The following is a 72,089-nucleotide window of genomic DNA, read 5'->3' on the forward strand; positions in this document are numbered from 1 at the left end:
AATGAGCCACTAGATCTGATCCCCCAAGGTTATGGCAAGCCAAATGACCAAAATGCCCAAACTGGGCAGTTACGCAGGTACCCGCGCGATGAAAATTCCACCCGTGCAAATGTTGTTGTAATGCTATTGGTCCTTCATTCACCACTCCACCAATCATCATTTAGCCACCAAATGGATGCTCCAAGCCCAAAATTAGAAATTTATGATCCATCTTCACAAGCCCAAATAATCCAAGCTAATAACTTTCAAAGCCCAATTCTTCTTCTTTGATTCCGCCAAGCCCAATAATGTCTCGGGAGCCCACTAAGCCCGTCTCCAATCAACCAGCAACCGCAACAATCTCCAAAACCCTGCAAAATTCCTCATGCAACATAAAAAGCACCCGGTACGATCCATACTAAAGAAAAATAAATAAAATGCAATGCAATAATGATAAAAAGACCTAAAAATCTAAAATAAACTAATAAAAATAAGCAAATAAAATAAGCTATCACTGACGCAGATAAAAAAAACGCACGCAGAAGTTCAGTCTTCTCATTTGCTTTCTGTTTGCTGCCCTTTCTCCATCCCCTCTACACCTTCTACCGAGTTCTTTCTCAAATTTCTTCTTCCAGCTTGATTTCTCCATATCTTGGGCCATATTTAGTGTATTAGGGATCAATGTGTGATTTGGGACCAATTTCTAAGTGGAGTTCTTGAAGAAATTAAGGTAATTTGATTTGAAAAATTCTTTGATAATTTTCTTGTTAATTTGTTTGTTAACACTAAAAAAAGTGTTGATTAAATTTCCAAGTTTTGGTAATTTAATTTGTATGTTATCCTTGCACATATTGTTGAAGTGATTTGTGACATTTTGAATGGCTCCTAGGTTTTGGATTTGTGGTTTCATCAGGTGAATAACAGTTTTTCCAGCTATTACTGGTTGATTTCTGCCACTACAGGTTCTATTATTTCATTTTTTTGTGAATTTGATATTTGTATGTGAAAATTATGTGAAAATTGCCATATGTGAAAATTGTGCGTATATTTGATATTTGTACGTGTAAATTGTGTGTATATTTGATATTTGATTTATGTGGTATATGAGTATTTGGTATATATATATATATATATATATATATATATATATATATATATATATATATATATATATATATATATATATATAGGAGTAGGATCAAACGAGAACACCAAAAAGGTTGAGAACGTGAGAACACAGTATATTCATTTGCGATTCCGTGTATTCATTTGTGGAGAAATGATAAATTTTTACGTTTTTAATTTCAATTGAAGAGAAAAAGCATATTCATGTTGATTGTGCGTAAAAATTTATCATTTTTCCACAAATGAATACATGGAATCACAAATGAATATAATTGTTCTCGCGTTCTCAACCTTTTAGTTGTTCTCATTTGATCATTTCCCTACATATATATATATATATATATATATATATATATATATATATATGATGTTATTATATAAGTATATGTGAAATTATATGTATTTGTTATAAGTATGATGTTATTATGTGTATTTGAATGTATGTATGTTTGTTGTAAATATGGTATATGATTGTGAAATTTTTGTATTTGGTATAATTAGGATGCTATTATCTATATATGTGAAATTATGTATATTTGGTTTAAGTAGGATGCTATTTTTTGTGTAGATGAATGTATTTGTATTTTATGTATATGTGGTATATATAAAAGTATGTGAATTTCATGTTCTTGTGTATTATGTAAAAGTATGAGGTATATGTATGTAAGTGGGATGCTAGAATTAAAAAAAAAAAATAAGTTATTGCTATAATTGCAAAAAAAATATGTTATAAAATTGTTAGGATACTATACACATATTCATGTGTGTATTGGATATTTTTTGGGAGGGTTTGAACTTTGAACGATTATCCATTTTTTAAATACGTTTAAGTCATATTTATTATTATTAATAATTTTATAACTAGAAAAAAAATGAGAATAAAAAATTGCAAAATAGTATTAGTATAAGCTTTACAAAATAAGATTATTATAATTGACAAATATAAATCAACACTCTAAGACCAAAAATATATATATTTTATAATCTCGATGGTAAATTACAAATTAATACTAGAAACAACAACACAACATAATATGTTACAAATATATATTTTTTAATTTCGACGGTAAATTACAAATATATATATATATATATATATATATATATATATATATATATATATATATATATATATATATATATATATATATATATATATATATATATATATTAATCTCAACGGTAAATTACAAATACTAGAAAGAACAATATATTTATAACATATTTATATAACTTTATAAATAAAAAATATATATATTTCTATAGTTTCATATTAATAACATATTTATAATATATTTATATTAAGTTATATAGTTATATAGTTAACTTATTTAGAACATATTTATAATATATAACATATTTATAACATATTTATAATAAGCTATATAATTAACTTATAATCTTCAAATTAACTTATAATGTTATATTTTTATAGTTTCATATTTATATTTAACACTTACAACTTTTGCCTATATAAATTGCAAGTAATTGTAATTAAAATTAATTAAAAAAACGCATAAATAAAAAATTTTAATTTAATTTTTTTAATTTTTAATTTTTAATTTTTTTTTCTTTTAATTGAAAAAGAAAAATGTGGATTGGAAAAAAACAATGCTAATTCTGTATACTAAACTCTAAACCTAAAATTATGTTTTAGCAACATCATGTCTATTGATAAAAGCTGGACTACTAATCCATATCGAAACCATCCCGAGTTCCAAGTAGGACTCAAAGCTTTTATTGAGAAGTCGAAGTCACACCTTGATAGTAATAGTAAAATCAAATGTGTGTGTGAAAAGTGTGATAACCGTTACTTCAAGTACCCGACAGCAGTTGAACGTCATATATTTATAAATGGTTTCAGTAAGTCGTACAAAATTTGGATCTATCATGGTGAATCTTTTATTCCTCCAGTCGTCTTTCCAAGTTACCAAATGGCCGATCTAATCGACGATGTGATGTGGGAGTCGAGAGAAAATGATACCGACCTTGATGAAGGAACCTCAAATACAAGTGTTAGCGGTGTGGATGATGATTTAGCACAGTTGTTGGAAGAAATGGAAACTCAATTGTATCCTGGTTGCATCTTTTCTTCCCTTGAGTTACTAACAAAGTTAATGCATATCAAGGTGAACAACAAATGGACTGATAGTTCATTTGATCAACTCCTTGATTTGTTGCAATTAGCATTCCCCAAAGGCAACAAGGTTCCCCTTTCACATTATCTAGCCAAAAAGAAACTAAAGTCTATTGGCCTGGGGTATTAGTCGATACATGTGTGCAAAAACGATTGTTGTCTCTTTTGGAAAGAACATGATTCATTGCAAGTTTGTCCCGTTTGTAAAGAGAGCCGATGGATCGATAAAAACACCAAGGGTAAGAAAGTACCTCATAAGATGTTACGGTACTTTCCTGTGACCCCTAGACTATGACGTTTATATTGTTCGAGGCACACTTCCAAAAATATGATTTGGCATAGTACCAGGCGTTCAGAAGATGGTGTGATGCTTCATTCTGTTGATGGGGATCATTGGCAAGATTTTGATAAAAAAAATACCTCGACTTCTCAAGTGAACCCCGTAACGTACGCCTAGGTCTTTCAGCTGACGGTTTCAATCCATTTGGAAACATGTGTAATCCACATAGCACATGGCCAGTCATACTCACCACATACAATCTGCCACCCTGGCTTTGTATGAAAGAGTCATCAATCATGTTGACTTTGTTGATTCCAGGCCTGAAAGCTCCTGGAAAGGATGTGGATGTTTTCCTTAGACCGTTGGTGGAAGAGCTTAAACATTTGTGGAACTCAGGCATACGTATTAAAGATGTGGCGACAAACACATTCTTCACGATGAGAGCTATGTTGCTGTGGACAATAAACGATTGGCCAGCTCGTAGCAGTCTATCAGGTTGGAGTGGGAAAGGGTATAGAGCATGTGCTACTTGCAATGAAGACATTCCTTCGTACCGTGCAACAAACAAAGTCGTATATATCGGTCATCGTCGTTTCCTAGATGCTAATGATCCGTTAAGAAAGAGGTTGGACTTTAACGGGATGGAAGAGACAAGATCCGCTTCGAGACACTTTAGTAATGATGACATACAAGAGCAACTAGGTGGCCTACTAACTCGTAAACCAGGTAAACATCCTGAGCATGGAGGCGGGGAGCCAAAGCGACAAGATTACGAGTTGAACTGGTCGAAATGAAGCATTTTCTCCGAACTCGATATTGGTCTTCTTTACAGTTGAAACACAACATAGATCTCATGCATGTCCAGAAAAATGTGGACGAGAGTTTGTTAGGTACTCTTCTAATGAGCGATAAAAGCAAAGACACATCAAATGCATGAGAGTACTTGAGAATTCTAAACATTCGGAGAAATGAATGGTTGCAAAAAAATAGTGACAAGTTTCATAGACCCCAAGCAAGATACTCTTTCACAAAATCTACCCGACAACTCTTTTGTCAGTTTATAAAATAGGTTAAATTGCCGGATAGGTTTGGTTCTAACATCTGTAAGAAAGTCAACGATACCAATACTAACATTATTGGGTTGAAATCGCATGACCACCACATTCTTATGCAACGTTTGATACCGATTGGTGTAAGAGGGTTATTAGACAAAGATACGTATACACCTATTGTAGACATTTGTACGTCTTTCAAGCAACTTTGTTCCAGAACATTGAAGGTGGAGGATATGAGGAAAGCAAAAGTAGACATTATTGCAATCTTGTGCAAGTCAGAATTGATTTATCCTCCAACGTTTTTTGACATTATGGTTCATTTAGTTTTGCATTTACCTTATGAAGCGATTGCCGGAGGCCCGGTGTGTATGAGATGGATGTATCACTTCGAAAGGTACATGAAAAGACTAAAAAACTATGTCAGAAACAAGGCGAAGCCGGAAGGTTCTATAGCTGAGGGTTATGTTGCTGAAGAAGCTTTATCATTTTGTTCGATGTACCTTCAAGATGTAAAGAATCGTCCAGAAAGAATTGTAGATGTTGTCATTGAAGAAACAAAGTTTTGGATGTTTGAGTCTAAATGTCGACCGGCCAGCACAACTCAAACCATAATTCTTAATTTAACGGAAATGCATAACATGGAATGGTTTGTATTGAATAGCTGTGAAGAAGTCAAACATTATATCAAGTAATTAATCTTATCTCTAACTTTCATCCTTAATTTTTTTTATCTTTTTAAATCTATATCTTTTGGTCATCAACATAGGAAATTCAAATCTCAGCATCCCCAAAGTGATGAAAAGAAAGAATTTCGTAATTGGTTTCGTGAAAAGGTAATATAAATTAATAAACAAATTTGTTTCATTGATCTAACGGATAAATAATACGTATTAATTTATAATTTCTAGGTTCATCAAATGAAAATAGAAAACTCTCTAGAATTCCACAAAGAGTTGTTGGCTCTTGCAATGGGTCCGCAAATGAATGCTTATTCTTACACCGCATGCATAGTCAATGGTGTTAGGTTTATGTTACTTAGTCGTGACACACAACGTACAACACAAAACTCTGGGTATCAGCAGTGGGTGAGAAAGGAGAGAAATATTATGGCCAGCTAGAAGAGATTATAGAGTTAAGGTATACACATAATTATTCAACTGTACTATTTCGTTGCAAGTGGTTTGATACTCGAACAACAGTTATTTCTAGTCATAATTTCACCGATATCGACACACGACGCGAAGCATACAAAGATGATCAACTCATATATGCTTCACAAGCAAAACAAGTGTTCTACATCAGAGAGCCAAAAAATTCTCATCGGTGTGTTGTCGAGCATGTTAATCATCGAAGTATTTGGGATCTACCATCGAACAATGACATTGCTCAAAATGTTGACAATGTCTCACACGAAAATGTAGACACTGTCGATGTTCTTCAAAATATATCTTCATCCGATGCTCCACTTTTTATCAATTTCAGCATGTACTTTCAAAACATTCCTAGAGTCATTGTTGATGTAGAAAGTGCAACTGAAGTTCCTCCGCCAACTGGTAGAGTCAATGATGTTTCTGATTGCGAGACTGATTACGATGAGACCGATTCTGATTATGATACCGAAGAAGACACTGAAGGATATGAGGAAGATTCAGGTTAGAATAGTTCTTATGTAATGTGTATTTGTAATATATGTTTGTAATATGAACTTTATTTGGATTTCTAGTTTAAATAGAAATGTGTATTTTTATGTAATCTGTATTTGTATATCTTATAGTTTTTCTAGTTTAAAATTGTATTTATATATCTTATAGTTTTTCAGGAAATGATGAGCATATGGATTTTGTTTATGTATACCATGGCTGCTGTCATGGGTTGTGGACATGGGGGAGCCGGAGCTGAGGACCCACCTTTCCCAGGTGGTAGAGGTGCCGGTCAGCATGAGCAAGATGGTAAATATTATTATGAATTTTTATTTAATATTTTTGTTCATTTATTATAAATTAAATATCGTTTCTAATAATTTTTAATTATATTTGTAGTTGAGGAACGTGCCCGAAGGAAAGTTCGAGGCAAAGCAAAAAACATAAAACTTGAAAAAGCAATCTTACGGAACCAGGGGAAACCAATTAGCTTGCACTATGATAGGGATATCACATTTGATCCCGTCCGAGAGCCGAAAGACATGTTTTTCCGAGAAGTTGGAAAGACAATGTGGCAGATGGTCCTGTTTGACAAATGGACTTGGAAAAAAGTTTCCCCTTCAATACAGGATACCGTATTACAACATTTAACGGTAATTATTTATTTAAATATATTGTATATGGTTAACTATAATTGTTTTTTACTTGTTTAACTTATTATTATTATTATTTTTTTGTAGAGAAATTTTGATCTGGATCAGATGTACCAGGATGTACAAGCTAATCTGTCATTGATAGAGAGTTTTCAAGCAGCTTTGTTAAAAGGTTATCGAGAACGTAAAGCTGACGCAAAAGAATATTTTATGTCCGTTGGAGGGTATGATAATATCCCGTGAGCATTAGCCAATCCTCCGGAGGGTATGCTACTTGATAACTAGGCGAAGGCAGCTGAGTATTTTCAAACGGACGAAAACAAAATCGCATCAGAAAGGAACAAAAAAGTCCGTGAAATGCAAACAAGTGTGAATCGTGGGGGTTCGAGCTCGTATAGCAGTACTTGCTGTAAGAAGGTACCATACGATACATGTAATTATTTTTTTAAAAAATAATCTAATATTTAAAGTTACACAGAACCTTAAAAGAGTGGAAACGTTTCGCAAAGCTCATACCGATAAGAATGGTGTATTTGTTACTGCTGAGGCGGAACAACAATACGTAAGTATTTAATTATAATTTTATCATATAATTAAATATTTATTTATACTTAATTATTACTCACTTTTGGGCGTTATAGAATCGGTTAGTTAAAGAGCTGTTAGAAAAAACTCAAGGTAAAAGTGAGTTAACCCCCGCTCAAGAAAGAGCTGCATTCGAGAAAGTATTAGGAGAGCGACGCGGCCATATTAGAGGCATTGGCCTTAAATCTTCTGCTCTCCCACCGAATCCACAGCCTTCGCAACCATCACAACAAGCATCACAACCATCACAGGTAAAACTATCTACTTTGGTTTTTGTCCCAAGTGCAAGAAATAGCAATCTACTTTGGTTTTCTATCTTAGTTTAAAAACAACAATCTACTTTAGCATCGTACAATGCATGTTGAATTGGTAATTTTGGTTTTGTGGTGATTATTTGCTAAAAAGTTTGGTAATTTGGTTTTTGTCCCAAGTGCAAGAAATAACAATGTACTTTGGTGTGTTGTATCTTAGTTTAAAGATAGCAATCTACTTTAGCATCGTAAAATGCATGTTGAATTGGTAATTTTGGTTTTGTGGTGAATATTTGCTAAAAAGTTTGGTAATTTGGTTTTTGTCCAAAGTGCAAGAAATAGCAATGTACTTTGGTGTGTTGTATCTTTGTTTAAAGATAGCAATCTACTTTAGCATCGTAAAATGCATGTTGAATTGGTAATTTTGGTTTTGTGGTGATTATTTGCTAAAAAGTTTGGTAATTTGATTTTTCTCCCAAGTGCAAGAAATAGCAATGTACTTTGGTTTTTTCTATCTTAGTTTAAAAATAGCAATGTATTTTGATAGTTTTTGTTTATGTTTGACAATCTAACTTATAAGTTTATATATATATATATATATATATATATATATATATATATATATATATATATATATTATTGTTGGAAAATCTTCGTGCAATGCTCAGCGACCCGTCATGTAGGGATGAACATTATTCATTTTTTCAATCCCACAATAATCAAGGAAACGATGGGGACGGAGATGGTGGTATGTAAGGATGCGTTTTATTTGCTTATGTTATCATGCTTTGCAACTTGGTAGATTGTAAAAATTTGGTTGTTTTGCTACTCAGATATTATGACTTTTGTTATTTAATTGTAATTGGATGTTTGTAATTTGCATTGACACTATTATGTTTGATATTTAATCGGATGTTTGTTAACAAGTAATTTGTAATTAGCGTCGACACTATTATTTTTGATATTTAATCGAATATTGTTATTACTGGCGACACTTTTACTGACGACATTATCACCGCCAACCAAAATCATTTATTAAAAAAAAAATGAAAACTGTTATTACCGGCGACACTGTTACCGGCGACACGTGTTATTACCGGCGACAGAGCTCGTTAGCGGCGACACAGTCAATAGCGGAGACGTTGATCATTACCGGCGACATACTGACCAACAGCAACGTAGCAGTAGCGACGACTCATTACCGGCGACAAGTCGCAGCTATTAGTATTATCGGCGACTTTTGGGACCTTTACCGACGACTTTTGTCGCCGGTAAATGCCTTTTTCCTTGTAGTGTTCGTATCTAACCATACTTATTTAGGACAACCTTGTGATGTATGTGGTGAAAATGTTGATAGGTATGATGAAATGGAATGACATTCAATAATTTTTAGCATTTTAAAGTAGCTACATATGACTAGTTGGTATTTCGTAGTTTAAGTATTTCAATTTTTATAACTTGTAATTTTCTTGTGGTCTGAATTATTATGCTAGACAAATTTTAATTTATAATGATATTTTTAGTGAATGTTTCTATTTATATAAATGTTTGTATTTATTTTGTATATTTCTGAGCATTATTAACTACATACATCGTTTTTAATACCACATATAAACATATTTTTACCAACACATGTCTGACTCGATACCTACACATATACTAACATTACCTACACATAAAAATACTATTACCCACACATAGTTTTAAGACATGTGATTGACCACGTCATCCTTGCAGACCACGTCAGCGGCCATGTCAACAGCCACATCAATAGCCATGTCATTGGCATCTCCAACAAATCAAAATATTTCTACCCACACATACTTATTACTTTCAGCCACACACACATGTGTAGGTATGTATTACTCTTTAGCTACACATAAACTATGTGTCGGTAATGATCTATTTCAACAGGCATGAGCCAACATATAGTGATACTTAACTTATGTGTAGGTAAAACTTATTACCAACACATATGAGTCTTTTACCAACACATAACATGTGTGCGTAAAGGCCCTGATTTCTTGTAGTATATTTCCTCAAAAGTAACTAATGCCAAACTCATGCGCACCGGTTATCTTTCTTCCTTGAAGAATCGATCAAGAGGAAACAAGACACCAACGATGAAGAAGTAGTGATCAAGAATAAAGACGGCATGAGTTCTTCTCATCTAGAAGATTTTTTGTAGTTCAGGTTAATGAGGTCTTGGAGGTTTTTGGAAATCACGTGTTTAAGGTTTTCACATATTTAATTAGGTTTAATCCTAATTAAATTCATTTGGTTCAATTTTTCTTTAATAATATAGAAAGGGTAATTTGGTACAATCACCTTTTATTTTGATTTTTAAATATATTTTTTTTGTATTAAATTGATTTATACCCCTTTAAATTATAATATTTGATATAAATGTGAGTTTAATAGGTTAAAAATAATATATTTGTAATTATGAATTTTAGAAGGATATAAACGTAATTCTCAATGTTTACAAGGATATATATATGAAATTTTTCGTTGTCTTTTTTTATTTTCTTTAAACGACAAACTAGTTAAGCTACTCTTAAATACTACATATGTCTTCTAAAAGACTTGAACCCATAACCTCTTATTTGAAAAAGTCATTCCTTAACGTTAGCCATTAGGCCAAAGGCCTATCGACAAACATGTCCTCTCTCATCTGGTATAAACCAATATGAGTTTGATACTTTGTTGTTATTAATTAGTCATCAGTCAAACAAAACTTTAACAAATTAATATGATTGTATTGTACTTGATTTATCAAACATATTTAATACAATGATTATCGAAAAAACTAGTTTTATTTATTTTGTCTTTTTTAATAACAGAAAACTATTTAAAGTACAACCTAATGGCAAGACTACACCCAACCAACATAAATCTTGAGAACTCAAATGCTCCCTCTTCTTTAAAATCTGACACGAAGCTCATATTTGAACCACACTTGAAACAAATTAACAAACAAAATAAATAAACAATATGTGATAAAAACAAATGGAAGCATAATAGCTTTGCCTAGTTGCTGCTGCCAACGACCTTAGGACAGCCATAGAACTGACAAAAGGAATACAATACCAGCAACAACAACAACAGAATCGTTAAAAGACGAGCGATCACCTTCCACAAATAAAAGAATCTCTTTTTGATGAACTTAAATATCTTCACAACCAACCTCTTCTTATAGTATTTATTAATATTTGCGACAGTCTTGCTATCAGAATTCCTTGTTGCTTTGTTCATCCCATTGAAAAGTTCTGCAATCTGGTTATTCGTTAGGTCACCTTTAATGATTCCCTTTTGCTTTAACAGTATAACATCCTCAGCGTTGTCGATAATTCCACTTATCAGATCAACAAATTTTGAGATTGACTGGCTGGAATATGAATAGTGCATAGCGTTTTCATAGGCTACCAAATTCCTCAAAACTACTTCTGAATTAACATCTAAGGTTATTACAGGCAAGTATAAAGTAGCTTCTTCTTCTACAAACTTAATGTCCATTATACCTCCGTTTGTGGAGCTAAACGTTATCCCTGCATAGTAGTGTAAGGTAGAGACACATGGTATCTTAATCTCCTGCACCATAGGACCTTCATGTTTACCAGAATCATTGACTCTCTTTAAGCCTAAGAAACTCAATATTTTATCCCATGGCATGCCTTGTATAACCTGGAACGGCTTGAGGATTTTTGTAGCAATCCCAAATTTCATGGCTATTTTTGTTATTAAATCAATATTATCGCAAACAGAATTAATATCATCTTCCATTACCTCTGTTTCCTCTGACTCATCTTGTTTCTCTTCTTTTTCTTCATCTGGAGGAACTCTTTGGGTATCAGAAAATCCATTGGTAACAATCAACTGATACATTAAATCTAGTAAATGCAAGTAGGTTCCTCCATGATCTTGGCATGATGAAATTGATGGCAATTTGAGAGGAGAGTTTGCGCGACAAAATTGCTCCATCATATGAAGCAACTCGACTACATCATCATACTTTTCAGACGAATTGTATTTCAATGTTCTATAAATTTCTTTCAATAAAACAGACGGGATTTGGTTCTCTAAAAGCATTAGGTCTCTAGAAAGAACACTGGCTGGTAGCATCTTGTTATCTTCAAGATTAGCAAAGTGGTCTTGCAAGATGTTAAGCAAAAATAAACCATCTATGGCCATAATCCAAGATAAGGTATTGTCATTGAAGTCCAAGTAGCTATGGTAGCAACCTCGGATAACAGGGTCGAGTTCTTTGATTTTACTGATTAATAACTCTCGAAACTTGATGTTTCCGAGATGAGCACAGGTTTGGTTGAAAAGTGATTTTGCAGTAGCAATCTTGTACCTTTCCATATCATATAAATGAGGATCCATATGATGGTATGGACCTAAAGCAATCACCTGAGGGAAATAAGCATCAGGTTTAAAAATGGTAACCGATTTTTGAACAGTGAAAATACATATAGGGTTTTCTTCAGAAATGTCTATGGTGACTTCCTTGACGAATTTCTTGCGAATTTGATGAATCCATCTTTGTTGTCTGGACATGGAAGATAAACTTGTGGTGACGGCCATGTTTGGACTTTAGTTGATATTTGAGTCACCTGACATGCAACATTATTGCTCATTTATAGGCTTTGCTGCTTTATCTTACGTGTCTGAAATTTTCGTACATACCCTGCCTAATTTCCTAAAATGGGTTGTATTAGCTTTGTATAGGTTTTAAACATGTAAGCAACGTAACTGAAATTGTTACGTGTTACGTGTGATAATGCTACTAAAGAAAAGTTCAACTTATGGGTCCTTAAGAGGACACTTTCTTGGAAGCAAAAGAAAGAATTATCTTAATGAAACGTCAACCTTATACGATCAGCAAGATAATGAAAGTCAATTTTTTTTGACCTAGTAAAAGAGCCTAGAGGAAATAAAATATATTACAAATAGATACCAGCACGAGCCCAGAAGATAAAACTGCCCGAGACCATTAAAAGACAGGATACCGTTGGTTTAATGGGTTAAAAATTTAATCCTAGCAACACAAGATCCATGACACGATGACGCGATCCATAGGATAGATGGCTTGTTGAAGGAGAATCTTTTCAAATTAAAAAAAAAAAAAAAAAAAAAAAAAAAAAAAAAAAAAAAACCCCACAATTGCAAATAGAAACAGGTTGTGAACGCTGCCTTTAAGCTAGCCAATCGACGTGATCACACACTAGGCCTCGGAACATTAGGACTCGTAAAATGGATAATGGGGAATATACGATGTCTTGTTCAAATCTCACTACTAGAAACCTGACCTTCAGCGACAGAATCAGCGACGGATTCAATCTGTAGCTAATCAGTGAGGAAATATCGAGAGATCCGCGATGGAAAACATAAAGATATGGACCAAAAAAACTTATACAATTTTTGAGAGGTATTACCAAGCGATTAGCGACAGAATAGTAATAATTTATCGAACAAAAAACAGTCTGTCGCTATTCTATCGCAAATTAACTCCTTTTAGCTAGGGAACAACGACGCATTGCTTAAAATCACAAGCCCTTTTTTCTTGGGCCTCGCCAATCCTTCGTAGAAAATCAAAAGCCTCTTTTTTTCTTTATTTCTTTTACTTCCCGCTTTTTTTTTTTTTTTTTTTTTTTCGTTCCCTCCTTCTATTTTCATTCCCTCCGATTTCTTCCCAAGCCCTAAATGATTTCTTCTTGAAGCCCTAATCAAACCTCTATAATATCGACTGAAATCCACTCCTCCGCCTTGAAAAATCACCTCCACCGCCGTCCACCTGCATCGCCCCTCTTTGCATCGCTCTCTGAAGTACACTTGAAGCTCGTCAAAGGAAAATCTCAGAAATCACATCCTCATTGGCTTTCCACTCGTTTCACCCCCCTTCCTTATTGACTCATTCGTTTCCCTATCAAAGCCATTCGATCTGATTCGATCTGTTGGTTTATCCATTACTGCTTCAGATCGTGTAAACTCGAGAAAATCTAAAGTATTCTTCATCAGCTTCCAATTCTGGTTACTTTCTAGTAGTGTGTAAGTTGCATTTCCATGTAGAACTCTTACTTCTCTTTCATTTCTAGCTTATATCGCTGCTCGTTTTCTAATATTTGCCTTCTTTAACTCTTTAATTTTGGTTTTCCTAGTAATTATCATCTTAACTCTAATTTGTATGTTCTAGATTATATAAATTAGCATATGGATTTTTTTCTAGATTTGAACTGATTCGACAAGGGGATACCAGATTGAATACTACTTCGAGGAGAAGAAGTATAAGTTTTCCTTACCGCATGATGTTAAGATCATAATTAACCCTTTTTGAGTCTGTTCTTGGTGTATCAGTTTACTATTTTGAAATGTTGATTTGATTAACAGTGGTTGATATTCTGACATGATGATTGATGAAACAGATTTTCGAAGGCAAGGTAGTTTGATATTGAGAAGAAAAACAAATATGGTTGATATTATAAAATGGAGGAAGGATTATGGTAGACACAACCATGGAGTGCTAAAAAAAAATTTCATTTCATTTAAATTGTGTTCTGGTGGTGTATAGTTGTTTTCCTGTTGTTATGTTGTGCCAATTTCATTTCATTTAAAAAGTAAAACCCTTGTCTCATATTTGTGTGTTTTGTTGTTAGGGGCATGGTGGTCTTGTTAACACTGGCGAAGCAGGTACCATTTTTGTGACCAATTTTCTTCTTGTTTTCCTGGTAAATTGTCCATCTATTGATCTTTTTTGTTACTGAATCATGCAATAGTACAAAGCAACTATAATTTCCAGTTGTAGAACTTATATATGATAATGAAAATGTACAGGGTTTGATGTTCATCAGAAGTTTGTTCTAGATATCTAGTAGCAAATTAAATGGCTTAATTCAGTATTCATCTTAGCACCAAGCTTTGTCAATTTCTCTCATATCTAACACATATTTTGTTATCTTCTATAAGGGTGAAGAATCCATGGAAGTTAATGAACTTGGAACAATGTTGTTTCACTTATATGTTTGCATCTTACTTTCATTTCGTTTCTTTCTATTATAATATTCCACCACATCAAATTGTTTTGTATTTGCATGTTATTGCTATAAAGTTATAACTATAAAAATAACTATATGTAATATTATTTTTGTTGTTTAGGTGGTGGGATACAAGGTGTAATTTCTTCCAATACTGAGAGATCAAGAACTGATTGGACAACAGAAATGGACATTTTTCTGACTGAGTTACTGTTACATCAAGGGCAAAAAGGCAATAAACATGATAATCCATTTTTAGTCCAAGATTCAAATCCTTTTCAATTTTCATCCATATTTCATGTTTTTGTATCAATTTTGGTCGATTTCTCAAGTTAATTAATCTTTTTTATTGGGGGTGGGTGTGCCAAAATTATAAATTTATAATATAATATCATAGAACTTAAATTTATAATAGAAAATTGTAAAAAAAAAAAAACAAGGATAAAAAGTCTTAAGTTGAAACAAGAACCAAAATTGATACCAAACCATGAAAAAAGGACACAAACTGAAAAAGATTTGAATTATGGACTAAACTTGTGATTTTGAGTAAAACACAAGGACCAGATCTATAACTCTCATTCTCTTATTTTTATTTGTTTTCTTTTTCTGTTTAGTTTTGTTTTTCATGGACTTTTCTCTAAATTAACATTACATGATTGTTATTAATTATCTTTACATGAATATTATTATTTATATTTTCTTCTTAATCTAATTTTGTAGGATTTTGTGTTCAAATATGTTCTCCTATTTCAGTCAAATCCTTCTTTGATCCAAAGTTCATGTAAGTTCTTTCCTAGTTTTTGAGCTAAAAGAGAACTACATCTTTTTTTGTAAAAGATCTTTGAGTTGCTAGTTAATGACTCTATTTACATGTAGGTTTTGGGCAGAAAATATCAAAACAAGCTCCTTGAAATGCTTGATGGCAGATACTTTTATTGTTTTATGAAATAATACTTCATTAATATACTTATATTTGTTTTTCATATTTGTGATCAGTGAACTTTCATATGTCTTGGGTGGTACCTGTAATTGTGCTTATAAAGAAGGTTAGATCGGCCATTTAATTTTTGGTCGGAATCGAAATTCAATTTCATTCCAGTCGTCCCACTTTGAAAGTAACCCAATCAAGAAAACTATTCATGGATTCAATCTTTGCAAGAAGTTATCCCTGTTCCTCCTGGGACAAAGTCAAGATTTATTTTAAGTGAAATAAAGAAGAACCATTTGAAAGTGGAACCTAAGGGCCAACCTCCGATTCTTGATGTAAGTTTGCTAGTGGCATTTATAGTACTATTTTAACATGCTATTGTTGAAATTATAGATTTATTCTAATAATATGATAAATTGATATCAATAACCCTTTTTTATATATAAATACAATGGGACTTGTACAAGTCTGTTAAAGTTGATGACGGTTTCTGGAGCTTAGGTATGTACATTTAAAAATGTGGTATACTTTTATATTTTTTTTTTCTTTCAAATGACTCATCTTTTTGTTTCTTTCACAGATGATCAAAAATCAGTCTCCATTCTTTTAACAAAACAGTATCAAATGGAAGTTTTTGGTGAACCTGAAAACAGTAATCTTGCTGGACCCTGAAACAAGTCTTGTCCTTCCATGGGATTTAATAGGAATCGGAATCCAATTCCATTCCAATCATTCTTTTGGATGCAAGATATGTAGGAATGGAGAATATGTATGATGAAATGCAAAATATGATAGGAAATTGAGAATTTTGGTACATTATATTATGAAATCAAATATCAATCAATGTTTAACTTTAGTATTTTAATGTTAATGTTTGTTTTAGATTGTATATTTATTTAATACTTATGGATTTAAATGATATTGGATTGGGATTGAGTAATTGTTTGATGTTTTTGGTACTCATTTTGTTTTAGATACGTAATACAAAAAAAAAATTATATACATATTAGCGAGGGATCAGCGACAGAATATAGAAAAAAAACAGAGATAGAATTTTGCGAGGGATCAACAACGAGAATAATTTTATTGAGTTTCGTCGCCGATGTCATAAATAAACGTGTTAAGTGACGTAGGGATCAGCGACAGAATATAGAAAAAAAAACAGAGATAGAATTTTGCGAGGGATCAACGACGAGAATAATTTTATTGAGTTTCGTCGCCGATGTCATAAATAAACGTGTTAAGTGACGTATTTGCGACGGATATTCCGTTGCTAAGGTTGTCGCAAAGAATAAGTAATCCGTTGCTAAATCCATCGGTAAGTCATTAGCCACACTTAAATTAGCGATGGAGTATGTCTGCCGATGATCCGTCGCAGACGTCCTTTAGCGACGGAATTGCGACGGATTGGTCCGTCTCTGAAATCCCTATTTCTAGTAGTGTCTCTGGTGTGGTCGGTTTAAATTAAGTGTTAGTATCTCTGACTGTACGCTTTAAGCTCGGACAAGGAAGCTACGGTTGGCTGGAACTTTTAGTCAGCGGTTCTTGGAGGATGATTTGGAGAAGACCTGTACCTGATGGGGCAGAAAAAGAAGAATGGGAGCCCTTAACAACAATCATCTGGCGGGTTAAATTGAATAGAATCCCTTTTGTAAGAACTATATATGTAGAAGACAATATCATAATATTTTTTTAATTAATTTCCCCTTTATAGAACCAAGACATGGAGGTTGACAAAAGAAAGAGGTTTTTTTTTTAAAAAAAAAAAGGTGCAGAGACCACAGACCAGTTGTTCGACTATAGCAGACTTCTTTCTTTCAAGTGGATAGATGCTAAATGTACCAAAGATAATATACATGGGTGATGTGGTTCGCCAGCCCTTGTATAGACTTACCAAAGTTGTGTCCTTCGTGTATTTGCTAGTCTCTAACAAAAAAACCAAAAACAAAAATCAGACGCCTTCGAAAAAACTTGCTCCATAACGCGGTAAGGCACCTTGAAACGTTATTTAGCCGCCACGTCCGCCACGTTTATGACCCCACCCCCCTCCCCCGGGATGTTTTCGTAACGACTATACCACGTCTCGCGCTTTGACGTGCCACGGCGCCTTTTAGAACCAAGATATATATATATATATATATATATATATATATATATATATATATATATATATATATATATATATATATATATATATATATATATATATATATATATATATATATATATATATATATATATATATATGAACCCTTAATCATAGTCGAACATAACTTCCTTAAATGTTAACCATAACTACTCAAAATTGCTTACATAGAGTCTACCATAACTTCAAAACCCCTGCCCCTTAAGCTCTACTCTAAATAATACTTACGGGTGTTTGGCAAAACAACTTATTAACTTATTAGCGATTCCACGCTACTATAAGCTAACAAAGTGTTTTGATTAAAATAGCTTATATCGGTTACAAAATGTTTTCGATTCGTATGATGTCCTTTTTAAAATTAAGAGTTACATTGTCACACCCCTGAACCAGACGGCGGAATCGTCCGGGGGCTCGTATGACTAACAATTGAATTATCATCACAATAAATATACATGAAACATAACACATTCATCACCAACATTACATATAACAATCAGCATTATTCACATCAAGTAGATTGTTATAAGTTATATAATTTCAAAGTATTAAAAGTACGATTAGTGATGTTACACAAAATAAATCCATTCATTCTTGAAAATCTTCCTACTTAACGATTACCTGAGAATACAAGTTATTTTGAAAACGATCAACATATATAATGATCGTGAGTTCATAAGTATGGGTGAATAAAAGTCTTTGTATCTTTCGTAAGAACCTAGAAAATCCGATATTTTCTGTAAAATGTCTAAAAATGATGTGAAAATCAAGTATAAATGCATGTGTGAATTTCATAGTTGTAACATATATGAATGTAGTTTAGATTTCTTGTATTGTGAGTAAGTGATAACTGTATATGAATATTTTTCCCCAGAAAATCCGATATTTTCTGATTTATAACAATGTCGTCGTTCTTGTATTATTAAATAAGTTGTTTTGTATTGACACAATCGAATGGTTAATCTTCGAAATGTTAAATTTGGTATTGAATCTCTATATGAGCCGTTATAACCATGCATGATAATGAATAGGTTGCCAATCTTGGCATTTTTCCAAATGCCGGTATTGCTCAAGATTTTGTCGCCCTAGACTGGCCTAATCTAGTTGTAGCAAACAGCTAAGGCGTGGGGGGTCACCCCGTATAGATCTATACACAAACTCCCGCTCTCCCTCGTGGAAACTCTGGTTATAACTACAGGTTGTACACTCATAGGTGCCAACCCACATGTCTCACTAGATTCTCAACCCTTTGTACTATGTTTAATGTTTGCGTGTATGTTGTATGTTTTCATATTTAAATGGTACATATATAAATATACGAAGTTCAGTGATTACGAAAAAGTAAAGTTACGATCTACTAGCATGTGAATTCCATTTCAAGCCCAATTAGCATGTAAATGGACCACAAAGACCCAATAACATGTAAGAGGGTAATTTGGGCCTAATAGTCATGTGAGTGGACCACCAAGGCCCAACAAACATTGACCCATAAATCAGGTCAGATTAACACGTAAATGGGTCGCAAGACCCAATAAACATGTCATGGAAAAATATTGGGCTCATTATACACTTAAATGGGCCCTTAAGGCCTATTGGCCATATAATGTGAATATTAGGCCCAATAAAATAATTATCGACGTATTTCATCCATTTGTTATTGTTCAGTTGTTTGTCTAAGCTCGAGGTTTACCAGATTGATGATAAAATGTCTTCTTTTTGTAAAAACGGCATATTGGCCAATAATCCTCAAATTTTCAATTAAGGCCCAAAGTTTTGTAAAAATAGTACTTTAGTCCATAATTTATAAAAATTTGTAATTTTCTCCCAAATGTTTAGAATTTCACGGATTTAGTCCAAAAATTTATATTTTGACATTTATGGCCCAGTTTTGCAAAAAATTACATTTTCAGCCTCTTGTTTGTAAAAATTGTCACTTTCGGCCCAATTTAGATAAAAGTTACAATTTTGGTCCAATTTAGAAATAAATGTTATTTTCACCCCAAAATTTGGTTTATTTACATTTATGATTCAAACTTTGGCCAAATAACATTTTTAATCCCAAAACTTTATTTTCTTTTGCAAATTTGGGCCCAAAACCATGAGGCCCAAATGTTTGGCCCATTAAGCTCAAATTTACATTTTTGGCCCTTTTGAAAGTATGTTTATCATAAAAAGCCCTTTTTATACAAGTAGGACCTCTTTGGTCCCTATAAAAACATATATGTCACTTTTTTCCCTTATCTTTTATTTTCTTGACAATTTTGACCCTTTACAAGGTTTTTGTTCTAAACTTTTATATCTTAACATATAATCACTTTTGAATTGATAATATGATGTATAAAGTGTCTTAGTTCATGGATCTTTTCTCAATGTTACTTTTAATATCAATATTGTTAAGATCTAACACATTTTCACAAAATAAACTAAGAAATCACACAAGACATGCATATAACACATAGATATACACATTTTACTTGCATTCTCCCCCAAAAATCATATGAAAACCGAAAACAAGGGGGTATGAACTAACCTTTGTTTTGATGTTTCGGTTTTGCAGAAGAATTAAAGAGATTTTTGGTCTTAGCAACACCTTGAAGTAGATCTCGAGCGTATGGGGTTTTCTAAGAGTATGATCACCAAAAATGTTTAGGAGAAGTGTTATTAAAATAAGAATGAAGTTATATGACTTGGATATGTAGGAACTTACCAAAGAAAGATGATTTTTGGTGGAAATCTCCTTGAACAACCCTAGATCTTTGAAAATTTGGAGAATAAAGGATGATTTCTAGAGAGAGTGTTCTTGAAAGATTTTGGAAAGAAAATGAGGTGGTGAAAGTGAGGGTCGACCGAAAAGAAGAAGAATAGAGGAGAGAGGGAATGAGGTGATGTGCATGGAGATCCACCATGCAATAAAGAGGTGGCAAGCTCTCATGATTCCTCTAATTTCCCTTTTATTTTTCTTTTCTTTTCCTTATTGGGCCGAGAATTGGGCTTAAGATGGATGAAATTGAATTAGTTTGGTCCACTCTTGGTTTTGCTCGATTTTGTGAAACCCAATAAATATGTTTCTGTCCATTGGGCCGTTAAGTGTATTCACGACCTGATTTGACATAAAAGAATGGATTTATAGCCTATTAGGGTTAATTGGATTAGTTATGGTCCAATAAGGCCCATTAGGGTTAGAATGAATCATTCTAAGTCCAAATGGTCCAAATGGTCCAAAATGTTACAGGTTTGTGAATTGGGTCCATTTAGAATCCAAATAGGGTTTCCAAGCCCAAAATAGTTCAATTGAATGCTTATTGGTCCATTAGGCCCAATAAGGAAATCCCAGTCCAATATGGATTCAAATCGGGATTCTTAGGGTTTTCAGACTCTTTGTTGAACATGAAAGGTTAATTTAAATGAGCATTGGGTGATATTTACTTAGAGTATATGTTTTACAATAGTTGAATGATTACACGAGAATAGAATTTCCTAGCTAAAATGCTAGTTATGACAGTTAAATAGATCATTGCTTACTTCGTTGATACATGCATTACTATACGGGCATGATCCCCTTTGTTTACAACTTGTTGTGCACAAACTCCTTTTATAACAGCCCAAAAATCACATGGAAAAAATATAGTTTAACATAATCAAAACACCAATGAAACTGTATCCAATTATTTAAAAGCATTTCAAAATAAAACAATTATCAGAGTTAAATCCCAAAATAACATGTTGCGAAAAACACGGGTGTATGTGTTGTGATCAAGCCATACCCTTCACGTTTGAACTGGAAATACCTGAAACCATAAACCACGAACTGTAAGCACAAAGCTTAGTGAGTTCCCCAAAATACCACATATCATACATATCGAATGGGCCAAACATGTCATTCATACCAAACATATCAAACATGTCAAACATACCATAGAAAGTGCTATTATCATGGAACGTACATATAGTTGCCATGGGCTCCTCCCATGGTCTTTATCTAGAATGTCATGGGCTCCCCCATGGTCTTTACCTGGAATGTCACGGGCTCCCCTCATGGTCTAATATCCAAACTCCATGGGCTACCCCTGGGGTCTTCCATGCAAGTATTACAAAGACAACTAGCATACAATCTACAATACTTAACTACTTAAGTGCCAGAGTCCACATTCTAGTCTTGCATACAGATTTGCCAAGAGTTACCTCTGGGTCTTTCATACCAATGCCAAGGGTTATCCCCTTGGTCTTCCTATAACACATAAACCTAATGGGCCAGCATTGGTGCCTTCGACCCATAGTATAGTGAGGAGACTCACCTCGAATATAGGAGGTCACTATAAGATCCCTAGTTGTTGCCCTAACTACACCTCTGATCTTAGATCAAAATAACACCCAATTAGCAATCGGGTTCCATTCTAAGGTCCACCATCCATACTTAGGGTAAAATGACCATTTTACCCCTGACCCATCGTGAATCAAAGTGAGGCACAATTCCATTAACCAACATGTCAAAACCAAAAGATCCATGAAAGCCCACTAATGGCCCAATTTTCCAAATTAGGACCGACCTCACACAGGTTTTATCCTAAGCCTATAATTTCCTTAGTTACAATTCAGATTACCTCAAGTACTCCCTTAGGACAAACTCGATCAAAGACAAAAGTAAAAAAGTCAAGGTCAATAGCCCGAGTTAACCGAAATCGCCGTGTTTTCCATTTATCTGGGAGGTCAGGAAAAACCGATCCAACTCAACGAGTTTATCAATAAACTCGTCGAGTTCGCTCAATACCCAAGATCTTAATATAATAAGCACTCAATCCATAAGGGCATGACCCCAAAACGTAGATCTAACTTCCTTGAGCTGGAAAAACATGTAAAGTTGCCAACTTTACATTCATGCATGTCTAAATGAAGCTCTTATGCTTAAAATGGACTTAATAATTGATTTAATGCATGCATGACACCAAAATCCTTATAAAGCTTGCAACTTTAAGCCAAATGAGGCCATAAAATGGATAAATCTAAAATGACAACCCATGAAACACTTAAATCATTGGACAATCCGTCAAAGAACCCAATAATCAAAATAAAACCCCAAAAGAAGATATCTAATCAATGAAGAAGCAAGGTACAAGATTTATAGCTTAAAGAGACTACAATAAGTCGGGAAGTTCTGGATACAAATCCTTTCCACCAAGCTAGACACATTAACTTCAGGACTCCTTCAAATGAGTACCAAAAATCAACATTCTAAGCTCTCCACAAGCTCACACACTCAATTATGGAAGATGATACTCGAATTTAGGGTTTCTGGAAAGAGGAGGCAGGTAAGGAGGCTAGCTAAGGGACTTAAGGCCTTTAAATAGTGTGAAACACCGTAAAAATTAGGGTTCCCTTCCCAGATGCCAACTCATTGAGATAAGGTTCCTCAACTTTTCATATTGGTTCATTAAACCCGCGGCTAAAATGCTCCTCGACTCGCCAAATTAAGGCACCTCAACTCACTAAGTCCCACATAGAAATTACAAACATGGCAACCATCTCAAATCAGAAATCAAGCGTTACACCTTTGTTTGACGTCGAACGCTTTAAAAATTCAAGCGTTTGAAAATGTTCGACTTCTTGCGCCCAATTTTCACGTGACATACCCATTAGGGCCAAGATCCTCAACCCTTATTAAATATTCTGGATCCTCAACTATCTCAGGATCCCGACTATTGTCGTTACTATTTTGTACTAATATTTATAACGGGTATATTTTTTTCTTAATTAATACATGTGCAGAAATAGTCAAGAGAATACCTATTCTTAATGGAGTTTCGTCTCAACTACGCTAAAGACCTAGAATACCTAGTCAAATAACTTTCATGAAGTTGGTCATGGAGGATCCCGAAAATATCGGACATCTTGTTAGCTTGTCTAGACTATAAATTGACACTTGTATCTCGCACACAACACACTATTTTTTACACTGAGCTTACTATTCAAATTTATTCACTTGTTCTTACTGAAATACTCTGTAATTACCATTTTTTGTTAATAAAATCATCAAGGTAGGTGATCATTATCACCTCGCAAGTCTTTGTGCTAGATATCCTAGCAAGGATCATGAGTTTTCCTTGTAAATCACTACGTAATTCTCTTTACCATTTACTATTGCACAATTCGAACATCACAACCTATGATTCAATTTGGTTGATTAGTACTTGTGTAATTTTTGACGAAAACAATTTGATGTGCACCGTGGGGCCGTGGTGTTCAAAATCCTCGAAAGTTCATGTCTACACAAACGATCCTTTCTTCATCCTCCGTTCCTTCCATTCCAACAAAAAATTTACCACCTCCTCTGAGTGGACCCCTGGTTAGAGGAAAGCACCTGACACTTCTAGGAAAAACACCTCTCTAGTCACTAATCAAGGAAGTATGGGATCTTTGGGACTCCAGGATCCGACTGCTCCGGTCACTACTACATAAATATTTGCTATGATGAGGACAATGACGGAACAGATGACCCAACAACAAGAGGAGAATAGAACACTACTTAGAGTACTGGAGAGATTGAATGTGAAATTTCAAAGATCCCACGAAACGACACCCACAGTTGTACAACCAAGGATCCTGAACTTTGATAATGCAGGATCCTCAGGAAATCACTAGGAGAACACAACTCCTGGTACTATTATGTCACACAGGGGGACAAATATGAACAATCGAGCATTTATGATTAATGATCTCAATAAGCGTATCATCACTCCTAGAAACATTGATTGTAGTAACATCTCAAACAACAATATTGTCAATACTAACTCTACTAATGTTGATGCAGGAAGAACTCCAAATATGGTTAGGGAACTTTAACAGTTGGGACAGATGATCTCAAGCGTACCCGGGGTAGTCCAACTCATACCAGAAGCATCTCCAACAAGTCACAAGATCTTGAGATTTTGCTCCCGCAATAGCCGATACCGAAGTTCCTAAGCGCTTCCAGACTCCTAGCATGAAGCCTTACAATGGAACTACAGATCCTGAAGAGCACATAGCACAATACCGAGAAAGGATGGAGATCATTCCCATCCTAGGGTACTTGAAGGATGCATTCCTATGAAAAGGCTTTGGTTCAACCCTTACGGTATCAGCTCTCAAATGGCTACTAAACGTTCCTCTATACTCTATTACTTCATTTCCACACTTAGTTAATATTTTAAATAACTAATTTTCTTGCAGCAGAAACTTCAAGAAGATCACTAGTGATCTCTATCGAGTGGTTTAAGATCCTAAGGAACGACTTAGGGATTTTGTTAACAGGTTCGGCAAGGAAGCTCTAAGCATCCCCAACATCGTCATGGCGACTGCTATAAAGGCCTTCAAGATGGGACTAAGGAAGGATTCACCCTTCTATGAAGACCTCGTGATGACCGCATGCAATAGATTGGACGAAGTCAGGTGCCGAAAATTGACGTTCATAAGGCTTGAAAAGGATAAACACATCCATAAGAGAAGCAACCCTTCAAGTCAATAAAAGAATCCTAATAGGAAGGCCGAACTATCGGCCCCAAGATCCTAAAAATCGAAGCCCTACTCCAAACATGATCATCACAGGGTTAATGCCCTCAAAGATGAAGGGGAGGAAGAGGAGCTCTTTAAGACCACTGACTATTGTTTTTCTGTGGATACTTCAGGTTTAATCTATCCTATGCAAGATCTCGAAGACAAAGCAAGGTGGATAAAGAAGGATAACAAGTCCACTAGTTGGAAAGACAAATCCAAATGGTGTACTTACCATGAAGATTCCAGTCACAATGATGGAGGATTGTATATCCGTAAGAAAGGAAATTTGTTACCTCCTTAGCAAGGAGCATCTCAAACAGATCCTCGGGAGAAAGAAAGAAAAGTCCAAGGAGAACAACCAGGATGGTTATATGATCCTGGAGAAACCAGGATCTCCACCCCAAAGCCAAGATAATAAACATTATCTCAGGCGGATCTTACATTTGTGGTTCTTCTTATTCTCAAGATAAAAGACACACAAAGGTCTCTAAAACAGAGATGGAGAATAAACCACGAAAGAATACCATGATTAACAATGATAAGGAAATCACATTAGACGAGACGGACAGGGAAGAGATTTGGGATCCTCACCATGACGGACTTGTGATAACATTGTACATGGCCAACCATTTCGTCAGAAAGATCCTTCTTGACGAAGGATCCTCGGTCAATATCGTACTCTTAGACGCACTAAAAAGGATGAACATCCCGGAATTAGAGATAATGATCCTAAGTCCTCATAAGATTTAGCGGGGAAATGAAACACACTGTTAGGGAGATAAAGCTACCAATATACATAGATGGGATAAATTCTATACTAAATTTATGTGTTATTGACACTTTATCTTCTTATAATGTGATACTAGGTAGACCGGGGATTCACGAGATGAAAGTGTTTCCATTAACATATCATTGGTGTGTAAAAATGTCTACTCCATGGGGAACGGTAAAGATCATGGGAGATCAACAACAATCGAAGGAATTTTATGAAACCTCTATGAAGCCTACGACCAAACCCCAACAAGAATAACAATTAAGGTAGCGGGCACAAGTTGTTCTAGAAACGAAGGAGCAAGATGTGAAGGAAGTGCCCCTGAGCATCAAGGATCCTGAAGCCAAGTCCTCATAGGATCCTTAATACATGAGCAAATCGAGCAAGACCTGTTAAAATTCCTTCGAACCAGAAGCAAGACATCCACATGGAAACACAATGATATGACAGGTATAGACAAGAGTATTATCACTCACAAACTTAATATTGATCAATCTTTCAGACCAATACACCAAAAGAGAAGGAAGTTTGCACCTGAAAGGAATCTGATCATCCAATAAGAAGTAGAGAAGCTCCTCAAGACAAGAATGATCAAGGAAGTGCAGTTCATAAGATAGCTAGCTAACGTGGTTGTCGTACAAAAGAAAAACGGAAAATGGCGAGTCTGTGTAGACTACACAGATCTTAACAAGGATTTTCCTAAGGATCCTTTCCCTTTACCACATATTGACTCTATGATAGATACAATGGCAGGCCACGAACTCTTCACCTTCATGGATGCTTCAGCAGGATTCCAACAAATCCAGATGGAACCATCTGATCAAGAAGATACAATGTGTATGACACCAACGGGTATATATTGTTACACTGCAATTCCTTTTGGTCTTAAAAATGCAGGTGAAACATAACAAATATTGGTGAATCGGATGTTTAAAGACAAGCTAGGGGACACCATGGAAGTCTATATTGACGACATGGTGGTGAAGTCAACAAAAGCTAAAGATCATCTCAGGGATCTCAAAGAAGCCTTCGACATTCTAAACGAATACAATATGAAGTTGAATCCACTCAAATGCCACTATGGGATGAAGTCGAGAAATTTCCTTATGTATATCGTAACCAAGAGAGGAATAGAAGCAAGCTCAGAGCAGATCAAAGCAATCATCAAGCTGAAATCCCCATCTTCAACAAAATACATCTAAAGGCTAACCGGGAGAGTAGTTGGACTCAACAGATTCATTTCAAGATCCTCAGAAAGGTGTAAGCCCTTCTATGATATCTTCAAGAAAAAGAAAGGTTCAAATTGACTGAAGAGCACGAAAAAGATTTTTAGGAACTCAAAAGATACTTAAGTTCTGTGTCATTACTAGTCAAGCCTATAGATGGAGAACCACTTCTTCTCTACCTCTCGGTATCCTCAAACATGGTTAGCGTTGTCCTGGCCAAGGATCTTAATGGAGACCAACATCCTATCTACTATGTAAGTAAAAGTCTCCTAGATCATGAGACCATGTATTCTCATCTCGAAAAACTAATTCTTGCATTAGTTATTGCTTCTACTAAATTAAGACATTATTTCGAGACAATACTAAGCATGTGAAAACTAATTATCCTATTAAGAATGTTATGAGAAAAACAGAGGTGTCAGGAAGGATGGCAAAATGGTTAGTAAATTTAAGCACGTTTGACATCAAATATGAACCCAGATCCGCCATAAAATCAGAAGAATGAGCAGACTTTGTGGCTGACTTTAGTGATGATCTACAAAACAAAGTAGACACGGAAGCCAAACAACTCCTAAAAGATGAACACTTGGGAAAAAATGGACAATGTTCATAGATGGAGCTTCAAACCAAAAAGTAAGATGGCTAGGGATCATACTAAAATCTCCACAGGGGGACTCTAAAAGCTCTGTCTTCAAAAAATCTGTGTGTGTACCTGTCTTACTGGTTCCCTGAAAATACAAGTGATTTTGAAAGTGCATCAACATTTAAGTTGGTGAGTTCATCATTATGTTTTAGTGACGGAAAACTTGTCTTTGTACTTTGAAAACGCTACTATATTTCTCCAGAAAATCCAATATTTTCTATAATGAATGTAGTGTATTCATGTATGTTCCTTGAAAATGTATTTTGTAGTAGTGTACTTACTAATAGAAAATAGTGTATTGTATTTGCATTTGTATGAAAACCCTTGTATGAATGCCTGCATACCACCAACTGTCGTGTAAAGTAGTGTATCATTGTAGTGTTTATATGAAAACCTTGTATGAATGCATGGATACCACCAGCTGTAGTGTATCATAAAGTACTGTAGTTTTATTAAATAAAATAAAACCACTAAAGTAGTGTTAATCCCGTAAAATATGTGTTAGTTATACTGTTGTGAGTTTCATATAACCATGCTTGATATTACCTAGTGACCTCTACGACGTTCTTCAGGCATCTGAAAGTTATGCCATTTGTCACCCCAGGCGTACTGGCCTAACTGTAGCTAGCAGTTCAGGTGTGGGATTGTCAGTCCTGTATAGATCTATACACAAATCTCACGCTCTCTCTCCAGGAGACTCTGGTTATACTGTATAGGATTTAGTTACGTACCCTATGAATACTAGTGAAATAATGTCTCACAACCCTGTATTAACTAGTTTACGTGTAGTGTTGTAGTGTTCTCTTGTACTAGAAATTGTGTGTATAACCTCGTGGTAGTGTACTTTGTAGTGTAAAATAATTAAACATAAATATTTATTTTAGTAGTGTATACTTGTATCCATGTATTATAGTAATACTTCCCAAACTATACCTATTATAGTTTAACTAAATGTTGTTGTTCTGCGTATTGTATTTAGTAAAATCATGTAGTGATTTCCAAACTATATCGATTACAGTTTAACTGTAGTGTTTTGTAATGTACTGAAAACATTTGCAATCTAGTTGTATGAAAGTAAAATACCCTTATGCTCGACACGTTAGAAAAGGGTTAAAAATATATGAATATTTTTAGGAAATGTAGCGAATACCCGATTTAAATCAATTGCAATGGTTTTAAAACGGTTTAGAAATGTTTGTATAAAAACACAAAAGTCATTGTGTTTTACTTGTACTCCCCCCCCCCCCCCCCCCCCCCCGAAACACACACACACACTAAAAGCATTAAAAGCATTAAAAATGTTGGGGTAACAACTCACCTTAAATGTGCATTATCTTGAATTGATGAGTTGTAGAGACGATCCTCGGGTAAGCATACGTGTGAATAACGTTATCCTAAAAATAATTATATTCAACATCGTATTTAAATTAATAAGATATTAATTTAAATAATATTAGAAATAATAATTAAAGTGTTAAAGAAAACTTTAATCATGTAAGAAATACTTACAAAAATTATTTGGAATTGTTTGGAATGTTAAAATAGGTTTTCGGTGGAGAAATAGGGTTCTCGGTTGGGCTATAGGGTTTTCGGTTGGTTTAAGACGTGTCTCTATGATGAGAACCTTGTTATTCCTCTCGATGAGATCCAGGTCAACACTAAACTTTACTTCGTAGAGGAACCGGCGAAGATCATGGAACGAAAAATCGAAAGCCTCAAAAAAAGCCACATATCTATAGTAAAAATCTGATGGAACTCTCGTAGAGGGCCGGATATTACTTGGGAACGCAAGGATCAGATGAAACAGAAGTATTTGCAACTGTTTAGCGATGCTCCCTCCACTATTGGAACAACATAGTCTAGAACGAAATAATTTCAGGACAAAATTCCTTTGTTGGGGAGGTAATGTGATATATATATATATATATATATATATATATATATATATATATATGTGTGTGTGTGTGTGTGTGTGTGTGAATGATATAAGTTCAAAACTATAGAGTTGATAACCATTTATGACACAAGTTTTATGACTAACATTTTATACATTTATACATATAATCATAGCACTTTGAAGTATGAAGATATATCAGTTTTAGTAGTTGTAATGTTTTTATAGCAAATATAATATATCTATATAACATATTTTGACTAGTGTATTGGTATATTTAGCATAATAACATATATAAACTAGTTTTGAATTTTTAAATGTTTTTTATAAACCAAATAAGGTATAACGCATGTATTCTACCCTGGAATATATAAATGCGTTAAAATGGGGTTGTAAACACTCACCTTAATGTGTGATTATGATTTAGATTCTTTGGTGTGATGCTTCACGTAATAAACTGCAACTTAACGCTTTTTTAAGTTTAGAATTACCCACCAGGACTATTTTTGTTACCTTTTTAACCAAATGTGAAGTTTTTGTTATTTAACATAAACCAAAGAGGGACTTATTTCTAATATTAATCAAAATAGGGGGGCTGGTGTTTATTAAATGGTATCAATGTTTGAGGTGGGACTAATTTTGCAACCTATTTCCAAGGAAGGGGATGAAATTTAAAAGAATCAAACTTTAGGGGTGGGATTTAGTTTGTCAACAAAATTCTAGGAGGGGTCATTTTAATTTAAAAAAATGGAAGTTTTCTTTCCTCCTGATGTGGAACAAATACATGCACTTAATAAATTATTTAAAAAAAAGAATGGGAGTTTGAGAAAGAGACTCATTTGTTAAGAAATTTCAAAGGAGTGGTTGTTTTAATTAATTGGAATTAAAGTCTGAGGAATGTGTCCTCCTCCTCATCACGTTTGCATGCAGGAACCAAAAAATGGTCTCTTGGTCCTTGGTTCTTACGAACGAAAGAAACAACAAAGAAAAAAATGGTGATGGTGATACTCACAGTGATAACAGCAAGGCAGTGGGTGGTGGTTGGACATCAGCAACTTGACGACAGTGGCAGGAGGTGGTGGCAACAGGTGCGTCGGCAGCCTGTAGTTGCCTCCGTTTCTCTTCTGGTGGCAGCACACGTCGAGAGGGGAGGAGAAGGGAGGTGGCAGAAGGTCAGAGGTGTTGTTTGGGTGAGGCTTGCTTACCAAAACAGTGAGGGAAATTATGGGTCGTCGGTGGTGGTTTCTTGGTGGTATTGTGGTGCTCTTGTGGGGCTTTTTTAGCCTAGGAAAGAAATAAAATAGAGAGGTGATGTTGGTTGTGATTTGTGATGAAAATGAAGAGCTTGAGGCTTTTATTTATAGTCTTGAAGGCCTCGTACAAGCCTTGAGCACAATGCTCTTTCTTCTAGTCCAATAATCCAAGTGTAGCCATACTTGTACAATGAAGTTGGAGTTTACACAAGCAAGAAGGAGGTGATGGTGAAGTCACGTAGATAAGAGGATCCAAGAGGGTAAAGGACGACTTTTGTCTTGCATGCATAGATTGGTGGGTCCTATCAGTAGCGGATACAGGGGGTTTTAGTGGGTGCATACACCCCCACTTACCATGCTTTTTTAGCTAAATTTTATATAGAAAATTTATGATTATTATTGATTTTCAGTTAACGGCCCCATAATAATAGTAGTTTTACACTATGCACCCCCTTACAATCATCTCTCGATCCGCCACTGGGTCCTATTTATGTCATGTTTGACATAGAGTCCCAAAAACAACCATAGTTTGGTGTATCAAAAAAATCGTGATATCTAATATTTTTTCTAAAGTTTCGTATGAAAGGGCCGATTTTAAGGATTCAAAAAGCCGAATGGATTAACTTTTAGATTTCTAGAACTCCGGGAAACGACGTTTAAAGTTTTACGTCTAAATGACCAGAAACGCTCGATTTTTCGACATTTGCAAATATTTTTGCTAAAAATATTTTGAGTACGAAAGTAAATATTAGACCAAAGTCTAATTCCAAAAATGGTCTCAGAATTTCCATCTGAATTGTGTAAGTGTCTCAACTCATAGATTCGGTTTTAGTAGTTTAAAGAAAACCACGGTTTTACTGGTTTTTTTTTCTTAAAACGGTTGTGTCATTTGCATACGAAGTTCGTTTTGGATATTCCTTCTATTTTCGGAATCAGGGGAACATATACTACGAGGTTATAATTATTTATTTGCTCACAACAGCTTAATACTAGTTTTAGTGTTTCAGACGTACTAACTAGGGTTGTAGTTTGCGCTTTGTTATTGGTTTGAGATTTTCCACAAATGGAAGTAAGATACCATTTCATATCTTATAATATTTATAATGACATTGTTTATTTAGAAAAGATGCACTAACACTCAATAGGTCAAATTACAATGAGGTTGACAGTGAGTTGATTGTCTACAATTTTAGACCTAAATTTCGGGATGCTACAAAACTCTTAGTTCTTTTTAGATTCATTAAAACTATATAATGGCATGTTAATCTCGGATTGACAAATCTTCCATCATGCCTAGGATACCGAGGTATCACAAATAAGATGGTGAACCAATCATTCAAAAACGAATGACCTCTCAATTATGTTTTGGTTCTCTAATTGACATGTCGGTTAACCACACACGCTCCGCCGACAAAACTTAACCATAAGTGACACCTCATCTTCATATCAAACCATTTCAACAAGAATTTTGTTTTAGTAGTTTATATTTTATACTTTTAATGATACATTATCCTATCATACCCTTTCGACTAACAACAATGAACCACGCAGAGAAGTGGTGAGTGAAAAGGACACTCATTTAACTGTCATTTTATAAGCAGTTTCCTTATACCTTCTTATAGTGTGCTTTCGTGAATGAGGCATACTCTTGGTTCGACTAAAGACTTATTTAATCTTTTAGTTTTACATATACTATATGTAAACTATAATAATTATATGTAAGGTGTATTTTAAACAATTTAAAAATACATGATTTAAACATATTATCTTTAATTAACTTTTAATTAATTAATTTTCTATCAGTTATCTATAATTTCAAATTACTTCGGCATGCTTATCCTCCAAGTTTAATTATTCATTTTTAACAAAATAAATAATAGTTAAATCAAATCTAAAATTCGAAATTACATGCAAAAAACACGAAATCACCTAAATCAGCGAAGGGTGCGTCGTGTCCCTTACTGGGTGTGTCTTGTCCTGCAATTAATAGGTTATTTTCGTTTTTCTAAGTTTTTTCAAGTAGTTCTCATAAATAAAATCTAATGGCTTTGATACCATGAAAGATTTTCTACACATCTATACACTAAAGTTAAGATCGAAAGCAACTAAAATAACCTTAAGTGTATGCACCCTAGGATCTGGGTTTTACTACTTATAGAAACCTATTTTCAAATCTACAAAATATTACTACCAAGAAAGATACACTAAACATTAAGCAAAATCAGATTTGCTTTTTGATCCCTTATAGATCTCGAATTCTTTTGAAGCTTATGGAAGGACTAGCACCCAAAGTAGAATGTGTTTAAAGTGTCACACCCAAAATTCTAAATGCTGGAAATCATGGAGGGAGAGAGAGAGAGAGAGAGAGAGAGAGAGAGAGAGAGAGAGGAAAACTTGAATTCTGAAAAAGATAGGAGAAAGGAATGAAAATTATCAATGTTCAAAAGGTCTATATATAGCTGATCAAACTTGTAGAAAAAACAGATTTGAATCAATTAAATAATCATAGTTAATCTTAATTAAAAATCTCTGCCTTATCAGCAGTTATGGATGAATATTAGAAGGTCTCTATCCCTTCTCTAAATTGTCTTGAGAGGTTCCAAAATATTTTGGTTGCTCAATGATAAACAATTAATATTCAGTTTATGTACCTTTAAATAATTTCCTGAGTAATTCTTATTAATTCCAATTAATTCCAAATTAATTAAAATTAATTTTGAATTAATTTTAACAAGATTCTAATTAATTTATTGATCTATGATAAATTAATAAACTATTTATCTCACCCTTTTAAATATGTTTCTAGCTATTTTAGCTTTTAAGAACAGCCCTAAAACGACTTTGTTATTATTCTCAAACTTATATTAATTAGTTATGACAATGGACACACATTTCCAACATAACGGTGTACCTTTCCATTTGGTAGGGATGTGTGTTAAAATGTTGGTATAGTCGACGTGCTATTTCTAGAGGTACATAACCCTCAGGCCCGAAATGGCTTGTGGATTTCAGGACTGTGAACACACAATATGTATGTCACCAATGTTGTGTATTCTATGGAATTAGACACATTGCTTATGGATGTGAGTTCTATACTATCATAAACGCATTCCTTCCGTCATTGTAGGAATGAAGTCCAATTTACGTCACACTCTGTACCAAATCAAATGCTAAAAGTAAGTAGTTGTGTTTTCCATCCATCAACCACTGTTAACATTGAGCCTATGTAGTTCCCACTTAAAGGAACATTAACTATAAAGACCAATGGAAGCAAGTGCGTAAGAAATTAAATGTTTGAATCTACAAAAGCAAGGATACGAATATTAGTTATTATATGTGGAAATATACATTGTATTTGTTACAAAAGCATCTTACCACACATCCAAAGGCTATGAAATTATAACTGAAATCGACTTATCGATTTGAGTTCAATTATGACTCAAATTGCTTCTGAACATCATTCCGTAATGAATTTTTTTGACCATCTGTGGCGGGCATTTTTTGACCTTCTCCGTCGAGGTTCTATTGTTTTTTGAGTAACCTAGTTGTTGTGCTATGATACCAAGTGAAAGCAACAACTTATGCCTGTGAGCACAAGGAAACAGACTATCAAGGGGACCAAAGTAAGAGGGAGAAACATGGTAAGATAAACACGGAAAGAGGTAAAACAAACTTGATTTTTAAGCTTTATTACTAATCAAAAGAAGGAAGAACCAAATAAAAACATCAAACGGTTTAATTACTCCTATATATAAGTCTAATATCAAATATACATGGAAAGATAAAGAGTAATATCAAAATAAGGAAAGTTTCCTAAAATATTCCATTAATTTGAATTACTCTACAATTCTTGTCTAACTTCGAATATTTGGAGTTTTTTGCGTGTATTTTAATATTTGTTACTTTATTTAGATAGATATACATATCTTGATTTTCCTTTTCTCCTTTTAAGATTTATGTAAATATTTTCTTATCAATACAAAAAGTTAATGTTTGGGCTCATCTTCAAAATTTGATACTAACAAATTAAAACAAACTATGAAAGTTGAAGGTTATACTTAAAAAAACTTGAACGTTAAAACAACATTAAACATAAAATATAGAGTATGGACACTTCTTTGTGCGAAAACAACAAACGCATATATACAAGACATCAACTTCTAGTCGCACCTAAGAAACTTAATTAACACCATTTAACAATATGAATTCTATATATTTTTTCCTGGACATGTGGTTCTAACCCCTTACTTCTTGTCGAACAGTTTTGGACAACCATAGACTTCACAGAACGAGTATAGACTCATTAACAAGAACAAAATAATTGTCAAAACCACTGTTGCAACTCTCTTCGAGCAAATCAGGTCTTTCTTAATGAACCTCAACGCCTTTATCCTGGGTCTATTGTTGTAGTACTCATTTACCAGCTTAACCGTCTTGTTACCACTTTTGTGCCCATTACATTTGTTTATCCCGTTGAAGAGATCCGCAATTTCTTTATTATTTAGATTTCCTCTAATTATTCCCTTATCTCTAAGTAACTTCGCATCCGCCTCTGTATCAATAATTCCACTCATTAAGTCGACATATTGGGCCAGTTCGGGTGTTGAATTATAGGTTGCCATTTCGTAAGCAATCAGATTTCTCAATACCACTTCTGAGTATATGTCAAGAGTAATCACCGGAAGGTATAGAGTGGCTTCGCTTTCTTCAAACTTAATGTCCCTGATCCCTCCGGTGGTATGGCAGAAACTGATTTGACCATATTTGGTAAGGGATGACACCGAGGGAATTTCAATTTCAGCGACTTCAGGTTTGTTATCATCTTCTTCGCTGGATTGTTGACTTATTTTTAGACCTACCAAATTCGATATTTTTTCCCAGGGGATATTCTTTATGACCTGAATAGGACGATCAGCCTTTTTACCCACACCAAGACGTAATCCCATTTCCACAACCTCTTCTATCTCGGTGAGGTTGATGTCGTCTTTTTCCTTCCATTTCATGGCATCATCATTGTCCTTCCGTTGCATTACTACAACTTGAAGAGGGTCTGTAGTTGATTGATTGTTGACAATCAGATGGTACATAAGATCAAGCAAATGCAAGTAGCTCGTTCCAACACCATGATTAGACTCTTTTCCCAACTTGAGAGGAGAGTGTACCTCACAAAATTCTCTCAACATGGAGAACAACTCTTGTTCGCCATTATTGTTATCATCAGTGGATGAGAGACGAAGGATCTTCCGTATTTCACTCAATAAACGCAAGGGAATTTGGTTCTCAAGCACCATTATGTCTCTATAGAGTACACCATCATTTATCAGCTTTTTGGGCATCAAGGGTGCAACGTCCCCATAGTGCCTGAACACATCAAGCAAGAACAAACCATCAATAGCAATAATCCAAGCCAATGTGTCGCCATCAAGGTTTATATACTTGTGATAACAAGCACGAATCATGAGCTCCTTCTCTTTAAGCCTGTTGATCACGAGGGTCTCGAAGGCTAAAAGTTGATCCTCATTCAAGAGGTCTTTAACTGCAGCAACTTTGTACCTTTCCATTTGGTAGAGATGAGTCTCAAAATGGTGGTATGGTCCCAGTGCTATAGCCAGAGGTACATAGGCCTCAGGCTTGAAATGGCTTGTGGATTTCGGGACACTGAACACACAAACGGGAATGTCGCTAATGTTGCCAACCTCATCATCGAAATTCTTGCTGATTTGATCCACCCATCGTTGCTCACTAATATTGCCACTCAAAATCGAATCTGATTCCATCTATCTTTTTGCATGAATCAGACAGAATAAAATTATATTTATAGTATCGTGTAGGTAGGCGGTTGGCTAAAATCGACCAAAAGGAAAATAAAACGAAATTCGTTAAATTAGGCGTCTTCATAAACTTTGAATAATTTGATGGCATGTCGTACAAGATTTAAAGACTTTAATTACAGCAAAAAAAAAAAATGAAGTAAATAGACGTGTAATACCAAACTTAACATTTTCCTGTGTTTATAAAAAAAATATTATAAATCCTAAAATAATGTACATAATTTAATATAATGTGAAAATATAGTTGGGGATAGAAAGCGATTTCTTTCCGCTTAAATAAATGTTCATACATCATATAGACCTTTAAGAAAAAGCTATGGGGCTATTTTAGTTCATTTTTCAAAATTGCTCTTGATAAGTGTAAAATAATCTCTAATAATTATCTTAATAGAACAATTTATAAAAAGCTTTTGATATATACATTATATTCGGCAAAAATAGTTGGTATAGAGTAGTTTGTAACGGGTAACGGGTAACTTCTAGTCAGTAGCGTTTTGTTAAACCAGACGTGAAGTAGAGTGTTTTTTTAAACTAAACCCTACATGCATGTAGTGTCAAACGAGACTTCCTGTTTAAAACGGAGCGTTTTCTCAAATGCTAGAAGCTATGAACTCTCAAACGCTTCCAAACGTTCAATGCCCAACACGCTCATACTATATTTCTATTCCAAATAATCATTTAACAATTTATTGTCATTATAGAACGATAGTTATTTTGTTTTTTCTATGGACCATTTTTTAGTTAAGGAAAATTCATTTTTTCTATAAATCATAACAGTTTAAATCCATGTAAAAGATCATTATTTCAAGCATCAGCCCTTGTCATAATGTGTAGTGTAGTATTCACAACCAATAAGCTCCTTCATTTGCCTTTCGTATGAGGATATTTTCATCATTTCACCGATTAAGGATTCTCTCTCTCTCTCTCTCTCAACGTGCATGCATATTCATATTTCACATACTCTCTTCTCTCTCTTCACTACAAGAATAAACACCTATAGGGACGAAGCCTATAAGAACGACAAAAGTCGTCCATATAGGCGACATGTTGTTTCTATAGGGTTCACAAATATGTTTGACTTTTTAAGCTATAACAACGATACATCACCTCTATAGGTAAGGTGGGAATGAAAAATGTTTGGTGCGTTTTCGGAAAACTTATAAAGACGACATGATGTCCCAGAAATAAATTAAAATTAAATACATATATATTTTTTAGTCTATTTAATTGGAAAATAGGAAGCGACGTCGTTTTGTTTGAGGATGTAGTGACGACAAGTCGTCCCTATAGGTATTATAATGACCATGTAACCACCTCCCCTCTTCACTTCCACACCTGTCTCCCCCCTTCACCATCCTCAAACTTTCCTCAAAGCACATCTACACCTCCTCCAAACCAGGGCTTCCGATTTCAATTAATTCGTTCTGGATTTTTATTATTTGCTTTCATGACTTCTCGTGGCCGGAAAACGCGATCTCAACTCCGCTTCACCATACTCTCTCTTTCAATTTCTAGTGTGTTTGTGTTTTTTCTTGCCAGCTACCTCAGAGAACGAACAACTTCAGTGTCAGTCCCTACTCCTTCTCTTCCGGCGACTACCGGCTCGGTCTACTGCTTCTGGCGATCATTCCACTGAGATTGCAACTTCTCTCCAACAACTCTCATCTTCTTCAACAAGTATGTCTCCTAATTCTATGATATATATTTGTCTGATTTCTTCATGTTTTTATTGCTAGTTTGATCTTCCAAGTGTTATTATCATTGGAACTGGTTATAAAGTGATTAACTGTGACAATACTGGTGGAGTTCATGAAGTAATAACTACTAAGCCTTGGAATGTTGTTTTGGATACATCAGTGTGCTATCTTAGTTTTTTGTGTTCTCATATCTATCGCATAAGTTTATATTGAAAATGTGGCTAAGAACATGTTAATGTAATTCAAATTGGTAGATATTAGAAGAAAATTTGGAATATGAACTTATACATGACTGAAAAAAGTGCATATACATGCTTGATAGGTTTGACATGGTTGTTGACATTGAATTATTTTCTTTCAAATAGATAAGTAGTAGTCTTTCTGTTATTTGTTTATTAATTTGAATGATAGGAAGGAGTTAGGATTTAGTGTTCTATTTTGGAATTTGTGTTTTGTAATTTCGCCAATCTCATATCAGTATAGCTTGAAAACAAACAATGCAGGATTCAAGTTAAAACTCTTAATATCTCTAGAAAAAAACTAATACAATACTATATTATAATTTAACTTTGGGTTAATACAAATTAACTGATGTGTATATGAAATCCTAACAATATGATGTCTACACTATCATACGTGATACACCTAACAACTTGAGTTAACTAACGAAAAGGACTAACTCATGCACTAACTATGATTGTGTTGTGAGTCATTTAAATAGTACTCTTGTTTGAATGTCAATTAATTACTTTTCTCTTTCAGGGTAAAGTATCATGATGTGTTTATGAAAGGTGATATTGGTATTGATTATTTGGCCTTTTACTATAATGAAAAGCTAATGTTGGAAAGGCTCAAAGAGACTCAAACTAGAAGACACAAATATATAGTGAGCCTTATTATTATTGCAAAAATAATACTTGATTTGAACTTTAAATGAATATGAATCAAGTTAGTGATAATGCTAAAGACATGATTTTGAAGTGTCATTTTTTTCGTGTATAGATTATGTGATTATGCTATGCATTTTGCAGTTTTGCTAGAAATGGAGACAACCTTGTGGTATATATCTTGACACCACACATTTAATTTATTGTGGCCTTTTTAGGTTGGTCTTTTCTTGGTTTATTATGAATGTCGTGTGCATTTTGTTACTAAATAACCATGAATTTGGAATTTTTGTTTTTAATCTTTATATGGAAATTGAGATTAATTTGGTAATTCAAACTTTAGAAGAATTAAGACAAACTCTATGTAGAAAGGAGCAATACGTTGTTGCTTGAAATACTTTAGTTAATTTCTTAAATTTTTTATTAAAAATATATTTTTATTCTGTGGCCACCTCATCGTAAATCATCCTGCGAATCTCATCATCATTAACTCCACTGCTCTCCAGGTTGTGGCGCGTACCCACCATGATGTCTCTGAAACATAACACAAAATAATCAAAGACTCGATCGAGAATACTCACACTCGATCACTCGCCCCTACTTTTTCCTTAGCACCCTAAGGATTCTTACTTGGACTACTCACCGATCTGTTGTTTCCAGTAGTACGGGCCCAATACTACCTTCCACACCGCATATGTGACCATTCCAAGTCTTCCTCCTAGGATCCTAGTTTACAAGTACTCTATATCTCGCCAAACAAAAACTACTCTCTTAATAAACCTCTCATAAGCTCCTCTCTGCTACATACTCGTACACAAAGCAAATCACTGGTAGCAGTAACCCCTAGGCTAAGACATAACAAATCAGGCCACTCTAGTCCTAAATTATGAAATACCTAGCCTACTCTCTAGCATGCATACTATATATTTCATAATATCTCATATATATCTCGTAACACAGAAAGTATGGGTATTTTGGGAAATCACCGTTTGGGCTCTGGCTGATTGTACACACTGCTCTTTCTCGTTTTTCTCTTAGAAACTCTTAGTTGTTTTAGAAAAATCATTTCTCTTGAGTTTTTTTCTCAAATCCTCATTTTGAGTCCGGACATACCCGAAGGTGCATCCGAATCCCTCAAACAAAGGCTCTGATACCAACTTGTAACGATGTAAAATTTTCAAAACAATTTTTCCTTTTTCAAACATGGTAAATTACATATCACATTTCTCCAAAACTTCAAGTATCAATGTCAAAACATATTTCAAAAATATTTTATCATAAATCCAGGATCCAACAATAAATATAACTCCAGCTCAGGTGTGCGTGTGTACAATCACGCCGGTGCCTTCCTGCGATCCTCGGAAGTACCTAAAACACATAACACATAACATGGTAAGCACAAAACATAGTGAGTTCCCCAAAATACCACGCACAAATAATTAGCCACTCGAGGCTATAGCTCGGTAAGACCCTCTGGTCAACGTGTCTCAGTGGGACCCTCCAGTCCCACACCTCGTTGGACCCTCTCATCTGGTCTCAGTGAGGATCCTCCGGTATCACTGCTCATTGGACCCTCCAGTCTCATAGTTCGTTGGTCCACTCCAATCCGATCTAAGTATCACATAAAATAACACACAACACATATCACACAGAAGATGCATAACTCAAGTAAGCACATAAGACCCTTTGGTCACACATAATTACCACTCTAGGTAAAGCATAGTGAGAAGACTCACCTTGTAGGGATTGGATAACCTCGAACTTGTATCACCAGTTTAGCCTTCTCCTAACGCACACAATAATTATCCCTAATTAACAACAACTCTCATAAAGCTAGACTAACCCTTCCATACACTCACAGAAGGGTAAAATACTATTTTACCCCTCCATGGGCTTAATAGACCGCATGTTGACCAAACCCTAAAAGTCAACTGAAACTTAACGGCAGGGAGTACGCTGCACGTACCAACTCTCTACATTGGGCATACTCGGCTGCCTTGCAAGCATCAGGGATGCTCGACCCCTACGATGCACGTACTGGGATTAGGCCTAACGTACGTCCCAGTTTCACTCTCCTCACATTTTTGGTCTTAATCAGTTAAAACATCGGCTCATATCTCAGATCTGGACTCCACAATGTCTCTTAATCCATAAAGTGAGTGACTTTAAGCCTTTGCATGACTAATTAGGTCACAAACACTCAAAACATGCATCCTATTTCCTCATGAAGCTCATAACTCATGCATGGGTTACTCCTAACGTATAAGATTGGATTTTTATGACTCTACTCCACAAAATACACTGAAAAAGGGGTAGATCAATGTCTCTAGAGCTCATTATCTCATAAAGTCTCCATCTTTTGGGACAAAACAATAAAATACTTCATATGAATGAACCAATCAAAAGAGTGAGAAAGCTTGAAGCTTTATACATTTATGTGAAGCTTTCCACACAGCTAAGCTCAGATCCGAATTCCTAGGCTCTCACTTCTTCTTCTCCAATGCTTCTTCCCTACTTCAAGAACATAAGATTAAACTCACAAGCTCTCAAATGCACTCTCCAACTATAAGAACGAAGATTTAGGGTTAGGAGGGTTTGGTGTCTGGCAATGGTGGCCAAGAATGAGGCCATCATGTCCTTTAAATTGGGAGCTTACTAACAATTAGGGTTTCATTCCGGGCCTAGTACGCCCAGCATACCCACTGGTACGCCCATCGTATGGGGTGGCCTCCGTGTTACATGCACGCATTCGAGTACGCTGAGCGTACACTCTAGTACGACCCGCATACTCGTTTACCACCTTTTCTCTAATAAGGGCCAAAATGGACAAGAGCTCAAAATATCAAGGTTTTACAATATATACCTGGACTTGGGATGTTACACTAATATTAGCTTATTTTAAACAATTAATTAAAGAAGGGGTTTTTCTCTAGTTTTGCAAGATTATAGACTTAAGCAATTACTTTAACACTTTAGCAAAGAACAATTAACGACAAAAAGAGAAACAAAAGACAACTAGATTCAATAATATTAAAGAGGCTTTCGTTTAGATTCAATTCACTAATTCCTATGGTTGATTTCATGGCAAGTGCAATGGCTTAATATATCATAGATTACCGATTTCTAATGTCATTAGATTCATGTTCACTATTACTAATCATTTAGCAAATAAATCAATTCAAGCAATGATCAAGTGATTAAATCACAGAATTTACTAGTGTTCAATTTGAATAAAAAAAGACTTGTAATGGCAGTTCATTAAATTGGTTGGTTCAATTAACTCATATATGGTTGGTCATCATACATGCCCGCACATTAATTTGTAACATCCAGATTCCCATGTATATCTTATTATTCATTATTTTGAGTTTTGGGGAGGAACTCGTCAAGTTGAGGCTTAGACTCAACGAGTAGGATCGCGAGCTCTTATCTGGATTAGTGACCGGACTCGACGAGTCGACTCGTGGACTCGGCGAGTCCACGCTGTTAAGTGAAATCTTAATTTCTCGGGTTTGGGACCTATTTAAAGGCTCTTATAGCCTTCAGTTGCGGCTACCAGACCCTAGAGAGAAACCCTAAGAGAGCTACAGTGTTTGTGAGGAAGGAGAGGCCATTTTTTTGATCCTTGTGTTGTTATCCTTGCAAGAAGAAGGTGACCAAGGAAAGAAGGAGCTAAAGAGGGTGCTATTCTGAAGATTTCAGAGCCAAGGACTTCGTATTTGAGGTATTGATTCGATCCTTCTTCAGTTTTGGTGTTAACCTTTGGAGTTAGGGTTTTCTAGACCTTTTAGAGGCTTGATTCGATGAGCATTTGGTCCCTTCCCGTATTATGGCTTTGGATCTGGATCCAAAGAGGTCCAGAGACCTTAACCCCTTGGATCTTTATGATTGATATTGGGAGACATGAGCTTAGGATGCCATATTTGAGGTTATTTCTTCAAATAGAGTCTTTTGGCCTTTGCATGAGCATCAAGTTCTGAACTTTACGTGATTATCATGCGTGGGAAGGTCAGATCCATGGATTAAAGGAACAAATCTGATCTCATGAGGTCATTTGAGTTTGAGCATGGCATGAACTCGTCGAGTCCAAGAACAGACTCGACGAGTAGGATTAGGTTCCTCGTGAATCACTCAGTTCGTGACTCGCTGAGTTGGGAAAATGACTCGGTGAGTCAGAGGGGATTTAGAGGACTTGAGTTCACGACTGAACTCGCCGAGTCAAGAGTCGGACTTGACGAGTTGGGACGGGTTGTCCCGCAATTCACGATCAGTGATGATGTGAAGAGTGGAGGGTTGACTCAGTGAGTCAAGTGAGGACCAGGAGTGTGAAGGACACGCATGGACTCGCCGAGTCACATTTGTGCACTCGACGAGTCTGGTCGAGGTTTGACCGTTGAATTTTGTTGACTCTTAGGAATTGGTCAGCAATTGGACTTGTGGACCGTTTGAAGGGTAAAATGGTCTGTTAGCCTTCTTAGAGGACATGAGAGAGAGTCTAGTCTAGCCTGGAGAGCCGTTATTAATTGAGATGATTGTTTATGTTATTAGGCAGAGGCTAGATCAGTGTATACGCGAGCGAGATATTATCCGAGATGTCCGAGGTGAGTCTTCTCACTATACTTTACCTAGAGTGGTAATCAGAGTTAGGTGTCAGTGTATTTGCACGCTATTTATGTGTTGTAATTTGATGTGATTTGTGATATGCATGATTCAGAGTTTACAGAGTTAGGACCAGTGGGTCCATAGAGTTAGGTCCAGAAGGCCCAAAGAGAGTTGGGACCGGAGGGTCCCACAGGGACACATTGACCAGAGGGACAAACAGAGTTATAGCCTTGAGTGGCTAATATGTGTTAGAGTGGTATTTTGGGGAACTCACTAAGCAATCATGCTTACAGTGTTATGTGTTATGTGTTTCAGGTACTAGTGACGATCGCAGGAAGGCGCCGACATGATTCGTACACACACGCGGAGTTTTATATGTTTTGATCTTGGGATATGTTTTATGAATTGAGATGTGATACATTGAGACTTTTATAATAATTATGAACGGAAACGTGTTTTGAAAATGTGAAAATTTGTTTAAATTTTTACGGTGTTACAAGTTGGTATCAGAGCCTTGGTTTGAGGGATTCGGATGCACCTTCGGGCGTATTTGAACTCAAACTGAGGATGCCCGAACTGTGATTTCCCAAAAATACCCTTACAATAAGTGTTATGAGATATGTTTTGCTATGATATATGATGAGTTATGTTATGCATGCTAGAGTAGACTAGGTATTCTTATTAGGACTAGAGTGGCCTGATTTGTGATGCCTTTGTCTAGGAGTTTAGCTGCTAGGGAAACTTGAGAGTGATTAGATAGCAGCGAGGAGTTTATGAGAGATCTGCTAGAGAATGGCTTATGATTATTGAGAGTAGAGTACTTGGGATTTGGGACTCTAGGAGGAGGACTTGGGGTGAATGCTAATGCGGTGTGGACAGTAGTATTGGGCCCGTACTACTGGAGCCACCAGATCAGTGTGCAGTCCAAGTAAGAATCTTTGAGGTACTAGAGGTCATGGGACTGAGTTATCGAGTGTGAGTATACTTGAGCAATGCCCTGATATTTCTTATGTTGTATTTCAGAGACATCATGGTTGGACACGCCACACAGCAGATAGCAGCGGTGCTAGTGATGAGGAGATCCGTAGGATCATTCATGAGGAAGTGGCTACGGCCATTAGGGCAGAGATACCAGAGATGTTTGGGTCTATCAAGACCATGCTGATAGAGACTTTTGACGAGCGATATGCTGCTCTTTCTGATGCTGTTATTGTTGCAGCTACCGCAGCTGTAGCTGCGGCTAGACCGCAGGGTGGTGATGCGTTGCTGTTCCGGGAGTTCAGAAACATAAAACTACCAGAGTTTGATGGGACGTAGGATCTGATTGCGGCGATGAGGTGGATTTCAGAAATTGAGGGATGTTTCTTTACGTGCTCATGTCCAGAGCATTTGAGGGTCCGGTTCGCGCTGAACCAGCTTCGCTTGGGAGCGAAGGACCAGTGGAAGTTTGTGACGACACATTTTTTGCCTGCAGAGCTTGCTGCGGTGACCTGGGAGAGGTTTACTGCTATGTTCCGAGATGAGTACGTTCGGCAGGTGGAGAGGGAGCGTTTGGCCCAGGAGTTTCTGACCCTCAAGTAGGGTACCGAGTCTGTTACAGTGATTACGAGGATGTTCCATGAGAGGGAGATGTTCTTCCCAGAGCATGTGTCTTCCGAGCAGGCACGTATGAGCTGATATCTAAGTGTTTTGAGGAAGGATATACGAGAGTTCGCGGCGAACTCGTCGTACCGGACATTTGCCAAGCTTTAGGCAAATGCTCGGAAGAGGGAGATAGAGTTGGAGACTCAGGATAGGGAGGAGGCAGAGTCTCAAGGGAGGGATCGGCGACCGGCATAGTCTTAGCTGGCAGCCAAGCGGGCCAAGCCCACCGATTCGAGATCAGGGAGCCAGAAGGATCGCACTTGTGGCAAGTGCGGAAAGAATCATGATGGGGTGTGCAGAGCAGGGTCTTGATACAAATGTGGCAAGGAGGGGCAGATGGCCAAGGATTGCCCGAAGGGGTTTGCAGTCTGTTTTCACTGCATCCAGACTGGACACTGGAAGGCAGAGTGTCCACAGTTGCAAGGGTCAGCACAGGAAGCATCTTCGGGATCTGCCCCTGCTGCAGTGAGAGCTACTGATAGTCGGCCAGTGAAGGCCGAGGCACCGAAGGTACGAGGGAGAGCCTTCTAGTTGACCGCGGAAGAGGTCCGTGCGGCGCCCGATGTTGTGGCTGGTATGTATTTTTTCATGTATTTACTTTGATGTTTGATATTGTGTGTATATTATGATATGCGTAGGTACTTTTCTTATGATTTCTGTACCTGCTTTGGTGTTATTCGACTCGAGTGCGAGTCAATCTTTTGTATCTGTAGCTTTTAGTCAGCACATTAGTATTAGTAGAGAGGCGTTGAGTCGACCTCTGAGAGTTTCCATAGCTGACGAGAGAGCAGTGTATGCTATTGAGTCGATTCAAGGATGTGTACTCGATATCTTCGTAGTCGAGTTTCCGATTGATTTGGTTCCGATTACGATGGGAGATGTCTGTGTTATCGTGGGCATGGATTGGTTGAGCAGATTTGGAGCGGTTATCGACTGCGAGAGACAACTGGTGACCATACAAGACCCTAGTGGGGGAGTTCTTACAGTGTACGGAGAGGGTACCCGTTCGGGGTCAGCATTTTGTTCAGCCGCTAGAGCGAGGCAGAGTCTACAACAGGGCTGTAGTGGGTTCCTGGCCTATGTGATGGATGTGAGGGTTGATTCAGCGAGACCGAGGTCCGTAGATGAGGTTCCCATAGTGCACGAGTTCCCGGATGTTTTCCCCGAGGAGTTACTGGGTGTGCCTCCCGAGAGGTAGGTAGAGTTCCGCATTGATTTGATTCTGGGGGCAGCACCTATCGCCATGGCGCCCTATTGCCTTGCGCCTCTAAAGATGTAGGAGTTATCCTCACAGCTTCAGGAGCTGCTGGGGAAGGGGTTTATTCGGCCGAGCAGCTCGCCGTTGGGAGCTCCGATCCTTTTTGTCAAGAAAAAGGATGGTGCACACCAGATGTGCATTGATTACCTGGAGTTGAACAAGTTGACAATCAAGAACCGTTACCCCTTGCCGAGGATCGACGATTTGTTGGATCAGTTACAAGGAGCGTCTTGGTTCTCCAAGATCGATCTGAGGTCTGGGTATCATCAGATGAGAGTGCGCGATGATGATATTCAAAAGACAACATTCAGGACTCGTTATGGGCATTACAAGTTCGTGGTGATGCCTTTCGGGCTCACCAATGCACCAACAGCGTTCATCGACCTCATGAACAGAGTGTGCAGGCCGATGTTGGATCGTTCGGTGATCGTGTTCATTGATGACATATTGGTCTACTCGAGATCCAGATAGCAGCATGAAGAGCATTTGAGCGAGATCCTTAGAGTTCTAAGATCGGAAAGGCTTTATGCCAAATTCTCCAAGTGTGATTTCTGGTTACGAGAGGTCCAGTTTCTAGGGCACCTCGTTAACCAGAATGGGATATTGGTCGACCCGGCCAAGATTGAGGCAATGATGAGTTGGGATGTGCCGAGATCCCCCACAGAGATCAGGAGTTTTCTGGGGTTGGCTGGCTATTATCGGAGATTTATTAAGGATTTCTCCATGATTGTCGTTCCTCTCACCAGGTTGACCCGGAAGGGTGTGGCTTTCAGTTGGGGCCTAGAGCAGCATGCCTCCTTCGAGACGCTTCGCCAGAGATTATGCGAAGCCTCGGTTTTAGCCCTTCCGTAGGGGATGGAGGATTTTGTGGTGTATTGTGACACGTCTATATCGGGATTGGGAGCAGTGCTGATGCAGAGAGGGCATGTGATCGCATACGCATCGAGGCAGTGTTCGCCCTCAAGATCTGGCGTCACTATTTATATGGGGTACGGTGTACTATATACACGGACCATGAGAGTTTGAAGTACTTGATGGATCAGCCCAATCTGAATATGCGCCAGAGAAGTGGTTGGATGTGGTAAAGGATTACGACTACGAGATCCTGTACGACCTAGGCAAGGCTAATGTTGTAGCCGATGGCATGATTCGTAGGGCGGAGAGTGCCCCGATACGAGACGTTTGTATGAGAATGACAGTGATGACTCCGGTGTTGGACATCATCCTGGAGGCCCAGGTTGAGGCCATGAGACCAAAGAACCACAAGAGAGAGCGGGTAGTCGGGCAGGTGTCCGATTTTGTTGCTGACAGTCGAGGGATTTTGACCTTTCAGGTTCAGATTTGGGTGCCGTTTGAGGGTGGAGCATGCACCATTTTGATGGAGGAGGCGCATAGATCAAAGTTTTCAATCCATCCAGGGGCCACTAAGATGTACTTGGACCTGAAGAAAGAATATTGGTGTCCCTGCTTGAAGAGGGATGTTGCATGGTTTATAGAGAGATGCTTGACTTGTCGTAGAGTCAAGGCTGAGCATCAGTGTCCGCATGGCAAATTACAGCTATTAGAGGTTCCCAAGTGGAAGTGGGAACAGATTTCCATGGACTTTATCACCAAATTGCCAAGGACTGCGAGAGGCATCAATGCAATTTGGGTGATCATCGATCGGTTGACGAAGAGCGCTCATTTCCTTGCTATCAGTGAGAGCTCTTCTACTGAGAGGCTAGCGGAGTTGTACGTAAAGGAGGTGGTATCACAGCATGGAGTTCCGGTCTCGATTGTTTCCGATCGAGATGTGCGTTTCACTTCCTGATTATGGAAGAAATCCCATGAGGAGTTGGGTACGAGGCTGCATTTTAGTACCGCATACCACCCACAGACGGACGGTCAGAGTGAGCGGACAATTCAGACGCTCGAGGATATGCTTCGGGCATGTGTGTTGGACTTCGGGGGAAGTTGGGACACGTATCTGCCATTGGCCGAGTTTTCTTATAACAATAGCCATCATTCGAGCATTGGTATGCGTCCTTTTGAGTTATTATATGGGAGGAGGTGTCGGACCCCTATTTGTTGGGGAGAGGTCGGGCAGCGTGTGATGGGCAACACAAAGATAGTGCTTCAGACGACTGAGCAGATTCAGCAGGTCAGGCAGAGATTGCTGAAGGCTCAAAGTCGTCAGAAGAGCTACGCGGATAGGCATCGCTTGGAGCTCGAGTTTCAAGTTGGTGACTTCGTACTCCTGAAGGTATCTCCTTGGAAAGGAGTGATCCGATTCAAGAAGAGGGGCAAGCTGGGGGCCCGATATATTGGTCCATTCAAGGTGATCTCAAGAGTAGGAAGGGTAGCATACCGGTTGGAGCTACCTGCGGAGTTAGGTCAGATTCATGACACCTTTCACGTATCGCAGTTGAGGAAGTGTGTGGTTGATGAGTCGGTAGTGGTACCATTAGAGGATATTTAGGTGGATGCGAGCCTGAACTATGTTGAGAGACCGGTTGTGATTATGGATCGGAAGATCAAGGTTCTGAGGAACAAGGAAGTGCTCCTGGTGCAGGTCCAGTGGCAACATCGGAGAGGGTCCGAGCTGACTTGGGAGCCGGAGCGAGAGATGTGTGAGCAACATCTAGAGTTGTTTGCGGAGTGAGACTTTGAGGACCAACTCTGATTCTAGTGGGGGAGAATTGTAACATCCGGATTCCCAAGTATATCATATTATTCATTATTTTGAGTTTTGGGGAGGAACTCGACGAGTTGATGCTTATACTCGACGAGTAGGATCGCGAGTTCTTATCCGGATTAGTGACCGGACTCGACGAGTCGACTCGTGGACTCGGTGAGTCCACACTGTTAAGTGAAACCCTAATTTCTCGGGTTTGGGACCTATTTAAAGGCTCTTATAGCCTTCGGTTGCAGCTACCAGACCCTAGAGAGAAACCCTAAGAGAGCTAGAGCGTTTGTGAGGAAGGAGAGGCTATTTTTTTGATCCTTGTGTTGTTATCCTTGCAAAAAGAAGGTGACCAAGGCAAGAGGGAGCTGAAGAGGGTGCTATTCTGAAGATTTCAGAGCCAAGGACTTCGTATTTGAGGTATAGATTCGATCCTTCTACAGTTTTGGTGTTAACCTTTGGAGTTAGGGTTTTCTAGACCCTTTAGAGGCTTGATTTGATGAGCATTTGGTCCCTTCCCGTATTATGGCTTTGGATCTGGATCCAAAGAGGTCCAGAGACCTTAACCCCTTGGATCTTTATGATTGATATTGGGTGACATGAGCTTAGGATGCCATATTTGAGGTTATTTCTTCAAATAGAGTCTTTTGGCCTTTGCATGAGCATCAAGTTCTGAACTTTACGTGATTATCATGCTTGGGAAGGTCAGATCCATGGATTAAAGGAACAGATCTGATCTCACGAGGTCATTTGAGTTTGAGCATGGCATGAACTCGTCGAGTCCAAGAACAGACTCGACGAGTAGGATTAGGTTCCCCGTGAATCACTCAGTTCGTGACTCGCTGAGTTTAGGAAATGACTCGGTGAGTCAGAGGGGATTTAGAGGACTTGAGTTCACGACTGAACTCGCCGAGTCAAGAGCCGGAATTGACGAGTTGGGACGGGTTGTCCCGCGATTCACGATCAGTGATGATGTGAAGAGTGGAGGGTTGACTCAGTGAGTCAAGTGAGGACCAGGAGTGTGAAGGACACGCATGGACTCGCCGAGTCACATTTGTGCACTCGACGAGTCTGGTTGAGGTTTGACCGTTGAATTTTGTTGACTCTTAGTAATTGGTCAGCAATTGGACTTGTGGACCGTTTGAAGGGTAAAATGGTCTGTTAGCCTTCTTAGAGGGCATGAGAGAGAGTCTAGTCTAGCCTGGAGAGCCGTTATTAATTGAGATGATTGTTTATGTTATTAGGCAGAGGCTAGATCAGTGTATACGCGAGCGAGATATTATCCGAGATATCTGAGGTGAGTCTTCTCACTATACTTTACCTAGAGTGGTAATCAGTGTTAGGTGTCAGTGTATTTGCATGCTATTTATGTGTTGTAATTTGATGTGATTTGTGATATGCATGATTCAGAGTTTACAAAGTTAGGACCAGTGGGTCCATAGAGTTAGGGCCAGAGGGCCCACAGAGAGTTGGGACCCGAGGGTTCCACTGGGACACATTGACCAGAGGGTCAAACAGAGTTATAGCCTTGAGTGGCTAATATGTGTTAGAGTGGTATTTTGGGGAACTCACTAAGCAATCATTCTTACAGTGTTATGTGTTATGTGTTTCAGGTACTAGTGACGATCGCGGGAAGGCGCCGACATGATTCATACGCACACGCGGAGTTTTATATGTCTTGATCTTGGGATATGTTTTATGAATTGAGATGTGATACATTGAGATTTTTGTAATAATTATGAACGGAAATGTATTTTGAAAATGTGAAAAATTGTTTAAATTTTTACGGTGTTACATAATTCATTTATTTTCTATAGGTTATGTTCACAACACTAGGCTTACAATCTTGTTTTCACAAAACTATAAGATTCAAGTAATCAAGCAAATGTTCATACAACTCAATATACTTAGTCATCAATGGAAAGTAATTGCCATTAACACATAATGATCTTTTAATAACCTTAACAACATAAATAACCAAATCAATATAATTTAAAGCCACTAATCAACACATAGTCACAACATCATCTATTCTAAACGAAAGTATGGTGTTAGCCCATAACTTAAGTAAAAACAATCATAAAAAGAAATTAAAAGTTGTATACATGATGTAAACAAGCTAATTAAGTGAATTACTAATGTTTTAGCCTTAGATATCTTTAATTCAAATCCTCTAATCGAATTCTAAAAACCACAGCTTCCTAGGACATCTCTGGCCTCCAAAAGTCGCTAGAAACACCAAGCCAACGTTACGGTTTTGAACAGAAATGATCATTAAATAGATTCTTCATTAAAATTGCTTGTATGGCAATGCACTATTTTGTTGGGATTCTTCATATCAACTCGTCGTGTTTTAGAATAAACACGCCGTGCTCTTATGTATTTTTATCTTTTTTCTTCAAAATCCAAATTCCAAGCATCCAATCGCTAATTTTGCTTTCTTTCTCTTTCGAGCATTTCTTTGTTGCTGAAAAGAGAATTTTAAACTAATTAAATACCTTTTGTTCAATATTTTAGACAAAAACAACATAAAGAATTAAGATAATACATGAATTACTAAATATGCCCATATCACAGATCATCAAATGTTTTCACATGTTCATAAAGTATATGATGTTATTGTCTTTGCCACCGTATTTTATACATAGTTATTTTGCCATACAAGTATTTTTCAAAGTCCAAAACCTAGAAAGGATCATTTATTTGATATGATATATTGTTTACCATTCTATAATTTGATTACACATTACACATACATTACAAGGAAAACGGCAAGGGTAACGAAATCGCCGGTAATGGTAATAGCAATGACACTTCGCCGGTAATAAGTCACCATTACCACCCCTTCGCTATTGATCAATGTGTCGCCGCTAAAGAAAAATAGTCGCTGACGACTTTTTCGACTTTTAGCGGCGACAAAATGTTGCCGGTATTGGTTTTGTGCGGATAAGAGGCCCCAACCGTTCGATTAGATACTCGATCGAACGGCTGAGGTCTATCAGAAGGGGATAAAGCGGATTCAGGTGGAAAGCCTTTAGTGGCGACACAGGCTTTTAGCGGCGACTCTACCATTCGTCGCCGCTAAAAGCCTGTGTCGTCGGTAATTGTGTCGCCACTAAAGGCTTGGTTTATTGTAGTGATAGACGTCGTGCTAAATAATTGAGTGAATATGATTGTTTAAATCCATTCTTTGCTATTTTTTCTTTCTTTTATTCTTGATAGCAAGAAAGATCATGACGAAATATATTAGCACAAGAAACTAATGACCAAATTTAGTTCTGCAGCTTATGCTACCAATAAAGTGTCTTAACTTATCTGCTTTTGGATCCTTTGTAATTTCCTTCCACTTTATTAGCTATGAATAAAGTATTACCACTGGAAAGAAAAGTATAAACAAAAAAGAATAACCACTTCTGAGATTTTTTTGGTATGTTGGTAAACTTAATTCACATATACAATATATGCATGAATTGAAGTGTCATCTCTATATTATTTTAATAAGGTTTTTAGATTATTAATTAGACAGAATCTTGACCTTCTTTTTGTACTACAGAAATATAACACCATGTCTCTAAGCTTTATGTAGTCCTTATCCACAAGATGACTTCCGTGCATAAAGCAGCTATTTCAAGTTGCAAGAATTAACAAAGTCACAAATTGTCAAGTAAATCATCTATAGTGAATTAGGCAGAGTTTTTCCAACGAAGGAAACCACTTGTTGCATGTGATTGCCCACTTTTTGGTGTAGGCTGTTGGTAACTGGAGTAGATTAGACTTCATGTTGATTAGATCTTTGCATTATCGACAAGTCTTAAACAAGATATTCGTTCTTTCGGTTCTCATATATATCTTAATTACAATTATTGGTTGCTTTTACGTATGTTTAACTTGCTTATTCAAACTGTAGGTGGTACGTCCTAATGTCAAAAGCTCTTTTGATGATCATGATGGTCCTTTCGAAAGCCTAATTCTTGACCAAACCATCCTTATACTATAATGGATGGATCATCCGGAAGTAATTATCTGATTTTAATACTTTCTGTATAGGTTTAGTTTTTTATCAATTGAAGGATAATTGACTAGTACCTTCAATGATATTTCCTTTTTGATTTATAGTTTTATAGGAATGAAAAGTCTCTTGGTTGGTCTTCAAGAAAACAAGCTGAACGTCAAATGAAAGTGTCTGATTTTATCATCAAAACATGACCGAATCAGTTTATTATTATTTGTTTCTTGTTCTGATGAATTAGGCGACGCTTTTGAATATATAAGTGATATATGCATGCAAATTGCGTATTTAATTAATAAATATAAAAATTGTGTTTGCATGTACTTAAAGTTGTTGAATTCCGTGATTCTCTTCTTGACCTTTGCCTTGCGAGTTGTATTACTAACTATCACCATGGTAATAATATCTAAAATGATAGCTTTGAACAAAAGAAAATTGGGATGAAATGAATCGCATCGAAAATCTGAAAAGAAATGGAGATTGTCAAGACCATGAAGGATTATTAAAAGCATGCTAAAAACCTAAATAAATGTTGTCTTGGAAAGAGAGCAAAGTAGTATTTAATAAACATATATTAAATTGTATTTGTATTATTGATGATGAAAATAATAAGGAGCTGCCTTGACTTTTTTAAAAAAGAATTAAAGAGAATGGACTAGAGTGAAGCAGCAAGAAACGAGAGCGTAGCGCGGCCATATATTAACCTTAGGGGACCAAAATCAGCGGCGGATCAATATTGCCCTAGAAAACTTAAGATGTTGCTTGGTACTTTTTACTTTTTATGAGTACTTTTATCTCACGGGCTAAAAGTGATATACTTTTTAATAAGACTTGTATTTCTCCCTTCTAAGCTGGAGGATATAATTCTCTCAACTGTGTTCTGTTGTTGGATTAAAAATAGAGAGTTTTGAGAAGTAATTCGATAAATTGGTCCTGTTACCATTTAAACATTTTTTAATGTCTTTGTTTACTTGATATAGAGTGGTTTTAAAAATAATTCCCCCGGTTCCAATAAAAAAAGCAGCGGCGGATAGGACAAAAAGTCGAAGGGTTATTTCGGCTTAATATATAGGACTCAAATGCCCCAATTTGATGCTTACATTACTAAATCGGTCTTCAAATTTTTAATTTGCATGTCTAAAATCGCATTATAAATCTCAATTATAAAAATGATGTTTATTAGCCCTATTAGTGGAACGGGTTTTTGGAGTAAGATAATATTCCGAAATTTCCAAAAGCGAATTTTTGACAAAAAGAATAAACTTTCTCCAAAAGTTATGCAAAGTCATTTCTTAAAGCTAGCAATGGTTTGTTTGTCATTTTTTAAATGAACCTGCTTCAAAAATATTTTGATTTTTTCTTGAAAATGTTTTGATAAGGAAGGCATTCGTGAGGCCTAGAATTTTCAACATCAAGTATAAAAAAACACAGAATCAAACGTCTTGAAATATGACAAAATACACTTAGTTTGATTATGTTACATAAAGTAGATCCATCTTGTTCGACATACTTAAGTACCTCAACAACCTGTGGAAATAAATTCATCATACTTATGATCGTTTGATAATGTAAACCTCATAATATATTTTCAGCTCGAATAAGAGAATCTTCTAATTCAATCCTCTTCCTGTTTTAGTTTCACCATTACCAATTTCGGCACTTACTTTTTCTCTATACCTTTCTCATATAATATTCTTTATCTTATAGGAATCACAAACCACCGTAACACCAAAGCTAGTTACTTAAAGAATTCAGGAGCACCATCATGGTTTTTGCTACCGCAACAACCACTAACTGAAGTTGGTGTGCAAAAACAATGTACTGAATGTTTTGAACTACTATCTCTTTATGTCAATAATTTCAAATTGCTGAATACACCATGCGTATAACTCGCTCCATCATAATCTCGCCCTTCACCTTTTTCTAAGATTCAATAACAAATATAAGAAGTAGGTAAATCAAATAAAGATTCAACTACATAATAAAAAATAAAGATTGTCACCTAAGCCATGCTCGATTTGCTGTTGGTAATACATAATCGATGGTCGCTTTAAGAGTCAACGAAAATGTATCAGTAACTTGAACAACTCTATTAAATCTTTTATTCACTATTCCAAATGTATGAACATTTTTCATAATTATAGTCATTTGTTTTTTTTTCCATACATCACTAAACTCGTCAACTAACATAGAAAACACATCGTCACCAATATCATCGTAAATAGACTTGATTATCTCTTTTGAAAAGCATGCAACAATATATTTTTAAATCTTCAGAGACGTCGGTTTTTTTTATCCTTTTCGAAAGTAAGTTTATAAATTCTCTCACTATGTTCTCTAATTAAAAATAATACTTCAAAGAAAAATCCTCTACAAAAAAAGAGTCTGACATATCATAACCACAAAACAAATTTGTATTTTTTAATTGAAGCTACAAGTAACAACTGAAGCATGTTATCAAAGTTCACCATTACTTCTAAAGCTTGATTTTCTTCTTACAGACATCAATAATAGATTGGTTTTGTTACTTAGATTTTAACACTTTGAGTGTGATTTGTAGTGATAACTATCAACATTACCCAAACGCGTATACAACACTCCTTTTTACTCTAAGTGGCAAAGCCTTCCATCACAATTGCATCTTTCCCAAATTATTTTCCTACAATGACTCCATAAAAGTAACATCACAAATATTATGCTTTGTTCTTTTAATGTATTACTCCAACTATTCAAATTCATCAAACCATTCCACGAACAAAACATTTTTGTTTCTCATAATTTGTTTATGGAGAAATATGCCCTTTTGGTTGACAAGGCTCTTTAATTAATATGTCGATCCTTATTCCATCCCTTTGATTTTGATTATAAGATGCAATTTTGGCCTATCCATCAGGTCCGAAGGAAGATCATTTAAATCAAAACTTGTTGGTGTATATGTTGTATATATATGTTATGTTTGTTAGGATGAATTAACAAGATGACAAATCAACTATATAAAATTATATGATGAAAAAAATATGTAAATAAATGAGAAGATCTTTGATTGATCACTTGCAAATGTTACAAAAGAAATAATCTAATATACATAGAAGATATGTGTAACATCCCGAGACCAGGTATATCTCAATAGCCATTACTTTATTGTAGTTGTCAAGTTTGGCCCTTAATTAAGAAAAAGGAGTAGCTGAGTACGCAGGGTGTACGATCAGCGTACTCATGTGTGTGATTTGGATGCGGAAGCCACCTAGTACGCTGGGCGTACCAGAGGATATGTTGGGCATACTAGGATCAGAATGAAAACCCTAACTGTGGGGTGTGTCCCTATTTAAGGAATATGATGGCCTCATTTCTGGCCACCATTTCCAGCTTTCAACACCCTCAAAACCCTAATTCCTGTTCTCTTAGCTTGAGTGGCCATTTTAAGCTTCTAAGTTTTCTTGTGCGATTCTTTGAATGAAGAAGGAGCATTGAAGAGAATAGAGTTGGAGTGCAGGCTTTGGATCTGTGTTTCCCTGTGGTTGGTGCATCATTTGAAGGTATCAAGCTCAAAGCTTTCTCATTCTTTTGATTTGTGCATATTATGGTTCATTTTAGGGTTTTTCCCATAGCTTGAAGCTTTATGAGCTTTTTGAGCTCCAGAGCCTAATACCTATCCCTTTAAGTGTCTTCAGTGGAGTGGACTCATAAAAATGGGATCTGGGATGTCAAAATCACCCCATGCATGAGATATGAGCACTTTTGTGAGTAAAGACTGAGAGTTTTTGGGATTTAGACTTTCTCAGCCATCTAAAGGCTTAAAGTCACGAACTTTATGCAGTATGAGCCTTTAGTGAGTCTAGATCTGATAGTATAGTTATGGTCTTAACGGATTAAGACCAAGTGACTGGGAAAAACAAGTCTGGGACGTACACCGAGCGTACGCCCAGGTACGTGCAGCGTATCGTCGAATATCCCCAATACATACATCGCGAAGTGGTACGCCCATCGTCAAGGAGTTATACGCCCAGTGTATGCACTATTGTTAACTTTTGTTGACTTTTAGGGTTTAGTCAAACTATGGACTATAGAGGCCATGGAAGGGTAAATTGCTCTTTTAGCCTTCTGAGAATTTGTAGTGGGTTTAGCCTAGCATCTTTGAGGGTCGTTTATTAATTAGAGATAAATATTATATATGTTAGGCAGAGGCTAGACCGGTGATTCATGTACGAGACATATTTGCTTTACTTACGAGGTGAGTCTTCTCACTATACATACCTGAGTGGTAATACTGAGTGACCGAAGGGTCTTATATGAGTTATGTGATATTATGCATCTTGTCTTTGTGATATATGCTATATTATAATGTGCATTACTAAGATTGGACCGGAGGGTCCAACCCGAGCTGTGAGACCGGAGGGTCCTCACTAAGATCTAGGACTGGATGGTCCAACCCAAGATATGAGACCGGAGGGTCCTCACAGAGACACATGACCGTAGGGTCCACACCAAGCCGTGAGACCGAAGGGTCCTCACCGAGAAGCATGACCGGAGGGTCCATGCCTATCTATAGCCATGAGAGGCTTATTATTTGTGTATGTGGTATTTTGGGGAACTCACTAAGCGTCGTGCTTACCGTGTTGTGTGTTATGTGTTTCAGGTACTTCTCAGGATCGCGGGAAGGCACCGACTTGATTGTACACATTTGTTCGAGGCTATGTTTGAGGATTCTAGTATACTATTATTTATGTTGTGGATTTGTGTTTGACATTAAGACAATTGTGGTTTTTGAGAAATATGACATGATTTTTTATGTGTTTAAAAATGAAAATTTTGTTAGAAAACTTACGATGTTACAAGTTAGTATCTGAGCCTTGGTTTGAAGGATCCGGATGTACTCTCGGGTACATTCGAAATGAAACTGAGGATGTTAGAAAAAAATTATAAAAAGAAATGATTTTTCTAAAATGAGTAAGAGTTTGAAAGAGAAAACATGACGGAGCAGTGTGTACAATCAGCCAGAGCCCGAACGGTGATTTCCTAAAATACCATTATTTATTTATATTATGAGATATTTATGAGATATTAAAGTTGCATGCTAGAGAATAGGCTAGGTACTTCAAAAATTAGGGCTAGAGTTGCCTGATTCATGATGCCTTGGTCGTGGGTATGCTATTGATTGATTTTATATGCTATTTGCTCTGTATGTGTATTGAGTAGGAAGAAACATAACATAAATCTTTAGAGAGAGTTTGAGTAATCTAGGAGAGATACCTATATGAGCATTGAGGAATCTACTGAGAGAGTAGTCGAGATTCGTGAGGGATAGAGTATTGTGATTTAGGATCCTAAGAGGAGGACTTGAGACGACTATAGGTTGGTGTGGAAGGTAGTATTGGGCCCGTAGTACTGAAAACACTGGATCTGTATGCGACCCAAGTAACAATATTAGGATTCTAAGAAGCGTGTAGAGGTGGGTAATCGAGTGAGTATGTGTATTGAGCTAGTCTCTGATGATTTTTTGTTTGTGCTTTTGAGAAACTATGGTGATTACCCGCAACAACCACAAGGCAAGTGGGGCTAGTGACAAGGAGATCCGTAGGATCATTCATGAGGAGGGGGCTGCAGCTGTTCGAGAGGCCATACCATAGATGTTTTGGGTCTATTAGGACCATGTTGATTGAGACATTCGATGAGCAATACACTGCTGTTATGGAGGCTGCTGCTGCTGCAACCACCGCAACCATAGTTGCAGCTACGCCACAAGGAGGTGTCTCGTTGTTGTTTCGGGATTTCAGCAACACGAAGCCACCAGAGCTTGATGGGATGTAGGATCCGGTAGCTTCCATGAGATGGATCTCCAACAGAGTATCCGAGAGTCCAGTTCGCGTTGAACCAGCTTCGCTTGGGAGCGATGGACTGGTGGAAGTTCGTGACGACTGATTTTACCCCTACAGATCATGCTATAGTGAATTGGGAGAGGTTTACCAAGTTGTTCCGAGATGATTATGTTCCCTAGGTGGAGAGGGAATGTTTGGCACATGAGTTTCTATCACTCAAGCAGAAGAGAGATTCAGTGATTGAGATTACAAGGATGTTCCATGAGAGGGCGTTGTTCTGTCCTAAGCACGTGTCCACTGAGCAGGCACGTGTGAGTCGGTATTTAAGCATCTTAATGAGAGACATTCGGGACTTCATAGTGAACTCGTCTATTCGGAAATTAGCTGAGTTGTAGACCAACGCCAGGAGGAGAGAGATTGAGTTGGAGATTCAGACCATGGAGGAGGGAGAGTAGCAAGGGAGAGATAGGAGACCGTTACAGTTGCGATCGGCGGCTAAGCAAGCTAAGCCCGCTGATTCGAGAGCTGGAGGCCAAAAGGGCCGCACTTGTAGCAAGTGTGGAAAGAGCCACGAGGGGTCTTGTCAAGCAGGGATTTGCTTCAAATGTGGCAAGTAGGGGCATATGGCGAGGGACTATCCCAAGGGATTTTCTATTTTCTTTCACTGCAACCAGACGGGCCATCGGAAAGCTGAGTGTCCACAACTCACCCAGGGATCCACCCAAACTGCTACTCCTGCTGCTTTACGTGTTACTGATGGCCGGTCGGGGAAGGCTGAACCTCCGAGGGCTCGTAAGAGAGCATTTCAGCTAACCGCGGAGGAGGTCCGTGCTATGACTAATGTTGTTACTAGTACGTATCTCCTTATTTTATGTTGTTTTGAGATTTGTTTATGCTTATATTGTGTTGTGTATAGGTACTTTTCTTGTGAGTTCTGTGCCTGCTTTGGTGTTATTTCACTCGGTTACGAGTCGATCTTTTGTGTCCTTATCCTTTAGTCGTCACATTAGTGTCCGACACGAGGCGTTGAGTCAACCATTGAGGGTTTCTATAGCCGACGAGCATGTGGTTTTTTCCACTAATGTATTTCGGGGATGTGTATTAGATATTTTTAGTGTTGAGTTCTTGATAGATCTGGTGCCGATAGCGATGGGTGAGGTATGTATCATAGTGGGCATAGATTGGTTGAGCTGGTTTGGAGTTGTGATTGACTATGAGTGTCAGATGGTGACCATACGAGAACGTAGTGGGGGAGTGCTTACTATGTATGGCGAGGGGACCAGATCTGGATCAACTTTCTGTTCTGCCACTAGGGCGATGCAGAGTTTACAGAAGGGGTATATGGGATATTTAGCATATGTGACGGATACGAGAGTTTACACTAAGAGGCCGAGTTCTATCTCCGATGTTTCGATTGTGTGTCATTTCCCGGATGTTTTCCCCGAGGAGGTACCGGGTGTGCCTCCCGAGAGGCAGGTGGAGTTCCAGATCGATTTGGTTCCGAATGCGGCGCCTATTGCTAAGGCACATTATCGTGTTATGCCACCCGAGATGCAGGAGTTATCTTCGCAGCTCTAGGATCTACTGGGGAAGTGTTTTATTAGACCGAGTAGCTCACCTTTGGGAGCCCCAATCCTTTTTGTTAAGAAGAAGGATGGTTCACACCGGATGTGTATCGACTACTGGGAGTTGAACAAGCTGACGGTCAAGAACCGTTATCCATAACCGAGGATCGATGATTTGTTTGATCAGTTACAGGGGGTGTCTTGGTTTTACAAGATTGATTTGAGATCTAGTTATCATCAGATAAGAGTTTGTGAGGAGGATATCCAAAAGACGACCTTTAGGACTCGTTATGGGCACTACGAGTTTGTGGCGATGCTTTCGGACTCACCAATGCACCGGCAGCATTCATGGATCTTCTCAACCGGGTGTGCAGGCCCATGTTGGATCAGTCGGTGATCGTGTTCATCGACGATATTCTGGTACACTTGAGGTCCAGAGAGCAGCACGAGGAACATCTTCGGGAGATTCTTGGAGTGTTGAGGTCGGAGAGGCTTTATGCTAAATTCTCCAAGTGTGATTTCTGGTTACGAGAGGTCCAGTTCTTATGAAACCTCGATAATCAGAATGGGATTTTAGTCGACCCGGCCAAGATCGAGGCTGTTTTGCGATGGGAGGTGCCGAGGTCCCCATCTGAGATCTGGAGTTTTCTTGACCTGGCAGGCTACTACCGGATATTTATTAGAGATTTCTCCAAGATTGTTGTTCCTCTTACCAGATTGACCAGGAAGGTTGTCACTTTTTCCTTAGAGCATGAGAAACAAGCCTCATCTGAGACTCTTTGCTAGAGATTTTGTGAAGCTCTAGTATTAGCCCTTCCCGAGGGAGTAGAGGACTTCGTAGTTGACTGTGATGCATCCATATCAGGGATGGGTGCGGTGTTATTGTATAGGGGGCACGTGATGGCATATGCAACGAGGCAGTTGAAGCCTCACGAGATGAGGTATCCCACCCACGATTTGGAGTTGGGGGTGGTGGTGTTCGCTCTCAAGATCTGTCGCCACTATCTTTATGGTGTCAGGTGTACCGTATATACAAACCATAAGAGTCTGAAATACTTTATGGATCAGCCTAACCTGAATATGAGACAGAGGCGGTGGTTGGATGTAGTGAAAGACTATGACTATCAGATTTATATCACCATGGCAGGTAGCCGATGCTCTGAGTCATAGAGCGGTGAGTGCTACGATCTGAGACGTATGCATGGGGATGACGGTGATGACTCTAGTCATAGATACCATCCGAGAGGCCCAGGTGGTGGCCTTGAGACCAGAGAACTGAAAGAGAGAGCGGGTGATCAAGCAGATTTCCGAGTTTGGGATGGATAGTCGGGAGCTTATGACTTTCCACGGGCAGATTTATGTGCCTTATATAGGCAGAGCTCGACATATTTTGATGGAGGAGGCCCATCAGTGGAGATTCGCGATCCATCTATGGGCCCCCAAGATGTATTTGGATTTGAAGAGGGATTACTGGTGGCCCTGCATGAAGAGAGATGTGGCATGGGTAGTGGAGAGATGATTGACCTGTCGCCAGGTCAAGGCAGAGCACCGACAACCAAATGGCCCGTTGCATCCCTAGAGATTCCCCAGTGAAAGTGGGAATAGATTTCCATGGATTTTATCAGTAAATTACCAAGGACTGCATGGGGTGTTGATGCGATATGGGTGATTTTAGATCGGTTGAGGAAGAGTGCTCAATTCCTGGCTATCAGTGAGAGCTCTTCTGTAGAGAAATTGGCCGAGATCTACGTTCGAGAGGTGGTAGCATGGAATGGGGTGCCGACATCGATAGTATCAGATCGAGATGTGCCTTTTACTTCCAGGTTCTTGAAGAACTTTCATGAGGAGGTTGGTACCCGGTTGCACTTCAGTTCCGCATATCACCCATAGACAGACGGGCAGAGCGAACGGACGATTCAGACGCTCGAGGACATGTCGCGTGCATATGTTATGGACTTCGGTGGGAGTTAGGACACTTATTTTCCCTTGGTTGAGTTTTCATACAACAACCATCATTCCAGTGTTGGATGTGATTTGGACGCAAAAGCCACCTAGTACGCTGGGTGTACCAGAGGGTACGCTGGGCATACTAGGCTTAAAATGAAAACCCTAAATGTGGGGTGTGTCCCTATTTAACAAATATGATGGCCTCATCTCTAGCCACCATTTCTAGCCTTCAACCCCCTTAAAACCATAATTCATGTTCTCTTAGTTTGAGTGGCCATTTTAAGCTTCTAAGTGTTCTTGTGGGACTTTTTGAGTGAAGGAGCGTTGAAGAGAATACAGTTGGAGTCTAGGCTTTGAATCTGATTTTCTCTATGGTTGGTGCATCATTTGAAGATATCAATCTCAAAGCTTTCTTATTCTTTTCATTTGTGCATATTATGGTTCATTTTATGGTTTTTGTGCCAAAGCTTGAAGCTTTAAGAGTTTGTTGAACCCCAGAGCCTAATACATGTCCCTTTAAGTGTCTCTAGTGGTGTGGACTCATAAAAATGGGATCTTGAACATCAAATTCGTCCCCTGCATTAGATATGAGCACTTTTGTGAGTAAAGAATGAGAATTTTTAGGTTTTAGACTTTCTCAGCCATGCAAAGGCTTAAAGTCACGAACTTTATGGAGTATGAGCCTTTAGTGAGTCAAGATCTGAGAGTATAGCTATGGTCTTAATGGACTAAGAAAAAGAGAGTCGGAAAAACAAGTCCGGGACATACGCCAAGCGTACTCCTAGGTATGTGCAGCGTAGCGTCGAAGATCCCCGATGCATGAATGGCGACGTAGTACACCCAACGTAAAGAGGCTATACGCCCAGTGTATGCACTGCTGTTGACTTTTTTTGACTTTTAGGGTTCGGTCAAACTATGGACTATAGAGGCCATGGAAGGCTAAAATGGTCTTTTATCCTTCTGAGAATTTGTATTGGGTTTAGTCTAGCATCTTTGAGGGTCGTTTATTAATTAGAGATAATTATGGTATATGTTAGGCGGAGGCTAGACCGGTGATTCAAGTACGAGACATATTTGCTTTACTTACGAGGTGAGTCTTCTTACTATACATACTTGAGTGGTAACACTGAGTGACCGGAGGGTCTTATTTTAGTTACATGATATTATGCATCTTGTCTTTGTGATATATGCTATATTATTCTATGCATTACTGAGATCGGACCATTGGGTCCAACCCAATCTGTGAGACCAGAGGGTCCTCACTGAGATATAGGACTGGAGGTTCCAACCCCAGCTGTGAGGCCAGAGGGTCCTCACTGAGACACATGACTGGAGGGTCCACGCCGAGCTGTGAGACCGGAGGGTACTCACCGAGATGCATGACCGGAGGGTCCATACCAAGCTATAGTCATGAGAGGCTTATTATTGAGTATGTGGTATCTTGGAGAACTCACTATGCTTCTTGCTTATGGTGTTGTGTGCTATGTGTTTCATGTACTTCTCAGGATCGCGGGAAGGTGCCGACTTGATTGTACACGTCTGTTCGAGACTATGTTTGAGGATTCTGGGATACTGTTATTTATTTTGTGGATTTTTTTTGACATTGAGACAACTGTGGTGTTTAAGAAATATGACATGAGTTTTTGTGTGTTTTAAAAATGAAATATTTGTTTGAAAATTTACTGTGTTACAATATGCACAAAACCAGGAAAAACGTTAACCTATTACAATGACTACCACCTATATATAAACACAACAAAGATGGTCTAGCATATCAACAATCATAACTAGACATACATGTATACGTGCGTGATAAGCATAAGAGGATACTCAAACTAACATATGTCATGGTTATGAGCTCTTAAACTTGCCAACGCTCTAACATTTTATCCAAGGAGCATAATATGCTCTATAAACTACTCTAATATCATACTAAAAAACATTTCTTCAGTATCTAATAATCAAAATAAAAGTTAGGATGTCTTCATAAAAGGTTCCGATTGTCACAACTTAATATGATCCTAAAATTTTCCCCCTTTTGTAACAAGTCCCCAATATCTCAAAGGATTTAATAAAGTGGGCAATGCTTAGCCTGGCCTTCCAAATAGCTAGCAACAATTTCAGATGCTCCACGATACCTTTTCTATCCTAGTCTAAACTAGCATCACAAGTTGTAATCCAAGAATCATATTTTAAACTGTTGTTGGAAATCTTTCTTTATGATCGACTTTGGAGAACGATTTTGTTAAAGTCCCCTTCTTTTTTTTACCAAATACACCGCTCCCCATATAGGATTAGTCATGATCTCACCATCTTTATATTTTGAAATATCTTTTAACTTCGTATATGGACTAAAAATCCACGAAGATCTCATATATTTAAGAATAGTTTAATACATATTATAGTTTATAGCAGAAAGGGCTTTCTAATCAATAAAAGTTAAAATGTTCATAAGTTTTATCATATCATTTGGATTCACCAAAGGAAAACCAACAAATATAAATTTATATTCATCTTTGTTACCCCTGATTACCTTGTATTAAACTTTTCAAAAGCATTTTCGAAGAAACTTCTTTTGAGATATCTAGAACCTTCACTATCTTCATCAAACTACATTCCTCATATTATCTTTTACCTTGTATAACATGAAATAGAATTTTAAGCTAGAAAGAAGCAAGTAAGCAACATGGATTGAAGTTTTGAATACAGAAAAAAAAAACCCTGACATAGCCATGTTCCCTCTGACAATGGTCGTGTCCCACCTATGAATTCTTATAGGGTGATCTTTTTTAGAGTTTTGGGGTCTTAATTATATCAATATAACTTGGATAATTTTTAGGATCATGATTGCAATCACTTCCAAAATCTGTTATTTCGACACTTATGCATAGGGCATCATGAAACTCAATTTTGGAAAATCCAACAGATACAATTTGGAAATCAGGACATTTCAAAATCTAAAACACAGTAAAATACCTTGTTTTTTTTGTGTTCCTGAAGAGATAGAGAGAAAATTAGATGAGTGGGTTTCGTATGTAGAGAATGTAACCTGTTTTCTTGAGCATGCAATATGTGCTTATACTGGGGGCGAAAAGAAGTTAATGGTAGTTACATGTAGTTTTGGAACCAGAATGTTGGTTAGAAATATGGTTATTTAGACATAATCGAATCTTACATCATTATGATGTCACAACGGCCAGGGGAACTACCACTTAGACCCTACTAGGGTTGCTTCCCCTTGACCCCGCCAGGGGCGCTGCCGCTTAGAATCTCGTACCCAAGAGCGCTACCCTCAGACCCCGTATTCCCGTGTTCACAATTATCACCCCGAGTTTCCACCCCACGCCTCTAGTCTTCATGAGCAAATAGAACTCAACATATCTTAATATTAATAATAACTACACTAGAATGTGTTGATAACACTAAAATCCCCAACAATTTTTGGTACTTTTATGAATTTGGAGTCCTTGAAGCCTTGACACTATTGTGTCTCACATGACATGGGTTGTGTCCCACTCCCAAGTGAAATTTTATAATTATTTGGATTTATAGATACCTAGACACCTTCACATTACCTTGTTTCTGCTTACACGGGTCGTGTTCTGAAGAAAATATCTCGAAATAGAATTATAGTTAATTAAACATGCCCAACATGCTTTTTCATAGTTAATCCTTATTTGGCTTCTACTAAACCTGTAAATACATCCCTTATCCCCCTTATTGAAAACCCTAATGATATTTAGAGCTCGTAACAACTTTTAGATGATTTGACGACGTTTTACGAAGATCCAAAAATTGTGATTTGAAATGTTTGTTTACTTTAGTAAGATTTATTTTCTAGACATTAGATTTACTTTTTTGATTCGTTTTTAGTCATGTCTAGCTAAAAACACTAGAATTATGTTTCGCAAAGACTCATCTTCTTTTATAGTTAATCATTAGGCTTGGCTTTGATGTGTGATTCAATCCAGTAAACTCATTTTTGTTGTCAATTAATGATTGGTTTTGACTTAGTTTATGTTGGCCACCTGAATTAGGGTTAGATTATTCTGGTTAATTAGTTATTAAAATTCAGAACTATTTGTTAATTGTTCAAGAGCAGCAAACATTAGATTGGTTTCATAATAAGATTATATTTTGAAGTAAACTAATTTTACAAACATTTACACATCTAAGTTTATGAGTATTGGAAATAGGTGTCAAATGTAATAACCTAATTGGTATAACTTTGGACTAATGAAAAAGTCCTTTTTAGGTTGCCATCGGGAGCTAAAAAAAGTTTGAAATAAATTTAGTGAGTGAGATAAATACAAAAATGATTTATTACAAGTTAACAAAAATTTTAGAAGTTAATTAGAAATTAATCGAAATTAATAATATTTAACTTATGATTAATTAGAATTAATCTGGAGGTATAGGGAGTGAATGTTAATTCTTAAATAGTTGATAAATTGGAAAATTTTGGAGCCCTTATCATGAGGATGGTTTTGAGAGACTCTTAAGAGTGCTCTAGAATCCATCCAACTAAAAGATAATCCATATATTTGAATCGGAATTAAATATTATTATTTAATTGATTCAAATCCAGGTTATCTGTTAAACACCACAACTATATAAAGACCCCACTAGGCCATCATATTTTTGTGCACCTCAGCATCCAGAAAGATTGAAGATTTCGATTATCAACTCACCTCTCTCTCTCTCTCTCTCTCTCTCTCTCTCTCTCTCTCTCTTTCTCTAAAACTTTCTAATTTTAGTCTTTTGGGTGTAAACTATTAGAGGCATTCCTATTTTGGGTGCTAGAACTTCCAAGGAGCAACACTAGTGTTCGTGATCTTTAAGTGGACACAAATATATACTATTATACTTGTAAGGTTGGTGTTCTATTCTTTTGTTAGTTTGTTTTCATAGTTTTGAAAGTATGTTCCCATAATAGTAAAAACCTAGTCTATGGTGTATGTACACATAGGATTCTTTTTGAATGCTTTTGTTGCCTAAATCTGGTGTAAAGTTGCATAGAAAACCCAAAAATTGTATCAGAGCCATTAGGTTTTAGTTATGAGTGTTTAAAACTAAAACTGACAAAATTTGAAGAAACTTGTTTATGATGGGTTTTGGTCATAAGACATCCTATGTGCTCATACAAACCCTAATGCTTGGATCTAGGTTTCTCTATTGTACATGCTTTGAATCCAAGACTATAAACCCTAATTCTAGCATATGGAAATCAATATTAACATATAATTAGGTTTATGATATTACCTTGATTGTTATGGAGGAATAACAATCCCAATTCCTCCTTGAATTGACTTTGGAAGGCTTAGAGTCACAAGTGTCACTCCTTTAATGGCTTACAAACACCATAAGCAAGTGGAGAAGGTATAAGGAGAGAGGGGAGGTATTGAATTCGTTTCTAGGACCTCTTGGGAAGGCATAGACAAATTCATGAGCCTTGGGGTCTTTATATAGGGTTAGGATTAGGGTTTCAGTCCTCATCCTTATCTAGTTACTTGCCTATCAAGCAACCATAAGATAAGCCTTGAAAATCCCTATCTTTTGGACTTTGGGCGATTTTAAGGATATCCTTATCCTTGAATTCGTCCATCCTTTAACAAGGATAACCATTGCCCTATTTTCTAACTATCACATAATTACAATTTAGCCCCTCTAGTTTAATTAATTACACTTGAACACAAAATTAATTCTAAATTAATTATTGACCAATATTAATTAAACAAATATGATTTCTCCTTTAATGTATTATTATTATAACATATTAATAAATCATAATAACCTCTCTCTTTATTTATTTCTCCAATCAAGTTGCTTTGGTGAAGGCAACCCAAAAGGACCATGCACCATCGGGTCAAGTACATACCAAAATAGTTATGGACTTAGACACTAATCCAACAGGCTCCCACTTGGATAAGTCTAATAACTATTCTGCGTATGACTTCAGATCCTGATCTGTAATCGTAGCTTTCCAATGCCGCTGTCAACTCTGATCCTATCAGATACGCGTGTCCTTAGATAAGGGATCATATATTCCTCCATTCTAGATATCGTATGAGATATGATTTCAAATCATTCTCTTTGTACTATATCTCAATTCCCGATTTATGACGAATGACTAATTGAACAAATAAAATTAGCCCTAGCCCGGCCGAGCATTTACGTTTGTCATCACTAAACCATCGAGGGGCCCAAAGATATCGCTTTTATCCTACTTTGGTAAAAGGAATGGATAAACTTTGATACAATGCTTGCTTGCACTCACGCACCGAATCACACACAACAATATGTTTTATGACACCAAGTTACTAGTGCGTTTACATATTATCAATGTGCAACCGATTCGCAAGATACAACTCACACATCTCGGTTTCAAGAATATAAGATGTTATCGTCTCACGAATCACTCGTGATATAATTTCATGGAGTGATCCAAGTGAGCGTGGGTTTAATCCAATGCTCAAATCATATTCATAAGCACTCATGAACGTTGCAGCAAACACTTGCTTATGTCTAATGCTCTTTAGACAATCCACACACCAATTCACGACAGTCTTCATTCATATCTACTTCCAATATATAAACGACTGTGGCCCGTTCGAATAATTCGATTATTCTTAATAAACTCAATTATTCTGGAAGTCAAAACATGCAAATGTGAAACACAAGAATAATACTAATCCCATATGACCTCAAACCTTTGAGTATAAATAAAACGCCTTTTATTTATCACCATATTGATTACTCATTATTTGTCGTTTTGGGTAATCAACTTCTTACTTGAATTACAACACTTGTCCCATGCTCCTAGCATGCATACAATGTTTACCTATGGTTCTTACTTTGTGAAATAGATCACGTTGAACACATTTCCAATCATTCTCATTTCACAACTCCAAATCCTTTTTCCATTAGTTAAAGAATATCAAATTCTTGCTATGTATAGAATATGCTAGATTCTAACATTTTATGCAACTTATCCTTTCGTAATGTCACCGCACCAAAGTCACAAAGACTATTGCCAATGATATTACAAATTCTTTTATCGGAAATTGTTACAAGACAATTCCTTAGATATGATGTCTCTCACTCAAAGTACATTCCTTTGAACATCATTTTGCATAAAAATTTCTAATCTAGTCATAGATTATCAATATTCAATTCCCAATATGGATACATTTCCATATTTTCCATATGACAAATCATTCTTAATAGAATCTTATCTATTCGTAATGATGTCGATATGGTCCATCCAATATGAAACATTTCCATATTTTCCAATACTATACTTCCAACTACTCATAAGCGACCAATCCTTGTCGGACTTTGGATTGTCCTTTGATAGTTGTTTAATTATTTTAGTCAAAACCGATTCTAGTCCTTTTTCCCTCTAAATGCACTAGACATTTGGAAAAATTTAGAATGGTCAAACCTTAAAGCATTTGCAATCGATCCTATACCCGAAGTGTATGGGACACGACGCATAATGTTTTATTTGCTATGTTCTCAAAAATCGAATTGTGAAGAGGAATGCCGTAATCATAATCGAAATTTTAAGAACACACTATGTACCTTTGACTAAATTTATTAACATTCCACAACCTAAGCCTTTAGATTTGAAATGAAGCATAATATTCTCTCCCTTAATTATAGCAAAACAACTTTACAACCCTTACTACTTTGCAAAGTATGACTCTTGTTTTCTATAATTAATATTGCCAACTTGCAATACGTGCCTTAATAATCATACAATCATAACATTTATGCTCCCACTATCATGATGATTATTATAAACATAACACTTATGCTCCCACTAGCTTTGACATGTATTCAGAAACAACTTAACTTTCAGAAAAACAATGCTTATTGAATTTATTAAGTTCATGTTTCTAATACTTAGTGCTTTGATAATCTTTTATCAAGGCTTCTTGAGCTTATACACCTTTGCCTTAGATAGTTCATATGTGTGTGTAAACAATTACCAAACCTCACAATTCAAATTATGGAAAGGGATACCCTAACCATAATCGAATTCGAGAATGCAATTTTACAATCACTATCTTCTTAAAATCTTTCTTAGTGAAAGCATTTCCTCACAATCATTTTCATGAAGGAGGAAATCTTATGACACTTAGATTTAAACGGTGTATCTGTTCCTATCCATGTGAATTTGTCAAAACCAAAGTTTACGACAAATTCAAACTCATATGGATCGAACTTTCTTGATCTCGATTTCTTGCCTTTATGGTAGCACAGCTGCCCACCATGTCTTCCAAGTAGTTAAGAAGCTCACCTTTTCTTATCAATGTACTTTCCATAGATCAAGGTCCTTGCCTTTTATGCATTCAAATGAGAACTCATAGGACTCACATGCATAATTAACTCGATTGGATTGGCACAGAAACAAAATAATGTCATCATGATAGGTTGTAAACCTCAACTCGTGTGCTAGTGATGATCGATAAGGTTTATTTGATTTGTTCTTGAAACCTTTCAAGACCATTAAGACTCCTACTAACTCCTTGACATATAAGATTCTCTTGTCAATAACCATTTCTTGACAAACAAATATTCAAGAGTTAGTGTAGCTTTTATCAAAACACTTCATAAATTGGTCCTAGTTAGTCTTTGTCTTATCCAAGACATCACAACTTTCCACATTTGATGAATGTTATAAACCTTCTTAATACTTTTTCACTCAATGTCACAATCTTAACTTTAAGACTTGTTTTGGAACGAAGTATGATTGACTTCTTGATTTAACCATTTCTTCAATTCTTGATTCCTCTTCATAGACATAGAATTGTACTAAGACTCTCTTAGAGGATCAATTGAGATATGGTTCTTAATCATAAAGACTCATCATAAAACATAATAATGGTACTCTCCCTTCTTCTTAGAATGGAGAAACTTTTATCTTTCTGCCTACTTGATTCTTCTTATTCGTTCTGCTATTGATTTAAACTTTTTAATCAATTTAGAATTACACTTAATCTTATAAGTATAATCATATTTACTAAACTTTTAGTAAATC

The 72,089-nt window shown here is 36.8% G+C and overlaps 2 protein-coding genes and 2 long non-coding RNA genes across 4 annotated transcripts; 2 read left to right on the forward strand and 2 right to left on the reverse strand.

Moving 5' to 3' along the window:
• Positions 1–10,735: 10,735 nt before the first annotated feature.
• On the reverse strand, positions 10,736–12,292 carry LOC111881851 (putative UPF0481 protein At3g02645). The gene has a single exon (XM_023878240.2). It carries the CDS (start codon positions 12,290–12,292, stop codon positions 10,736–10,738), a length of 1,557 nt encoding a protein of 518 aa, XP_023734008.1.
• Positions 12,293–13,342: 1,050 nt separating this feature from the next.
• Positions 13,343–15,674, forward strand: LOC128126274 (uncharacterized). The gene is made up of 3 exons (XR_008224057.1): positions 13,343–14,395; positions 15,460–15,520; positions 15,616–15,674. It is a non-coding gene; the product is annotated as an uncharacterized LOC128126274 (long non-coding RNA).
• A 64-nt stretch (positions 15,675–15,738) lies between these two features.
• LOC111881918 (uncharacterized) lies at positions 15,739–16,607 on the forward strand. Its single transcript, XR_002846992.3, has 2 exons — positions 15,739–16,168; positions 16,248–16,607. It is a non-coding gene; the product is annotated as an uncharacterized LOC111881918 (long non-coding RNA).
• Positions 16,608–35,164: 18,557 nt separating this feature from the next.
• On the reverse strand, positions 35,165–37,045 carry LOC111881840 (putative UPF0481 protein At3g02645). The gene has a single exon (XM_023878229.3). The coding sequence runs from the start codon at positions 36,900–36,902 to the stop codon at positions 35,370–35,372; it is 1,533 nt and encodes a 510-aa protein (XP_023733997.1). The 5' UTR covers positions 36,903–37,045; the 3' UTR covers positions 35,165–35,369.
• Between the last annotated feature and the right edge of the window lie 35,044 nt (positions 37,046–72,089).

Source organism: Lactuca sativa, chromosome 5 (genome assembly GCF_002870075.4).
Source record: "Lactuca sativa cultivar Salinas chromosome 5, Lsat_Salinas_v11, whole genome shotgun sequence".
NCBI lineage: Eukaryota > Viridiplantae > Streptophyta > Magnoliopsida > Asterales > Asteraceae > Lactuca > Lactuca sativa.

Coding starts and splice junctions, on each gene's coding strand:
- LOC111881851 (XM_023878240.2), bottom strand. CDS start 12,292: ATGGCCGTCACCACAAGTTTATCTTCCATGTCCAGACAACAAAGATGG.
- LOC111881840 (XM_023878229.3), bottom strand. CDS start 36,902: ATGGAATCAGATTCGATTTTGAGTGGCAATATTAGTGAGCAACGATGG.